Source organism: Schistocerca piceifrons, chromosome X, assembly GCF_021461385.2.
Source record: "Schistocerca piceifrons isolate TAMUIC-IGC-003096 chromosome X, iqSchPice1.1, whole genome shotgun sequence".
NCBI classification, from domain to species: domain Eukaryota; kingdom Metazoa; phylum Arthropoda; class Insecta; order Orthoptera; family Acrididae; genus Schistocerca; species Schistocerca piceifrons.
Window position 1 is genome coordinate 365987737 of NC_060149.1, and position 72089 is coordinate 366059825.

The 72089-nt window shown below is 41.0% G+C and overlaps 1 protein-coding gene across 1 annotated transcript; it reads right to left on the reverse strand.

Moving 5' to 3' along the window:
* Positions 1-5123: 5123 nt before the first annotated feature.
* Positions 5124-52963, reverse strand: LOC124723132 (quinone oxidoreductase-like protein 2 homolog). Its single transcript, XM_047248320.1, has 6 exons — positions 52699-52963; positions 33781-34014; positions 31249-31440; positions 29022-29203; positions 7052-7198; positions 5124-5417 (listed from the first exon to the last, which is right to left on the reverse strand). Exons 1-6 carry the CDS (start codon positions 52882-52884, stop codon positions 5258-5260), a joined length of 1101 nt encoding a protein of 366 aa, XP_047104276.1. The 5' UTR covers positions 52885-52963; the 3' UTR covers positions 5124-5257.
* Between the last annotated feature and the right edge of the window lie 19126 nt (positions 52964-72089).

The window sequence follows — 72089 nt, forward strand, 5'->3', positions numbered from 1 at the left end:
CATGCTTGATCTGTGTTCAGGTTTTGATGGGATGTTCACTGGGCCCTCTTACCACTAAATCTGAGGGTGGTGTGATACAGAGTTTCCCTCTTTAGCAAGAGTGTATTTGTTATTAAAAAATGCATCATGGGAATTGTTAAACATTCAAGCATCTCATATTTATGTGTGTGTTTTTCTGGGATACTGGGTGGCGGTCATGCTTTGGAGTGTTTACAGAAAATGCCATGACATCATGTAATGTAGCAATGATGTACAATTGGTACATAACAAGGGTTTGTTTAAATAACACACTGTGCTGTTTAATATTTAAATTCTCAGCAAGAGCATATTTTTGTTGTTCATAGTGCAATGCGGAAATTATTTACCTTGGGCTATTGGCATATTTTGAAAAAATAATAATGTTCTGCAATAATTGTTAAGCATTTAGTATTGTGTATTTAGAAATATCTCAGAATTTGAATGTGGATATTTGGAGAATATCGGTCAGAAATTATAAATTGCAATGGGAGGTGTTCATACAATGGAGTGATTATAGAAAACGGCTTAACATCATTAATTTATAGTAATTCAGACATAACTGTAACTTCAAAGTGTCTTACATTATAAATTTTGTTAGTATTTCCCGCAATTTGTAGACTACACTAAGATGTCATTAAATTACAGCAGTTCAGCCACACACTAGTCACACACTGTAATGCCAAATTTCTTACCTCATTAGTTATGGCAACATTTACTGCTATTTTTTAAGGAGAATAACTCTGCTGATGATGATTCTCCCACCACTATGGTGAACAGACCTCAAATGATGAGACTGGAATAGTTTTAGAAGGAGATGGGGATGGTGCAGATTTTCCATCTTTTGTAAGCCTTCCTATTGGGCTAGAGAGACAAGGAGTAAAGGGAGGAGGAAGGGGAAAGGTGGCTTCATCTTACATCATTACCTGAACTAGAACTGCTGCCTCCATTTTTACATCAAAGAACTGCCTGAGAGGCATGACCAGCGGAAGGGGACGACCTTCAAAGTACCTCACACAAGCACCCAACAGGCAAATGCTCATTATCAAGTTACACCATTATCTGATCTCACCTTATCCTATTTTGAGTGATGCATCACTCTATGTTCATCTGTGCCACTACCCACCCTGACCCTCTATTCAGATATGTGCAGTCTTAGAGATTTGATGTACAGTGAATGTTAAACTGTAAGCTTCTTAAAATCAAAAGACGAAGTCAGTCTAACACTCAGTAAATGAGTGTTGGGGCAGATGCGAGAATACAGCAGAGTTGTCCTGGGTGAGGTCCTAGTGGAGGTAGCCTTCCTCTGGCCTGATATGAAGTGTCAACTGTCTATGTGTATGGCTGTGTGTGTGCGCCTGTGGATATAGTGTGATATTCCTGTTACTTAGATGAAGGGAACAGGATGAAACATGCCACCAGCAACTGGAAAATAGCCTGTTCCTCTCACATGGCATGAAAGGTGCCATTGAGTTTGAGGTCGTCATCCAATAGACCAGATTGTCATCAACAGTAATAAACACCCTTATTCCATCAGATACTGTGAAGAGATTTGGTAATCAATGCACATTACTAGCACGAAGTTTGGTGCTCAGGAACTAGACGCCATCGCCTCTCCTCCACTTGCCTGCAAAATAGTACCAAGTAAGGCAGCTAGGTCAGTTCATGGACAGGCAATGAATTACCTCCCCCATCCCCCTCACCTCAAGGCCAAGATCGCCCCCTCTGCCTCAGCCATACTAGAGTTCTGGGACAGATGAAGTCCCCCAATCCAAGATGGCTGACTCAAAGACAGAGAACGGATTTCTCCAATCCTCTCTCCACCCTCAATGCCACAACCAGGTTCTGCAGTTTCTGAGACAGACAAAGGATTTTCCCTACTCTTCCGCCACCCATCCAAGATGGGCACTTCTGTGAAGGATTGCTCTCATGAGTGCAACTGGTCAGCCACGTTTAATGTTTAAACAGTTACCAACATCACCACTACCATAAAGAATTTAGAGCATTACTGTATGGTATCTGTCCCCACCACTGCCACAACCACGTAGGAGGTTGTACATGTGTATACAGGGCGAAGCAGCTAGGACAAGCTATCCCAAATACACACAGAATGAATAAATGTATTGAGGTGCAGTTTTCACCAAGTTATAGTGGACTATATGATGAATTTCAACCGATTTTGTGTCAACATATTTATAATTTTCCCGTGATTTACATTTTATGAAAAAACATAGTGGAGAAAACACTGACATAAAATAAAGCTGGCATGATGTTGGCCATCAAGTAGCGTTTACAAACATTACGTGGTTAAGTTGCTTGACACCAGGGTGCTTAATTCAGTGGGTTTGACCTAGTAAACATGTAAAAGTTGGAACTATTCATGCTGTATCTCCTACGGCTGCCAAGCTCTACTCTGCGCTCTACTGCACATGTGCAGTTTCGTGATTGGGATTCTCGTGACAACTTTGTCAAACCATATGTAGTGTGTTTTGTCATTTGGTCACTTGTAGTGCTAGCTGACACCTTCGCTCACTTTGCACTGCTCAAATGTTTTTTGTTTAAATACACCACCAATTACTTATTTCTTCATGTTGAGCAAAACGTGTTTCGAGTATTTAGTCTCGTTGTCACTTGCAGTATTTACATATGTATTTTTTGTGATGTTACACACACAATGCAAGTGATAGTTTGCGTGTGTGTGGTTTTCTACATAACTGAGGAGGCACAGTACCTGATAACCTCAAAAAGACAACTACAGTGCAACAGATGCATAATACCACATATGCCACACCACACAAAATACATATGCAAATATTTGCACTCAGATGCATAATACCACATATGCCACACCACACAAAATACATATGCAAATATTTGCACTCTAGAGCAAGAAAAAAATTCTCGGAATGTATCGTACTGAGCATGAAAAAATACATAACTGGTGCAGTGTTTCATTATTTAAACAATGAATTATAGATGCAGGTTCCCAAAAACATTGACTATGAAATATGAAATTCAAAATTTTTCTACTTCCCAGACAATTATTGGTTCCAGTTACACCAGTGGAGTTTTATTAATTAATAAACCTTCATCAGATAATAAACAATTCACTGATGAGTATTTTGATGCCTATTATGTACATATATCATACATAAAGTGCAAAAATGTAAGGGGGTAACATATAATTAACTTTTACCACTTAAAATGTTATTTCTCACATTTTACATCATTTGTTTGGAGTCCCTTGAAAAGTGTAAAATTGGGGTTTCATATATTTTGTCTTACTCTCATCACAATCAGTACCAGTATTCATTTCATCACTCTCAGTCATATCATTTTCTTCATTCTCTTCCCACAGTACATCATCCTCACTGCCATCTAGCACATTTGATATGCAGCATTTTTTGAGCCCCTTGATGATGGATCCTGGCAAAGCAAGAATCCACTTGCACAAAAGAGTTATGGGTGGCTTCTTAATCTTACCAGACAGTGTTAGGACATGGTCTTCTTCCATAAGTCAATCTGAATACATTTTTCTGAGGTTTCCCTTGAACGGTTTGTTCATGGCCACATCTAGTACCTGTAGTTCTGAAGTCATTCTTCCAGGCATTATGACAAGATCTGTCTTTTGTGCAGCAAGTTTATCTTTTACTACAGAAGTTAGATGTCCTTTAAAAGTATCCCAAACTACCATGGCTCTCTTAGCAAGCAGTGCCTCATGTCTGCGATTACAAACAGCAGACAATCAGTCAACCATCACCTGAGTTTTCATCCAGCCCTTTTCTTGGCATCAAATCACTAAGCCCACAAGAAAGTTTTCTTTTGGCATGGTTTTTCTATTCAGAATGAGATAAGAGGGTAACTTTCCCATAGCAGCTGTAACACCTAACATCACAGTTATTCTACATTTTCATTCCCGGTTCCTCTTAACTAGATACTTTTGTCACTTTCATGTCTACGGTCCTATTGCTCGGCATGTCATGAGACTGGAATTTTATCAACATTGCCAACCTGATGAAAACAGTATGAGTGACACTTTTGCAACTGGATGATATTATGCTGGAAGTTGACCAGCTTCTCCTTGAAATTTGCTGCCATTCTCTGTGCTAGTGTAGTACTTCATCGGAGAGCAAGATCATTTCTCTGCATAAATCAACAACACCAACTAATACTCACACGGAATTCTCATTGTGCAACATTTAAGACTTCTGTGACTTCCAAGGCCTTCAGTTGGGGAATTCCTCATGATACAGGCATTCCGTCTTTCCTCTTATCTTGCACACTGGAAAAAAACCTTAGCTTCAAGCTCTGGATACTTGTCACATTTTGGTCCCTGTACGATTTTCTAATTGAAACTGATTTTTTACATTTTTCTTCTGAAGCAATCTACTGTTGCACATTAGATTCATCCAATCCATACTTTCTTCCAGCCTCTTTGTTGGTGGTTTTGGCATAATGCACAACTGTAAGTTTAAAGCTTGCATCGTAACTATGTCAAATTCCTTGGCTTGATGACGCTTTTCACTCTAAATAGTTGTTCATACCATCATAAATCAGATTTTCTTATCAGTATCCAACTGAAACGGATTTAACGAAACAATACTGGTAGACCTACACTGTGTCAACACCAATAAAACACTGGCAAAAGTTTGCATTGTTGCATAATAAAATGCCTTGTCAGCAAGTTTGGCTATAAACACTAGCTGTATTGTTGCAAGTGAGCTTGATGTTCGTACAGCAATGGTTTATAAAACAAAACGTAGCAGATATAAGCTGCACCATAACTTTTCATGGATGAAATTTGGATAACACATGTGGTTTATTTTCAGGGTCAATACAGTAGTTTTCTCCACTTGTACTTCACTTTTGTATGACAGCAACTTTTGTTCCATAAAAAACCAATACTTTTACCCTGTTGAATGCATCTGCTTCCTTCACATTCCTCCTCCCTACCTACCAACAGCACATATTGTTAAAGCACTCTTTATACAATTGTACCAGTGTTTTGTAATATTAAACATTCATGCTCAGTGCTCACACTTTCTGTAATTTGAGATGTCCTCTGTCTTTCAGAGGTCTTCTGGAAATTCACAAATAAGTGCCATAAGAACAGTACAGGGTTTTTAATTTAAAAATTCAACTGAAAAATTTCTACAAAATGATAGTATGCTTTTTACTATTTACAAGAAAAATAGCACAGATCACATACACAGATCTCTCATTACAGTTGTGAGACAGCACCTCAATCTTCATCTTTTAACTGCACCACCACTTTGCCTGTTGTTTCATGCCCCTCCATATATTCAAATGCTGAATTGACATCTGCCAAGGGAAATATTTTGGAAATTGCAGGTGCTGTTAAGCCCTGCTCACACATGTCTATGGCGTCTTGGACCGTTGTTCTGAAAGACAATTAGAAAATGCAGAATGTTTCAAATTAAAATAGAACTAAATATAATTATATAACATATTTAAGTAGATAACTACATTTTGTAAGACATGGAAAAGGTTGGGTGACAAAGTGGCATCAAATACCGTGAACTGAGTTACTGTTCGTGCACAGACATAAGGTAGCACAAGAGGACTAGTTAATCAGGAGGAAGTGTGTGTGTGTGTGTGTGTGTGTGTGTGTGTGTGTGTGTGTGTGTGTGTGTGTGTGCGTGTGAGAGAGAGAGAGAGAGAGAGAGAGAGAGAGAGAGAGGGCAAAAAATTAAGAGAGAACAAAAAATAACTATGTGATGTACAGAAAAATAATTTGATAGAACACAGACAACTTGTGAAACCTACTGATTACCAAGCAAAGTTCAGGGAGGAAACTTGCAGAGCTGTACAGAAGGAGATGGTAGTTCACAAAAGGAAAAGTGGAGTAATCTAAAGGCGGGTCCACACTGAGCGCGCCGCGCCGTGCTGCGCAGTGCTGCTGCACCCCGCACACAGTTGTAGCAGAGAGGAGAGTGCCATCCGCGCCGCTCCGAGGCGCGCACTGTGTTCCAGTTGGATCGCGCGCATGGTCTGAAGATCGAGCGAGTGAAGCCCTGTCTAAACTGAGCGCGCGCAAACGTGCCACTTCCTTTGATGTACTGACAACAACAGCACGACGCGGTGCAGCGCAGTTCGCCGTCCACACTGAGCGCGCAGAGCCGCGCACAGCCGTTTTGCGCAGCGCGGCGTGGTGCGCTCAGTGTGGACCCACCTTAAAAGTTCGCAGACAAAACAAACAACAGATATGTCTCCTCCAGCTACTCTCAACAGAAAAAGGCAAACTGTTATCTTCAAACACATCCAACAACTACACATACAGATGGTCTGGAATGTGTAATTTTTATTTCATTTATTTATTTATTTATTCCAATTTCCTCCCCACACCCAACACCCTCATTTTGTATTTGCACGTGCGCGCGCGCGCCCCCCCCCCCCCCACACACACACACACACACACACACACACACACACACACACACACACACACACACACACACACGTGCTTTATGCTCCACTGTGATCCCTTCCAACTTACATACTCCATTCTCTGGATACCTCTGTGTTAATAGAAACATTCTACTCTTTTATTTTTTTATTTAGGTTGTTTTAAACAACACAAATATTCATACCATTCTGATACACAAGCCACCTGTGTGTTCTCTCTCCAACCATCCATGACACAGTAGTGTCAAAAACTTTGAATAAACTAAATCTTGCCAGCAATAACAAATTTAATACATATCTAAATATTCCAGAAAAAATTGTAGATTTAGAACCTCTCCATTTTCATTATGTCCACTTTACAGTTTGTTTCTCTTATTTATCATCAAGGACTTGCTAACTATAAGTTATGTATTTTACGTAGCCTTGTGTACAAGACGTAACTGAAGAAGCATATCCAAGATGGTCACACAATGAAATTTAAAATAAAATAAAGTTGTTCTGTCATCCTCTCTTTTGTATTGCACAGACCTTGATAAATTGTCATATAATTAAGAAAACTAGTTGGTTTCTAATGAATTTTGAAGCATAGCATGTTACATAATATACATACCTATAAATTTCTAAATCTGCTTTCCGGTATGATCCCAGAGAGATTCCAACAAGACTCATAGAACATGGTAAAAGAATACCAGTGGCAACCTGTTGCACAGTTCTGGATGCAAAACCTGCCAGGATGACTGTACCTTCATGAGATACACTGAAAATATGCAGAAAGAGCTGTGTTACAACAAGCTAAACACAGATAAAAATCATCAGTAAATTTTTCCAAAAGTCACTTGTTAATCTTTCTACTAATTATGAAAGTTTCCAACAGAAGTAATAGCACTTTGTGTAATATTTCAGTGCCTGTGTTAGTCTGATTATGATGCAAAGTTCCTTTGGACATGCTTGCGTGTCCAGAGGAACAGGCACTGTGACGAATACAACTGCTATGAAATACGTGAACAATTGCAAATTTGTTTCATAACACTTTGTGTCACAGGTGTATCTAAGATAAGAACTACAACACTTTACTTGTGGCTAAGGGCAGCATTCCACTTCAGTAAGTTTTTGGACAGGATCAGTGATGAATAAGTATGATTTTAGTTGTGCTCAAATGCACTTGACTACAGGAGCTCCCACAATGACAAAGTATTCTGTTGAAGCATTTAGTTGTCTATAAAAGTATCCCATTACATTGGATTTAAAATGATGTAAAGACTAAAATAAATACATTTTAGAGAGTTCTGCCTCCAGCAAAACAAAAATTCTGTATTTTGCTCTTTTACCATACATATTTCACTCTCATTACACTATTGTCAGTAAGTTTCTTTTTATTTTAATTAGCACCACGTATGATTATCCATATTGCCATCTGTCTTCTTTAGTTTAAATGGATGTTTTTATACAATTTGTCATCTGCAGTATTTTTGCATTATTAATTACATCACACTATAAAAAGGTATAGCTGTTAATAACCCAAATACCACAGTGCTTTACTCAGCGTGGGCCTGTTAGAGGTGGTATATTGTTGCCTTCAACCTGCCTTTGAACCAACTTATCCAGCCAGTTTTACGTGGATTATGAACCACAGTGCAACTCTGCATTTTTCACAATAACAAACATTGCCAGGCATGAAAGGGGTGAAAAGTGATACATAAAAATACATTAGACTAATCTCAATGTAAAATTCAACAAAAACACTCAAAATGGATAGTCTTACACAAAAAAAATCAGATAAATTAAATTCCTTCCAAACTTCAAAAGACAGTTAATGGCCCACCTTATATCACAATACCCATCTCTCCCAGATACTGCTGGCAAAGTTCTTTATTTAAATTCTGTTCTTTCTTAACAGCTACTGTCCTTGTCATTCCAATCCTCTCCTCCTTCTTTAGCCCTTCAGCCTTTCTAATACTACACATGTATTCAAATGTGCTATATATTAATCTATATTATTTTTAATACCATTTCCTATTACTGCATTATCATCATCATCATCATCATCACAACAGTTTGGCATGAAGCATCAGGCTTGGACAGAATACCTTTATAGTTTAAACTGAAAATACTGCAAAACTAGGCCCTTTCCTAGCTCACATTTAATGAGCAGTTCTTGTAAAGATCACTTCTGTCTATAAAGAAATGCACAGAACCACAAATTAATATCCCTAATACCTGTCTTTTGCACAATCCCATGGCATACAAGTTTGAACATTATGATGTTCCTGTAGAAAATAAGTTTTTCTGAAGAATCACCATGTGCTCAGGATAAAACCCCTCACATGAAACACAGCTTAAGTTATTAACCCACAATATCTTGCAAATGGTGTATGCTGGTGAACAGACAGATTCTGTCTTTCTAAATTTCTTAAATACACTCTCTGGACCCTATGCATGCAGTTATTCGGCTTGACATTGATTGACAGAGTTGCTGGATGTCCTTCTGAGGGATATCATGCCAGCTTCTGTCCAACTGACAACTTAGATTATCAAAATCCAGGTCTGGTTGGAGGGCCCTGCCATAATGCACCAAATGTTCTCAATTGTAGAGATATGCAGCAACCTTGCTGGTCATGGCAGGATTTAGCAAGCTCGAAAACAAGCATTAGAAACTCTCACCGTCTGCAGGGGGCATTATCTTTCTGAAATGCAACCCCAGGTTGGCTTGCCACGAAGGGGAAGAAAACAGGGCATAGAATATTATCGAAGCACCGCTGTGCTGTAAGGATGCTGTGGATGACAACCAAAGGAGTCCTGCTATGAAGATAAATGGTACCCCAAACCATCACTCCTTGCTGTTGGCCCATATAGCAGGTGACAGTCAGGTTGATGTCCCACCACTGTTCGGGGCATCTCCAGACACATCTTTGCTTGTCATCGGGGCTCTCTTTGGTTGTTAATTTGTGGCACCCGCAACACAGTACAGCAGAACACCGACTATATTCTATGCCTTGGTTTGTTGCCCTTCATTGCAAGCCATTCTGGGACTACTTTTCACCAAGAGAATGCCCGCCAGCACACAGTGAGAGTTTCTTCTGCTTGTCTTCGCGCTTGTCAAACCCTATGATGGCCAGCAGGGTCACTGGATCGCTTGTCTTCATGCTTACCAAACCCTGCCTTGGGCAGTGAGGTCACCCGATCTAACCCCAACTGAGAATGTTTGGAGCATTATGGGCAAGGCTTTCCAACCTGGTCAGGATTTTGATGATCTAAGGCACCAACTGAACAGAAGATGGCACAATACCTGTCAGGAGGACATCCAACAACTCTATTAGTCAATCCAACTGCTTGCATTTTGGCCAGAGGTGGACCAGTACATATTGACTTTTTTGTGTGTATGTTCGACACTGTACCACTCTGCTGACTGACAAATAAGATGTGATGGTACAGATTATATTCTCAACTACCTCAATCTATCAAAGAATTATTTACTTATACAACTGAGCATGCTATACTGGGCAGTGAATGTTCAACATGAAGTAAAATAACATCAGATATGCCAGCAGAAAGTACAACAGGCCTGTTTATTGTTCTTAACCCTTACATTCATGGCGTCTTCATATAAGGACATACAAAATAAATGCTTAGTATATTGAAATTCATTAAATTTTACCATTTTTTATTGTTTCCTCATATCATCACAAGCAGAGAGTCTATTTGAGAATAGTGTCGACATCTCCTGTCAATCTGTGGTACCACAAAACAAAACTGAATGTGCACAGTCACATAGGCACTTCCCAGTAATCTTTGTATCTCCCATCAGCCAGTTAATATCTTCTGAGTTTAGGTAAAAAAAAAAAAAATTATTTATGGGTAGAAAGGTGCCTTCTTGAAGACGAAAACTAAAGCTGTCTTTCAGAACAAAAGGTATGTGACATATTGTGCTTGAAAGGTTGTAATAGCATAGAACTTCACAGTGATTTCACAATGTCCCGAGTCCAAGATGGATGAAGGCCACTTACAGAAGAAGAAGTTATAGAGCTCCTTAATTCACCTGAAATTGACAATGTATTTGATGATCCTGCTGATAAACTTGAACAAGAGGATAATGATGGAGGTAATGTTAGACATGTTGTATCATTCGGTATATTGTAAGCTGAGTAGCCTAGACGCAAAGCCCACTAACTGCATGATAAGTGACACTGAGATAATCACGAAACATTCATCCCATCCAAACGACTTTTCATTGACTGCGAGAAAGTTATTGTTGCGTATGAATTTGTTACAGCACAGCCAACCTATAGCTGAATAAGAAAAATATCCATTCTAATCATAACAGAATGGAAGGTAGCTTCGAATGTCCAGATTGGTAAGTCTGATGTCTGTTCACATGCTTTGCATCCGGACATGGCAGGATGACAGCCACGCCTACTGGGCATTTAGCGGGCTTTGCACCCGAAGACAGCAGTTATCTGCTTTTGAAACCAAACACGATTTTCGACAGCCATTTTTCGATGGTTTGTAGCCGGTTTTGCTACCTGGAACATATTCCACCACTTAGGTGCTGAAAAAATCCATACAGCCATGTGCCCACCTCAAAATTGACATAAAATTAATTTAGTGGCTATTTCACCTGGGTTACTCAGATGTACGTTTTTTAGAGTTTTTCTTTTCGTAATAGCATTTTTTATTACAGGGTCTGGAGAAAAATGTTGAAATCGACTGGCCAGAAGTTATTCAAGTTTACAATCAACATATGAGAGGGGTTGACAAGATAGATTTTCTGATCACAATTTATCGCACATTCATCAGATCATGAAAGTGGGCACTTCACATGTTTGCTCATGCAATTGATATTGCATATGTGAATGCATGGATTAAGTACAAGAAAAATGTATCAGAATTAGGTGTTCCTAAAAATAAGACTCTCGATTTGCTTCACTTTAGGGCATGTGTGGCCAAAGTACTGACAAAAATAGATAAGCCAGCTGCCAAGAAAAGGGAGCGTCCCACTTGTGAGAGTCCAATGCTATCTTCAAGAACTTCAAAACGAGCCAATGCGGAAGTTTGTCCAGAACTGATGTTCCTTTGGACAATGTTGTGCATCTTCCAGTGGTCAGTGACAAAAATCATTTGACAGGTGCAAGAAACCGTGTTGCAAAGGCAACACCACATTTTATTGTGTAAAATGTAACATTCACTTTTGTCTCAATAGAAAAAAAATTGTTTCTTTGATTATCATTCTTTACAAGTGTAAAACCATAGTTTATGTATATAATCAATAAGTAAGCTTTGTGTAATTTACATATTTTCATGAAATAAAATCAAATAAAATACTTTGACTTTTCGACTTATACTGCACCCACCTGAACACTATGTCCTCATTTGGGGACGTGTTGTATCCCCCCTAGGGGGGCACCTCGGAAAATTTTATACATTTGAAAAATCATAATTCAATTTGAAGAACTGGATAGCAAAGCCATGATTTTTTTTTTCCAGGAAAAAAATAATTTGTGACGGAGAGGGTTAATATACACAATTTATCAGATGAAATAGACAGCACTATTGTAGTGAATGGCATTAATCAGTACAGCAAAAAAGGCTATATATACAGGATGATTATTATTAAACTTTTGCAACTTGAGAGGGCCCCCATGAAAAACGAACGATCATAGGACAATGAAACTTAGTGGAAACATTTGAAAGGAGATGCAGAAGAGAAATAACAAATAAACCACTGAAATAAACACATTTTAATTTCCACAAGAGAGAGTAACATTTGTTAATTATGTACTGTTTATGGTCCAGGTTACAAACATTGCTCAGTGTGATGACCATCTGTACCCTTGACAGCCTGGACATTTGTTCAAATACTACAAGGGCAAATCAGAAAATCTTTGATCTTACTTTTTTTTTAGCCACATTATGGCTGTAAATCCAAAGTCAACATACCCATTCCCAGCATTGGACATTTCTTACTTTATGCCGGCCTTATTTGGCAGTAGCTCCACCGCACGGTGCTACTCTAAGTTGTTAAAGATGGCAGTTGTGCTTAACATTTCCACAGCATTAGAACTGCGAAGTGTGGTTCATTTTCTATGGAGCAAGGGACGAACACACACTGAGCTCTACATGGAAGTGCAGCCCACATATGGGGAAAATTGTCTCGCTTTGAGAACTGTGAGGTGGTAGTATTGTGAGTTTGACAAATGCCATGAAGTCTTGCATTACAATGAATGGTCCACTGAAAAAGTTACTGGTAGGACAGCAACTCACAAGTAATAAAGAAGCCACGACAGCAGTCTGACGGTGGTTCCATAGTCAGCCAGATGAATTATGCTGCAGGGGCATCTAAAACTTAGTGCTGCAATGGAACAAATGTGTGAACCAGAGTGGGGACCATGTGGAAAAATAGCATAAGGTACGGAGAGTAAGATGTATATTTGTCACTATCTGTACGTTCCTTACTTTGGCTAATAAAAAATAGGGGCAAAGACTTTCTGAGCTGCTCTCATATTTCACAGTTGTTTGCAGCACATTTTGAGCAGTGTAACATGGAATGTTTAGTTGTCATGAGCGATCTCTCGCACTGCTTGAATATGAGACAGTGCATCCAGCATTCTCAGCCATGACAACAGTAACTTCTTCAACAATTTGTGGCGCAACTGGCTGTCGGTCTCTCCCAGGTGCACTTCTCAAATCGTCAGTTAATTCAAACTTCTGAATATGTCCTTCAACCCCACTGTGGAAAAAAGACCTCTCTGTATTCCTTTAATGCATCAATACTTGTGAAGAGCAGCAGCGCTATTGCTGTTGTTTTGATAAAACAGCTTTATGAGTAAAGCCCTGCTCACCTTGTCCAGACCCATATAGAGGGTCTGCAACCATAAGGCACACAGATGCTTGTGTTTCAACCCAATGTCATTCATATCTGTACTGGAGCCTAACTGCAAGTCATGACATAACCTACTAACAAAATAAATCCCGCAGCGCAGTCTCAACACCATTCCGATAAAATTGGGTACCCATATGGTAAATAGTTTTCGTCTATACTGGCTCAATTACTGAAATTTTAATAATAACCACCCTGTATAATGATCCAAGGTACTAATAATGAATGATGATTTCCACAAGAAAAAGACTACTGTTGGACAAATTATGCTGAAGAATGTTTAATATTTTCGTACTTTTATTCTCCTATGAATGTAATGATTCTCATAAAATGATTGATTTATAACACCATTTTTTAATTTTATTTATTTGTTAAGAAATGTTGATATGAATATATGTCTACAGAAGTAAACTTATGATTAATTTATTTAATAACTGAACATATGCTGATAAATGCAACTGAGATTTTTTCATACGAGAAATATATATATATATATATATATATTTTTTTTTTATCCACAGCTGGCAAATGTTTATGAAATTTATGTGCCACAAGAATGTAGCTAATAGCTGACTACTAAATTTAAACATGGAATTTACAGCTGTGTACACTTTGAAGAGAATAGAAGCTTTCGAAATGTGGTGCTACAGAAGAATGCTGAAGATTAGATGGGTAGATCACATAACTAATGAGGAAGTATTGAATAGGATTGGGGAGAAGAGAAGTTTGTGGCACAACTTGACCAGAAGAAGGGATCGGTTGGTAGGACATGTTCTGAGGCATCAAGGGATCACCAATTTAGTATTGGAGGGCAGCGTGGAGGGTAAAAATCGTAGGGGGAGACCAAGAGATGAATACACTAAGCAGATTCAGAAGGATGTAGGTTGTAGTAGGTACTGGGAGATGAAAAAGCTTGCACAGGATAGAGTAGCATGGAGAGCTGCATCAAACCAGTCTCAGGACTGAAGACCACAACAACAACAACACTTTGAAGTCATTCTACACGGACACAGTATGTTATGTTTAACAAATTTTACGATAAGAACACATGCTGACTTTGCTGCGGCGCTGATTGACGCACATTTCAAATGAAAATTGATTGAGTTGTCTGGAAAGAGATTGCCGTTTGAAACAGGAAGATGGGTTGCTACTTACAATTATAATAAATTAAGTAAAGTAATTGTCACATTGTTGTCAGAGCAACTCATAAAAGTTGGCATACGAAGGACAGCTCAGTTTGGGTTGCAGGCAGAGCACTAACAGAGGCAACAAATTGTACAATCAAGAACTGTCATCCTGTGGCAGCATGTGGAGACTCAGGTAAGTAGGAAAAATCACCATGCAATATTTGAATAGGTTATGATTAAGACAGCTTATAACAGAATACTGAACCCCCATCCTGACAATAACCTTTTAACTACAGTTCAGTTTGGTTTCTGTAAAACCTTATGTTCAGCACAAGCAATATATTTCTCACAACCTCTAAGTCCTGGCAAAACTACGCATAAAAATTATCCTATTGGCATTTTTAAATATTTTGCTACGTCCTTTGATTGCCTGCATCATAATATTCTGCTACGGAAACTAATATGGTATTGTGATGAAGGCATTCCTCCTGTACTGACACTTTGAGGACTGGGCTGCTGGAGTGTTGTTCAACTGGCTGAGACTGCATATTTTCACAACTCTTCTGCATTTTATGTAACAAGGTCTATTGCACTGAATTTAGATCAGTTTATTAGATCAGTTTATTGCATTTGAAAGGTGGATCTTTTTTTATGAAACGCTGCAAAGAAACAAAGTTCCATTCATGACAGGTTTTTTATACTGAAATGAAATAAGTTGCTTTCACAACATAAAAATTTTTTGTCTTTAATTTCCTACATGGAGATTGTTCCACTGTAAAGTCAAGCGCCGGCATGCCAGTCAGAAATGTTAGAGCAGAGAGGGCTGTGAGACGGTGACAGCCTATTGCACGCTGACTGACCCCTCTCCAGGACGACAATGGGACTGCAGCAGTCTCTTGACGAAGAGGACATAAGCACCGCACCGACTGGTCGTGGTCCAGTTCTACATAAGCGTGAAGACCAGCAATCTGGATAGAAGCATCTATTGTATTACTTCACTTCTATTGGAATCAATATACTGAAGACATTGATTATATAGCATTTCGTACTTTGCTTGTGACACATATATGTATTTCTCAAAGTTAAGTATTGTTATTGATTCATTTCATAACAAACCCTTTAACACGATTTGCTTGAATTGTTGTCTAGCGATCCAAGAGGCAGGTCTCCTAGACACCCCATCTTTGTATTGAATATTGTGAAGAACCTAAAGCCTAGCTGCTTTTGTGTTTTGCTGGCGCCATAATTCTACACTGGCTTTCCTTTGCAGGGATGTGTTTACTTGCTTTAATGGTCTCTCTTGTAGTGTTTTTGCTAATCAGTGTTTTCAGGTGGGTGTTGCGGAAATTTTCTTTGCTTTTGTACTTATTTTTATTGCTTGCCTTGTCTGTTTATTGCATTTGTCTCTCTCATAATGAACAACCCACCTATCCCACCCCCGTTCAGGCGCCTCAGCTGCAACGCGGCTAACACAAACGTTTCAGTTTCAGAGTCAACAAATCACAACTCCACTAAGTAAGGTATAGCAGCTACTCACCACTTAAGCTACCAGTACAGTGCAGCAGGCATCTACAGGAGCCCCGAGTGCCATAGCACCTTTTCACCAGTTTAATGAACAACAAGAGGAATGGCTCAGGTGGTTGCAACAGTTTGAAGCCCATGTAATTTCTCACCATGTACCAGGTACTGTGAAACTCCATTATTTTTTGCCAACAGTAGGAAGTGCAGTGTTTCGCCTCATTCAGAAATTATTCCCAAATGCCGCACCGAGTGAACTTTCCTATGATCAGGTTGTAGATTTGCTAATTAACTATTATGACCAAAAAGTGAATGTGGTAGCAGCTAGATACCAATTCTTTACTTGCAAGAAAAGGTCAGAACAAACTTACTGTGAGTGGGTAACAGATTTTCAGGGTATGATGAGGAAACGCAAATTCAAATGTGCTTATGGTGCTTTATATTCAGATGTTATGTTGTCAGATGTTATGTTGCGTGATGCGATTGTGTACAATGTACCTGATGTCAGATTTAGAATACAAATTTTGAAACAGTCAGATTCACCATTTCAGCATATAGTGCAAATACTAGATCAGTACAAGTCAGGAGCCGTGTCATCCAATAAATATGAGCAGCCACCAATTTGTTAGGTTGAGTCTTCCCTTGTTCACAACTGGCCCAGTAGGCAGCAGAAACCTGCATGAGCCATGCTGCATAAATAGTTTTCCATGCTGCATGAACAGTTCTCTAACCAGGCGGCTACACAGGCAAACAGAACGAAGTCATGCCCTCTGTGCTATTAACGACACTACCGCCAAGACTGCCCGTCCCAACAAGCACAGTGTTACGCTTGTGGCAACAAAGGACATGTACAATCCATATGTTTGCAACGGAATAAACGTAAGAATGCTGCCCACTCACAAAAATCTAGCCCATGTAACCAATGCCATGTACTCAAAGTGTGCTGCCGGCATTAGCAAAATTAGGAAGCAAACAGTTTCTTCAGTGCTACGCCATTCCAACAAACTTTTTGTTCATTTGCATATTTGTGGAAACCGTGTGCAATTTCAGTTGGACACGGGTACCACAGTTACATTGCTGAATCGTAACACATATGAACTGTTGGGCTCCCCATGCCTGTCTAAGACTAGCACACACCTGATGGCTTATAATGGACAAGACATTCCAGTTCTTGGAAAATGCACTTTGCCTGCCTGTAATTTTCACTGAGCTACAATTATGCAATTGTGAGAACATATTTGGCCTTGATTCATTTGATTTGTTTGGTTTTCACATTCATGACAATATGTTGTCTGTGACTGCATTCAATGCAAAAGACAGTGTAGTTCACTTGCTGAAACAATTCCTTGAACTTTTTCTGAAGGTTTAGGCAAGGCTAACAATTTTGTTGCACATATCACTATGAAAGACAATGCTCAGCCGAAATTTTGCTGGGCCAAAACTGCTCCCATTGCATTATGGGACAAAGTCACTGCTGAACTTAAAGAATTGCAAGATAGCTATTGTGCCCATACAAGCTAGTCAATGGACAAGCCCACTGGTTTTGCTCCCCAAACCTCCAGGTCGCATTCGCACCTGTGTTGACTTCAGGCCTATAGTTGACCCACAAACTGTGATTGATTCTTATCCATTGCCACACCCGGAGGATCTTATGGACAAATTAAGTACTGGTTGTTACTTTTCAAAAATTGATTTGCTCGACTCTTATCTTCAAATACCACAAGATGAAGACTCTCAAAAAGTGTGTGTTGTGAACACTCATTTGGGCTTGTTTAAATATTTGTGTTTGCCTTTTGGCAGTGCTTCCACACCTGACATTTTCCAACGGTGTTTGGAACAGCTGACTGCTCATATACCAAACTGTTCAAACTATTTGGACGATATTGTCATAGCAGGTCGTACACCTGAAGAACACATTGCAAATTTGCATGTTTTGGTTCGTGTGTTATCTTATGCAAGACTAACGTGTAGACTGGACAAGCGTGATTTTTTTTAAACCTGAGTTGCAGTATCTTGGTCATGTCATAAGCAGTCAAGGTGTAAATCCTCTTCATTCACATTTGTTAGCCATACGTGAACTGCAAGTTCCTTGCAATGTCACCAAATTGCAGTCAGTCTTAGGGAAAATGAACTATTATATTTGACTCATACCAAATAATGCACAAATTGCAGCCCCATTGCGTCACTTGCATCGCCACAATGTCCCCTTTGTTTGAACAGATGAGTGCCAAGAAGCTTTTCAAAAACTTTAAGATGCATTGCTCAGTGATCGATGCTTGGTTCACTTTGATCCTGCCAAACAAGTTGTGTTGCAATTTGACGCTTCCTCCTATGGAATCGGTGCAGAGCTTTCGCACAGAATTGGTGATAAAGACAGGCCTATTGGTTTCCCATCAAAAGTGTTGTCCAAAGTTCAGTGTAACTATTCACAAATAGAGAAAAAGTGTTGGCTATTGTGTATGGTGTCACCAAATTCCACCACTATTTGCATGGCAGAAAATTCTACTTAGTAATGGATCACAAGCCACTGCAGTCATTGTTTAATCCAACGAGGCCGGTTCTTGTACGAACTGCCCAAAAACTGCAAAGATGGGCTTTGTTGTTATCTCAATACCAGTACGAGATTGTGTATTGTCTGACAGCTCAACATGGTAATGCGGATGTACTTTCACAGCTTCCAATTGGCCCTGATACGGACTTTGACGCTGAGGGTCGTTGTCTGACACTATGACTTCAGGCAAACCTATGAGGCAAAATATAGAGGATATCACGTAGCACAGTTCAGGTGTTGCCCTCTATATTTTGCCTCAAAGGTTTGCCTGAAGTCATAGTGTCAGACAACGACCCTCAGTTCATGTCAAATGAATTTGAAACATTCTGTGAATGCAATGGCATACAGCATCTAACTAGAGCACCGTTCCATCCACAGTCAAATGGCAAAGCAGAAAGTTTTGTCTGAACCTTCCAGCAGCACATGGCCAAACTTTGCACTGCACACACCAGGGATAAAGCACTGCAACTGTTTCTCATCTCCTATCATTTGCATCCACAAGCTGGACCATCACAGGTGGAACTGCTTCAAGGCCGCAGCCATTGGACACTGCTCCACCTGATCCACCTTCTTCAGCATCTGGCGCCAAAGGAAGGCCACAAATATTGCTACGAACTGCATGATATTGTGTTTTTTAGGATTTTTAGTGGCAGCAGACTGTTGGTGCGAGGCGAGATCCATCATTGAATTGGCGCATGCATGTAGCTCATTTCAGGCTCAGACGGATTGCAGTGCTGACATCACAATCAAATTTGCCACGTCTTGTGCACACTGATCCTTCTGTATCTTTTTCCCCAGATTCACAGATCTCAAGGACAGCGAGACCACAGTGGCCACCAGTGGGTGTCATCACGACACCGCGGGTCAACCCCATGGAGACAGAGCCTTCGCCTCCTCTCGTCCTACCAATGGAGCTGGACCTGAGCACGCCGCAGCAGCCGATGTCTTCTACATCTTGCTATGGGCCTCAGAAGGTGGACACGTACCATTCTGGTCATTTTCCGGGGGACGTTTCAGCCAAAGTGCAGGCTGGATAGCGGTGTACGAGTGCAAGCCTAACATCCCCTGCAGCCACACCTTCTGGTTCAGAGCAGCGTCCATGATCCTGCTTCTCCCCCCCCCCCCCCCCCCCTCATTATTGAGCTCCTTATACAATGACGGTCTGTTGCTTTGGGGGGCGGGGAATGTTCTGGTGTGAAGTCAAGCGCTGGCACGCCAGTTGGAAATGTTTGAGCAGAGAGGGCTGTGAGACAGCGTCAGCCAACTGTGCGCTGACTGATCCATCTCCAGGACGACAACACAACAGCAGCAGCCTCTAGGCGAAGAGGACATAATTGCCGCACCGACTGATTGCGGTGCAGTTCTTCGAGTTCTACAGAAGCATCAAGACCAGTAACCTGGATAGAAGCATCCACTGTATTACTTTACTTGTATTGGAATCGTTATACTGAAGGACATTGATTATATAGCATGTCGCCCTTTGCTTGAGACACATATATGTATTTCTCAAAGTTAAGTATTGTCATTGAGTCATTTCATAATAAAACTCTTTAATATGATTTGCTTGAATTGTTGTCTAGCGATCCAAAAATCAGGTTTCCTAGACACCCATCTTTGACAACTAGGCAGGATACAACAGGGATAAGATTAGAATTCACTTGTACTAAAAATAAAACTGCTTCAAAATGTGGTTTTTTTCATTTAAAATTATCTAGTTACATTGGAAAACAAATTCCTACTTCACATTCTTTGCAATAGTACCTGGTATCTCATTGACACTTTGCCAGATCTTGTCTTGCTTTTTTTCTGCACAAACTTTTCATCTCCTCTGGGGCCATTTTTAACTTTTCTGAAGATGGAATCTGTTTAAGAAAATGTCTTGAGTCTGTTTACAGGTGAACTTTATGGGTGGAATCTGATTAAATGAGGCCATCTTTGTTCATCAAAGCCTCTGCCAATTCAGTAATGAACTCAACACGATGTTTATTAGTAGGTCTCTATTTTTTATATATATTATATGATGATCAACATGGGGAAACATTGCCTTTCCTCTCGGATGGGTAGTAGCCCATTAGCTGATCACTGTGGTCCACACCAGCCTTGATTCCATGGTAATCCAAGACACAATCAGGTTTCATCTTCTCTATGATTCCTAGCTTCGTACTGACACTGACATTAGATGCTGTCGTTTTGTGTTTTGTTGCCAAAGTAAGTATATCCCTTGTGTCTTCCCATTTCACAAACAGTAAATGGTCTCATCTGTGAAAAGGAAGTTCATTTTTTTTCAGTCTCTCTGCTATTATATCTTTAGCTAGCCCTTTTCTATTTTTCTTTGCTGTACCAACTGCCTTGGTTTTGTTTCTCTATAAGTGATCGATTAGTTCAGGGCTAGTGTAAAAATCATCCATATATAGAATACAGCCTCTATCATAGAAACTTTCACACCGTCTGTTTACTACATGCAAAATGCTGTTATTATCATTTGCCTCACCACCAGAATACATTTCACATTTCAAAATGTATTCACTTTCACTTTGACATAACATAAAAAAGTTATGCTATATTTATTAGGCTCATTTTTCAAGTAGATCTTGAAACAACATCTGCCACAAAAAGGGTAAATTCCTTTTTCTATACCCACATTTGCTTTTGGTTTGTAAGCTCTCTCACTTTTTGTCACGAATATATCAAAGGTGGGTCTTGCCTTGTGAACAGGATCATGCCCTTCTTGATTTTTTGAAATAAAAGTCACATTATCTATGAAATATAACATTCACTGAATTGGAAAGAAAGGGGGGGAAAAGAAAAAAAAAAAAAACCACTCTCTTGGTAAATACTTTCCTGCACAGGAGGTCTGCAGTATGGAATCTGTAGACGAACATTTGCTTTTGGTTTGTAAGCTCTCTCACTTTTTGTCACGAATATATCAAAGGTGGGTCTTGCCTTGTGAACAGGATCATGCCCTTCTTGATTTTTTGAAATAAAAGTCACATTATCTATGAAATATAACATTCACTGAATTGGAAAGAAAGGGGGGGAAAAGAAAAAAAAAAACCACTCTCTTGGTAAATACTTTCCTGCACAGGAGGTCTGCAGTATGGAATCTGTAGACGAACAGCTGGTCAATTTTGGTTTTCTAACAAGGCACATATGCATAACCACACCAAAAATGTATATATTTCACTGGGTTTCACAGTACTCCACTTAAACCAAACTGAGTGTGGCTTCGGGTTCCCATTTGCATTTAGCTTGTCAACAGTTGTTCTAGTTGTCCTCTCTTTTTACCAGAAGTTCTTAATCAAAAACAGTAGGTGAAACAATCAAACACAGAAGAGTTCCAGTCAACTTGAATTTGATTTCTGCTTGATTCTGGAAAAAATTGGAAGCTGTGCAGCAGTAGTGTTGTCATCTGTCCACTGCCCAGTTGAAAGAGGTATACTGATAGGTCAAGAAAGAGGTATCTCTGATGCAGCATCGGCATCAGCATCAGGTGCTTCATCATTACGGCTCACTGACTCTTTATCATCAGAAATGCCTTCTTCTTGTATAGCGTAAATAATAAAAATTAGCTTTCTGGTGTACAGTAGACAATATGTACACTTACAGAAAAGATGCGACAAAACAAATAGCTTACCATAACTGCTTTTGAAACTAGAGATTTATTCATCAAGCTCAGAGTCACCACTGTTCAATAAAAACTCTATCTCATCATCATGTAGGGCCATCTTCAAGGCAAACACGAAGTGTAAAACTGACAACACAGACAAAAATCAAGGGCCTTTGCTCCACACGTAACTCATAGGCACTGCACATGACGCCAAGATGAATCAGCACGCTGCAAAGCAGGTAACATTTCTTTCACAGCAATATGAGTGACAAGTGCTGCCAACTGTATTCTTTTATAGTAGTACAAGCATCACAACATCACAGAAAGAATTACCAATGTAAAAAAAAAAAAAAATGTTGGGAAACACTTACAAAGCTGAGAAATGGTCGACGTAGCTCCTATTTCGATCGTCTCTTTGGAGTAAATTCGTGCGACGTAGTACAAGCTATGTTGCTTTTCTTGAATGTGTTACCAATATAAAATGGAGGGATCACATTAACAAATGATACCTCAGGAATAAGACTAAATTTAGAATGGGCAAATGTTAAATGTGGTGTCCTAAAGATTTGGTGTTTACCACATTCCCGTTCTTGACCTATGTACATATTTGTCTGTGCATTGGAGGACTCTTCAAAATACTATAAAGTTTGTTGATGACACAAGTATACTGATAACTGGGCCTGACACAGTGAATAAAGAAAGGGGGGAAAAAAAAGCATGCACGCACACACTGTAACTGTTTCACAACAAAGACATTAAGGGTTAATCTTACAAAAACTCGTGCTCAGACAAATAAAAATGATTTACAGGTACAAGTAGAGGCCATGCACACATTGGATAATCATCCTTGCATGAGTTTCCTGTGCATCCAGACGGATAATAAACTAAGATATCACCAGCACAGGAATAACTTAACCAAAAATCTCAGTCGTGCCTGCTTTGCTTTTGGAAATATCTCTCACTGTGTTTATTTGCAGATGAAGTTGCTAGCATACATTGAGTACTTTCACTCGATACTGTCTTGTGGCATAATCTTTTGGACATCTACAGTTAAAATAGTATTTATTCTGCAAAAATGCCAGTAAGAAAGTTATGAAAGATTGATAACTGAGCATCCTGCAAAAACCTGTTCAGGAACCTAGGGACTTATACTGACATGGCAATACATTTACTCCCCAATAGTATTCGTGGTTAATAATAAATGGGACTTCAGGATGAACTGTGCAATTCACAACCACAATACTAGAAGTAAAAATGATTTCCATGTACGGTATGCATCCCTGTGTAAGGTTCAGAATGGAGTTTTATATTTTGGTTATAACGCATCGCCAGTAGACAGCCAGGAAACTCAAAATCCCCACACATTCAAACATAAAGCAAAAGCCACTTCTACTGTAATGTGCTACAATATTTGGACTCACGGATATAAAATCTGCTTAACTCTAATGGTCATATTAACCCTCGAGTGGGCGCGCTTGTGTATAAAGTTCACCAACAAATAATAAAATGATTCTGCACCGTTCCATTTTTGTTTCACAACTGCAGACTTGTACCTATACCTTCATTAATGCTTCAGGTAACACAATGATAATTTGTGTTGTCATATGTCCAAGTGAGCAGCAGTAATACAAAATACAAAGTGAGCTAGGCAGAAAAAATATGATCTGTGCAAAAAAAATTACTCTGATTATGAGCTAGCAGCCTAATACCACAATGAGGCAGTTGTCTACGAGATAATTAGTGATAGAATAAGCAGCTGGATGAGATCTGATGCCACTGCACTGCTTAATGCTTCAAGTGGGTCATTACTGTCTCTGTAACACCTGTCCTTGGCAACAGGGTGTTGTACTGAACATTTATTGCATTATTGTTTAATAAAACAGTGGTGTAGCTCATATTATGTAAGTTTATTTTCTTGTTGTTTAAATAAACTAAGATTAAATTGTGATTTTGATCATACATGACTCACATTGGCAACATAAATGAACAGGGTGTATACGTGGACAAGGAAAAAAAATTCCCGGATTTCCCGGTTAAAAATACACTTTCTCCCAGGTGACAGTATATATTGCCTTATTGATTCTTTGAATGGTTATGGTTTTATACACAGGCGTACAATTTCCCGGTACTGTAGAAAACGAAACTCAGGGAAAAAGAGACGTTTTGGAAATATCTTTAATGTGCAGCAACATGTACGCTGCGTATTTTCATATTACGACAACACACATTTGAATTCCACCAAACACCGCATGTTACTTTCCGAATCATTGAAATCGAGATTTCAATGGGCTTTTGTAAGCCGTTCGTAGCTCATGTCATGTGATCTCACCAGCCGATAACAGCGGATATTCAGAGCATAAGACACGTGATGTAGTCAGCCAACAGCAACATCACTGTTAAATAGCACGAACACACAAACAGGGAAAGTTTATGATTTAAATTAATATACATAGTGTTGCTACAAGAAAAGCAAAGCTTTCACATATAATATTGGTCTCAAGCTGCAAGAGAAGCTAAGCTTTCGCATATACTGTTGATCTTTTTCGCGCGTGTTACACTTAAGATATATCACACAAATGTGCCGGTAAAATTTTTAATAAGGCATAAATGTCTAATCTTCAGGGTTCGAAATTCTTCTAACTGGCTCATCACCAAAGAGTTGATTTTTAAATGAGAGTCAAACGCTCTGTGATTTAATGAATTCATGGTACATTCTTGCACATAGCTCAACTTACGTAAAGGGATATTTACTTTGAAAGTATCACTTTTCAAACCACCATTCGCAATATTTTCCCGCGAGCTGTTAGAAATAGGTTCGTTTCAGCAGTTGCAGGAGAGTGCAGATAACAGGCAACACCGCGCTTGAGTAGCTATCATGACGTAGGAAGTCCGTATGTACGTACGTGTGAAACATTGAAAGATCATACATTATGTCATAAAAGAAACAAGACATCAGAGAATACTGCAAGAGCATAGCAATTTCATGAACCGTATTAAAATGTGCACATTTAAAGTGCATACTTAAAGCGCACATTCGTATGTCCAGATTCCCAATGAAATAGACCTCGACCTGATATTAAGCTTTTCAGTGTGGTTTTCGGGATGTAAATTTTCTTGGAGCACCGGTACTGTATTATATCATGTTTGGGTCTTTATTATGGCATAACGCCATACGTGTTAGAAAATGAAAACGTGCACTTGAAATGCAGTGAACAGTTGAAACTAATAAAATAAAATCTGAAACTAATGACATATTTCAGCCTTCCGTAATAATGTGAATATGTTTTAATTCACTCGACAGCTCCCGGCCACAGATATCCATTTTGTTTTCATTTGACGTGAGAGTAAATGAATGGGAAACAGCAAAATCACTAAATGTAAACACGGGTCACGTGGAGACTACGCACTATAGCTCAAACTGCTCTGCGCATCAGCCCCGGATCTACGACATTTGCGAACCGGGTCAATATTAAACAAAAAAATATAATTTTCAAAATATGTTCATCTTGTAGCACACATCTTTCTGAAAAGTCTGAAACATAAAACATACGTATTCGAGAAAATGTAAGACATATTATTGGGTCTTAAGTATGCCAAAGTACAGTGCCACACCTCTTCATAAAGCATTTTTCTACCGCACGTCCAAACTATATTCAGGAGGGTGGAAGTTGAAATGTCCTTTGGTGCCTCTCCTGCTCCCAATTGGCCGGTTTGACAGCCTGCCCCTCTTTAAAAAAATCTCACAATTAATAGCGGATGGGATTATTTGTAATCAAGAAAACAAGAACTCTTCAGAAAACCTGAACTCTTTATTGCCTAATAGCTAATAATTTGCTGTTTTGCCTGACATAAAATTAAATATACGATATATAAAACCATACTGACAAGAGATAAGCAAGAAATTACACATTTCTTCAAACCTCAGCTCCTAGCATTTTTTTCCTCTCTAATCTTGCTACAGCTTTACATGGCGTGCTTTCCTTTCTGCGAAAGAATCTATTACCTCATCAATGTTCATCAAACGTTTTGCTACATGAAAAATCGAAATGTCGTTATCTAATACTGAAAAAGCTGTTAACACAAATTATACCCAAGACTGGTGTGGTTTCTCGATCTGATTACGTCTATTTTGTCACTGTCTGCTAGATAAAACAAAATAGGCCTTTCTAATATGGCAGCAATTTTGTAACACACCAAATAAACGAGACTGTTTTGGCACAAATGGCCATTTTTATAACACGACAGAATATAATCCAATAAGTACAAATATCAAATGCCTATTAGGCCTACTACAAGCAAAAAGCTTTATGTTAGGAAATAGTTTCACATTTCATTCATATGCACCAGCTTCTCAAGCATGAGATCGAAAAGCAGTATTACGAAATTTTTATATAAATTTGGAATCGTCTTATTCTTCCATAATTTGTGTGATGTCCCGTTTCTTCTCCTTCCTCTTTCTAATAAACAATCTTGTCATCACCAATTCTGTTGCTATTAAATCACTGTCAAAATTTGTTCACCGATTAACTTCACTAACCCCGCCAGAATCACAGATTTAGTTATCCCACGATTATTTTCCAGTTAGGCATTATTACGTGTTCGAACAACACGTTTTCCGCGTTACTTCCAGAATAGAACTTACGCAACTGCTAGCTGGTGACTGTACTACTGGTCCTTACTAGTGTAGCGATCTGGCCAAAAATTTCATTTTCTTGGATACACTGAGAAGATAATACATAATCTTTCTCAGCTGTTATTCCTGTCAGTCATTTATTTCCACTCTGGTAGTCTGAATCTATGGATTTCGCTAGTAATTATAACAACGCTGATCATTTGCAAACCCAATCAACCAAATAATCAGACAGCTATTGGCATTCATCTGTTCGGCTTTACTCCCTCACAGCTCGTATAGCCCCGTCCCCTTTTGTCTGCAGAAAGTTTATTTCTAGAAGCGACGAGGATTCTCCTGACAGAGACATCACATACACTATGCATGCATTCAAAAGTCAACTTATGATTCATTCAGAAATCAACTTAAACTGTGTTCAAAAATGTTCAAAAACCAACAGGGAAGCGTTTCAAAATGATATGAATAATCGATATGCAAACGTGCGCTGGACGCTAGGTGCTTTGTGAAACAAGTTGTTTTCCTCAAGAATATGAATTTGGTGCCCCCTTTTCCCGATAGCATCTAGCTGCTTGCTGCGACTGCTTGCACAGTCAACAGCCACATTCCTGTTTCCAGAAGCGGGAGAATCTACTACCACAGTCTAGCTAGATTGTGCTACTACTCAACCGTGACTCAACTGCGCATGTGCATGAGCACGCTCATAACTGCTAAAACAAATCGAATGTAAACAGTTGTGACTTCACGCTCTTGGAGGCAATTTGTTGTTATGAAGCACTGTATAGTCTTTCTAAAGGATTGCCTTATGTGGATAAGGCCAAAAAACAGCCTTTTGATGTAGTTTCCAGCTGATGGTAAAAGGTTTACGAACAACCTACTCAAACTTTGTCATTTTACAGTCAGTACTGCGAGAATATGGCTGATTTATTTTGTAGTTTTTCTTTAATGGAAAAGATTTGTAAGTGATAAAGACACTATCAATATACACGACATAATCAACTGTAAGAAACTTGAATGTTTTGTATTTTATCACTGAACTCATTAAATATGGGACTTTAATACAGATGTATCAGAGAAGGAAGGGGGGAATCAGGCCATGGCCTTCCTGAAAGAACCAACCACCACTTGCCTCAAGTGATTTAAGAAATACGAGTGATCAAAAGTGTATAGTTGCCACAGCATGTGTTAAACTAACTGTGACTTGTCATGTGTGTAAAACATGAATAGTGTCTGCAGATGTAACAAGGAAGTGTAGGAGAATGAGTGACCAATTCTGAGGGACTAAAATACTTCAACTTTGCTCATCTGAGTATAGTAGTTCCTTCATAGATCACTACAAGGCCACTTTTACTGCTAACTTGCTGCACAAAACAGAAAACCAATTCACAAATGAAAATTGTGTATAATTACTTAATAGAGCACTGTTTTGAAAAAGGGTTGTTTCATAACAACTAAGTGCTGGTAAATGGCTGGCCTGCTCAGAGCCATCAGCTGTGCCTAGCATAATATTCACGAGATATTCTTAAATGCTGATTTAATGTTAAACAACAAACATCCATTTCAATACCTTTTCTCAATGTTAACACAAGTATGTTTGCAAGATTCAAAGCTCTTACAAATACAGAGGAGGATGAAACCTCTTATTAAAATCAGTACATCAGATTGCAAAATCAAAACTGAAATTTAAAGTGAGATGAAGCTCAAACGAACATGGGCATTTACTTGAACTGAAAATGTTTGCTTCCTTTTGCTTGCTATATATCCAAAAACTGGCAGTTATTATAGAAAGAAATCAGTTTCACTGCTCAGAGATTTGTTTGTGTACATAGCCTTCAAATTGTCATCATCAGTCCCCATCTCACCTGTCTCAGTCCAAGCTCTCCAAAATTCTTAAGTAATCTATGACGTTACAAATGTGCCACATTGAGTTTGTGTGTTGTATTTTGTCGGAAGAATGAGTATTTACAAGAACACAGAAACATGTAAGAATATTCTGACCCAAATGGAAACCTAAATTGCTAGAGATACTACACTATTCTATTGTTGTGCAGCTCACTAATATTTATGTAATAGACCTAGATGCAATACATAAAATATTTTGAAAATTTTTACATCACAGTGAAGACTATTTTTCAAATTACAACCAGTAATTCACTGGTATTCATTCACAATAAGTTACACTACTTTCCTTGCCACTAAATTTTACTATACTCAAAATAATTCAGTACAAATATAATCTCCAAATCATCTCTATTCAAAGTTTTACAAGCACTCACCATTTAGTAACATGTTCAAAAACTTTTCCACCAACTGCGTCAAATACCAAATCAACACCTCTACCGTCAGTAACTTCATCTACTTTCTTAATCACTTCTTTTGGGTCATAGGTGAGGGCAGCCCATGCTCCTCTTTCACGAAGTAAACTTGCTTGTTCCTCACTTGCACACACAGCAATTACCTGTAATATTTAACAAGTGTTACACTCTCTTTCTTTGCCACATTTTCACACATGCTATAATGCAATTTCAGATTCTCAATATGTTCAAAGTGTAACTGAAAAGTCCAAACAACATACCATTGCTCGTATTGTCTAGTGTTTACTGAGATGATTTTGAAATTCATTTTAAGGAAGCACATGTAAGAATACAAAAATAAAAAGAATGAAACATGTGAAAAAACTACATTCATTTTCCATTTAGCAGCCACTGCCGTATGTATTAGGCACATCATAAAAAGTTTTATGTCTTGTTTTTAGAAGATGAGTGAAGTACATGAAATATGAAAATCTTCTTTGGGGGAAAAATAGCATGAGAGGGACAAAATAAAAAAATCTCTGAAACCTGCATTCTTTATCAAACCATAAGTACACAGCGGTACTCTTTTTACTCTGACTGGGGTCATTATTGGTTTCAGCCGGGGTGGGTGGTGAGAACAGTGTGAATCCAGTCATCTCCATCCTCATAACTGTGACCAAATACATAATAATGTCAAATTGATTTCCTAAAAAAAAAAAAAAAAGTTTCAGAAGCAAATCTGCAACACACTCATGGCCATTTGCACTGAACCTTTATTTACTAGCCCAGTTATGGACCCTCTAGAGCAGGTTGTTCCAATGCTGCCTCATTGGTCACGCGGTCCTGCTAGTGCACACAAGCAGGCACAAGTGGTGCAAGCAACCTGCCAGATGGCACAATTGCATGTATTCTGTGAATGCATGACCTGCTTGGCCACCTCTGGTTTCCTGAGCTCAGCCAGTGCACTATAATCAGCTGTGCCGCAGCCAAGCTGCATGACTGGCCCCATGTCAGCTGTTTGCCCAAGCCTGCCCGTCCTATGGGAGGATGTGTGGGACAGGTCTTGCATCTAGGTCTATTACAGGGATATGAGCCATGAGGCAAGGGGTTTGGAGCAGGGGTTTTGTAGAGATGGACAAGGAAGTTGTGTAGATTCGATGGGCCATTGTGGGAGGGGTGGGAAGAGAATAGTGGGTAGGACGTTCTTCATTTCAGGGCATGATGAGAGGTAGTCTGGCTGCAGGCAGATGTGGAGATTGGTCAGAGCATCTGTGGACACCTCCTGTCAGTGGGGGCAATTGTCATCCATTTTGTGAGCCAGGAGTAGTAGTAACAGGTACATATGGTGCAGACACTGTGACAGCACCTGAGTACACCAGATCAACTGATGATGGTGTCTCAATTTCAGTTCAAACTATTGTGTCACAGTGACATTTCATCACTGGTATGCTTATAATCCATGTAACAGTATAAAAATAAGTCAAAGATCTTACTTCACACATCTACGACACATTATTCACAATTTGTATTATGATTGCTTTGAATATACATGGAGAAATGTTTGTGCTTTTTGAAAAATGAGTGAAACTGACTGCTGTAACTAATTGTGAGAGACTTTAGATGAAATATTTCACAAACACTGCTGAATTAGTTGTAGCTGTGAAAGTCTGGACACTGAATTTCATCATGTGGAGGCATCTTTCCAGTTGTGCTAACACATCAAAATTTCTCTCGCTGTTAATTTTGTCATTTTCATTGTTCTGGCTCCCCGTAAGTCTCTCACTATATGCACGTACTTATACACAAATTTCCAACTGTGGGCTTTTGATGGTGGTTGTGTCTGATGGCACTTTTGTGTTACTGTAGCTGGTTTATGCCTTGGACATGCATTTCAGTCATAATCCTGCCTTTTTATATTGATTAAAACTTCAAACATTTACTTCTTCCACTGAGACTTAATAACATTTACTTTTTCCATTATGACTATAAGCACTATATCTAGTCTCCTTCTACTCAAACAGCTTACTAACATCACATCTGGGTATTCTAATTGCAGTATCACCATGATATATTGCATTTATCATGTATTAATCTTAACAAACACATTTATTGAGACAATTAACCACATATTATCCCTATTTATTTTTCGCAATGTTTTAGCTTCTCCTTTCATTAAAAAAGTTACATATACAATTTGAATGTAAATTACCTTGGCTCGATAAACATTAGCTGCAACATCCACAGCAGCCAATCCCAGCCCACCAGAAGCAGCAGTGACTAGAACAGATTGTTTCTCTTTCAGCCGGCCTCGTCGTGTAAGCCCAAGCAAAGCTGTAGCATATGCATCAGCAAGAACACATCCCTTGCGTAGCTTTATGGATTGTGGAAGTAACCATACATCCTGCAACATTAAATTACACTTCAGGAGAAACTCAATAAGATATTAATATAAGTTCGGTAACGTTATTCTGAATACTTTGAGAAATGAACATAAAATTCAATAAAAATGTAGTACTGCAAGCACAGACACACCCACTCTTAATGGTAGCTCCACGTCCAGTTTTAAAAAGCATTTCTGTAATGTTAGAATGTTGTGTGTTATGTATTAATATACAGACTAGATGACTCTGATGATTATGTGTAGATTGTAACGTTGTGTTTTAATTGCTGAGTGACACAAGAGAGAGGGTGAAATCTGGTGTTGGACAGTAGCTTATTCCTCTCACATCACTTAAGGGTTGCTTGTACACACTTAATCTTACCATCCAAAAGAACTGTCACCATGAACAATGTCTTATACTCTGACATTATAGGACATCTGGGACAGAACAGAATTTAACCTGTGACATCAGGACCACAACTATTTATCAATCAGCTTATAAATTTCAGTCAATGACCATCTTCAGACCTTAGTAAATGCAATATACTACACATATTGTGACATTAGATACATGTTATGATTAAACTTTCACAGCTTGAGCCAGTGCAGATGGAAAACTACTTACTGTATGGGCACCCAGCTTACAGGAATGGTGTTCAGATTGTGTATTGCAGGATTTGTGTTATTAGTAATATTAGTATCATGACTTGTCATTAGGCTCCGGTACTGGTACAGTGACATAGGGTTGAAATAGAAGCATCCTTATGCATTACAGTCGCAGTCAGTCAAAATTGGTCTGGAGGTGAGCAGGGCTTTCCTCATAAAGCTGTTTTTAACCCAACATCAGTGATAAGTGCTGCTGCTCTACGCAAGTGCCAACACATTAAAGGAATACAGAAAGGTCCACTTTCCATATTTGGGTTGAAGAATATGAGTCAGAAGTTTGAATTAGATTGCAGTTTGGGAATTGCTCCTGGGAGAGGCCGATTGCCAACTGTACCGAAAATTGTTGGAGTAGTCACTGTTGCCAAGGGTGAGAATATGGGACACAATGTGCGACTTTCAAACAGTGCACAAGCTGTGTCACAACAGCTGAACATTTCATAGTCCACCATTGTTTTGGGCAGCAGTAGGGCAATCTCTAGTGTGGTTCCAGAGTGCTACAGAAGTAGATGGTCATTACATCGAGCAACACATGTAACATGGTACACAAGTAACAAAAAGTTACTCTCTCATATGTAAATTAAACTGTGTCTCTTTCAAAGATTTATTTGTTATTTCTCTTCTGCATGCCCTTACAAATATTTCCACAAATTTTAATTGTCCTACAATCACTCATTTTTCATGAGAGCCTTCCCAAACAGCGAAAGTTTAATTATAACCACCATTTATATCTATGTCGTACTGTCACAAGATTTGGCCGCACAAGCTTTGTCACAAAGTTACAAATTTGTGACATACACGTTAACATTTTGAAGAAACAAGTAATACTTTTTTTTCCCAGTTATGCGTGCGAGTGGCTGCATATGGTTATGTGAGTGGTTGCCTATCCTAGATTTGGTCTCTCAGCAGCTTTGATTAGTAAGTAATTTTTGGTGTTTTTTTTATTGTTACTATAGTATGTGTGGTAAGTGTTATGTACAGCAGTACTATGTTTTGGAGTTTAGTGTGGGTTGACAGTATCTTGGTGATTGTTTGCACTATATAGGTCAAGTGACATCTGCAGTGTTGGATTTTGGAGTAATGTGTGGGTTTATGGTACTGCTGATTACGTTTGAGCCACATAGGTCAAATGAAATCTCAGGTACTTGTTTTGGAGTTGTGTTTGGGTTTGTGGCATTGTGGACTTCGTTTCGGATGTATATATCAGGTGACATTTCCAGTAATAAGTCCCCCACCCCACGTTGGTCTTGTCTATTGCTAAGGATTTCATTTGCTTCATTTTTATGTTCATATTGATTTTCGTATGTCTTTATTATTTGAAGTGTTATTTATTTTGTTTGACTCCGCCTAAGACCCTCTAATTCACACAGTTGGCCTGATAGTTTATTTGAACTGATGTAATTATGCATATTATTTATGTCTGTTTGCAGGTGTAGTGAGTAACATCATGGTTGCATATTGTTTACATTTGAAATAGGGGTGTCCACTATGTTGATGACGTCACAGGTCAAAGCTGACGTATGGTACCCAATCTTCGTTTCTGCCAAAATATCAATAAAGTCGTCAAGTATGAACTACTGTGATACAGAATGTCAGTGTACAAGAAAATGAACCCTTGAAGAGTAATAATGAGTGGTTATGATCTGAGTTGAATGTGAGATATCATGCTACTGATAAAATGCTATAAAAAAAACTTACTGTTGCTGATAATGTGATTTGTTGTGCTAATCCTCCATAGTCATCCTTGCTAAGGCCTACCACTTTCTGACCATTGGTAAAACCTTCTTTTGTTGCTTCAGATCCAACTTCAATTATCTCCCCTGAAATTTCATGACCAGGAACAAATGGCAATTTTGGTGTGAAATCATATTCTCCTTTACACATCAATAAGTCTGATTGATTCAAACTGCAATAGCTAACTTTAACTCTAACCTGCAATCAAATACATAGTATTAACAATTTATAACAAGTAGTATAAATACAAAAAATAGTGACACAGATCACACTGACAATATGGAATATGTCCACTTATTTACAAAAATGACACAGTTTTTCAGTGAGTATAGAGCTGCATAACAATCATTTATAAGAGGTTGTTGTATTTACAATCAATGAAGCTTTTGGAATACAACTGTAACCAATTAATTTCTTCTCCAACTGTAACCAATTAACTTCTTCTGCAGACATTGACAGTGAAATGTCCTGTAATTTTGTGAGTCAAAAGACTGACAGAACAGCACTAATGCCTACCTTACACAAACCATGAACTATGTCAATACATATGCCGACATACTCTTATCAGCTGTACAGTTAGTGAGGTAGTTACTTAGACCAGAGTGCCAAGATATACCGTGCTTGCATGCTCTCTATGACGAAACTCTAGATCTTGAGCTTGGGGAGGGGGGGCGGGGGGGGGGGGGGGGAGGGGGGAGAGGCAAAGAGCACTGAACACAGTCTTAAGAGGACTAAGGGAACACAAATAGGAGGACAACTGTGCACAATGCAGACTATAGCACTGATAGTTCAAACATCACCACTATCCAATAATGCATGGCAGTTCAGATCGACATTAGCCTACAAGTGGGTGCCATGCATGCAGACCTCACATTATAAAATGACAGATATGAGCAATGAACCATTAGTTTCTTTTTTTTTTAAAAAAAAATTCAAATCTCTCACACAGAAATGACACTTATTGAAAAGATTCATTGCTTCTATTATTTATTTCATGATAATTGGTCCTGAAATGGCTAACAAAACAAAAATACATCTCATTGACAATCCATTCAAATCTTTTCAAGCAATTTTTTTGATATATGTCAGATGCATCACTACAAAGAACCAAAAATATTGCAGAATACATAAAGCATATTACATAGAATAAACACGTCATGTGTAAGGACATGGGGGATTGAAAAATGGATGATGAATGCAGGCAAGTTCAAAAGCATCTGCAGCTCCCCCGAAGTAAACCTTCCTTAGTGCAAGCCATGGGACAGAGCCTGCACCCGAGCATGTGCTTCAGGGTGTGTACTTCTCTACCGTTACACAATAGGAAATTATAGGTGGAAACCGAAATTTTTGGAGATTAATTTGCAGATTTCTTGTGGATCTTTCAACAATACAAAGTAAGCACTTGTGGGCATGGCACGTAGTCCACTTATCTTGGTGACCTGGAGGGAGTTTTTCAGGTGGCTGAGGCCAGTAATGATGGTTTGAAGTTATTACTTTACCTGTTTCCATTCTAGCTTTGTATGTAGTCACCTGCAACATGTTACTGACTTTCATAAAAGTTTTCTGGATCTCAATCTCAAGTGATGGATAATCATGTATCAGATGCCTATGCTTCCTCTGTAGGAGTCAACATGGATTCTAAAAACAACAGTCTTGCGAAACCCAACTGACTCAGTTCATCCATAAGACCCATAAGGCATTAGATATCACTGATGTATATATGAGGTGGAATCCAAAATTTTTGGGACTGGTGCTGCCATCTGGAAAGTAGGAGTAGTAGATCTTTGCACTGATAGGTGGCAAGAGCTGCATATATGATGAGTCAGTGTGAGGAGTGGAATTCAGCTGGAAGGACGTGTTGCATGTCCACAGTGATTTGCGTAACACTCTGTGTTTGGTGTGTGGCGATTTTACGATGGATCCATGAACAGAACAGCGCGTGTGTATCAAATTCTGTGTGAATCTCAGTAAAACTGCTACGGAGACTCTTGCAATGATTCAATAAGTGTTTGGGGGACAGAGCACGAGCCGTACGTGTGTGTGTGAGTGGCATGCTCAGTTCAGGGCCGAACGTACAGACGTCGAAGATGATGCTCACACTGGAAGCCCCGTTAGCCGCACAACGCCAGACACTGTTGCAAAACTTCAACAATTGGTTTGTGCGGATTACGTTGAACCATTCAAGACCTTGTGGATGAGGTGGGTATTGGTTATGGGTCATGTCAACAAATGTTAACTGATGAATTGGGCAGTATTGTGTTGCCGAAAAATGTGTGCCAAGGATCTTGAATGCCAATCAGAAGGCACAACATGTTGAAGTGTGCACGGACCTTCGTCAGACCGCATCTGATGCTCCATCTTTCTTGTCACAGGTTATCACCGGCGACGAGAGCTGGATTTACGGTTATGATCCAGAGACAAAGCAACAATTGCCCCAGTGGAAGAGCCAGGCACTCGAAGGCCCAAAAAAGTGAGACAGGTGAAGAGCAAAATGAAGAGCATGATCATCGTTTATATATAGTTCGTCCCACTCAACCAAACAATGAATTCCGTGTACTACTGTGATGTTTCGCGACGGCTCCTTGAAAACGTGTGGCAACAATGGCCTGAATTTTGACGTCAAGGGAATTGGCTGCTGCATCACGACAACACGCCCTGTCACATGTCCTTGCTCACCAGGACCTATGTAGCAAAAAAAATAAATAAATAAATAAAAATACACAAGGCTGTTGTTCCCCACCCAACCTATTCGCCAGACTTGGCACCTTGTGACTTTGCACTATTCCCAAAACTGAAACTCAAGTTGAAAGGCCATCAGATCAATACCTCAGAGAGGATTCCAGAAGCACTGCTGGCAGTGATACTCTCAAAGAACAGGACTTCCAGAAAACGTTTGACCAGGGGCAGACGTGCTGGGACGGGTGTGTATGTGTGGATGGGAACTACTTCGAGGGTGATGGTGACCATTAGTCCAAAGGTAAGGTTTTCAACAGATGGCAGCACCAGCCCCAAAAATTTAGGATAGCACCTCGTATGTAGACTGAAGCAACGAATGAAAATCTGTAACAAGGCTGGGATTCAAATCAGGGTCTCCTGTTCACTAGGCAGATGAACTAACCACTAAATCACCTTGGCACAGTGGCTTTGCACAACTGCACGGAACTACCCTAGCAAGCCTCCTTCTTCAATCCAAATTCCTACTCAGGCCTGAGGCTGCTCAAAAAGCATTGCAGATGGTCTCCAACTGTATTGGAATAGCACTTTTAATTAAATTAAACTATGTGGTTCTAGATACATCAACATGATATCGACCTTTTCAGCAATTGGTAAATGGTCCATTTTAACAGGGGTAATGTATCACGAAGCAAATACCGTCCGACTGGCGGAATGTTACGTGATACGACATACTTATACGTTTGTGACTATTACAGCGTCATCTATCACAAAGCGAAAAAAGTGGTCCAACTAAAACATTCATATTTCTTTACGTACTTCAGGAATATGTAATAAAAAATGGGGGTTTCTATTTTTAAAAATGCAGTTGATATCCGTTTGACCCATGGCAGTGCGATCTAGCGGGCCAATCATAGCACCATCTGATTTCCCCCTTCAAGCTAGACAAGTTTCGTTCTTTATAGTTTTTTCGTTTGATGCTTATTTTGTGATCAAAATGCCCAACGGACAGCCACATGTGAAACGTCAACCACGACCTGCAACAAATGCAACAAATGATGATGCCCAAGCAGGTGTTTTAGCTGCTGTCGGGGCTAATCCGCACATCAGTAGCAGACAAATTGCATGAGAACCGGAAATCTCGAAAACATTGGTGTTGAGAATGCTACATCAACATCAATTGCATCCGTACCATATTTATATGCACCAGGAATTGCATTGCGACGAATTTGAACATCGTGTAAAGTTCTGCCACTGGGCACAAGAGAAATTACGGGACAATGACAGATTTTTTGCACGTGTTCTATTTAGCGACAAAGAGTCATTCACCAACAGCAGTGACGTGAACCAGCATAATATCCACTATTGGGTAATGGAAAATCCACGATGGGTGCGACAAGTGGAACATCAGTGACCTTGGCGGGGGTGCGGCATTATGGGAGGAAGGATAATTGACCACCCCTTTTTATCTATGGCAATCTAAATGATGCAATGTATGCTGATTTCCTACGTAATGTTCTACCAATGTTACTACAAGATGTTTCACTGCATGACAGAATGGCGATGTACTACCAACCAACATGATGGATGTCCGGCACATAGCTCGCGTGCGGTTGAAGCAGTATTGAATAGCATATTTCATGACAGGTGGATTAGTTGTCGAAGCATCATACCATGGCGCACACGTTCACCGGATCTGACATCCCCGGATTTCTTTCTGTGGGGAAAGTTGAAGGATATTGCTATCATGATCCACCGACAACGTCTGACAACATGCGTCAGTGCATTGTCAATGCATGTGCGAACATTACGGAAGGCGAACTACTCGCTGTTGAGAGGAATGTCGTTACACATACTGCAAAATGCATTGAGGTTGACGGACATCGTTTTGAGCATTTATTGCATTAATGTGGTATTTACAGGTAATCACGCTGTAACAGCACGCGTTCTCAGGAATGATAAGTTCACAAGGTACATGTATCACATTGGAACAACCAAAATAAAATGTTCAAACGTACCTACGTTCTGTATTTTAATTTAAAAAACCTACCTGTTACCAACTGTTCATCTAAAATTGTGAGCCATATGTTTGTGACTATTACAGCGCCATCTATCACAAAGCGAAAAAAGTGATCCAACTAAAACATTCATATTTCTTTACGTACTACACGAATATGTAATAAAAAATGGGGGTTTCTATTTTAAAAAACACAGTTGATATCCGTTTGACCTATGGCAGCGCCATCTAGCGGGCCAACCATAGCGGTGTCTGGTTTCCCCCTTCAAGCTAGACAAGTTTTGTTCGTTGTAGTTTTTTCGTTTGACGCTTATTTCGTAAGATATTTGGCCCGGTCACGATCAATGGACCACTCTGTATATATGGTTCCAGATACCTTCTCATGTCGCTAACATTTATGATGTATATATATGGACTGAAGAGATGAATGAAAACTGTCATTCATCATTTTGGTCTGCACGTACACATCCTACATGTTTCAGACTTGAAAAGGTTTTTGCATCCATATAGTTTCATTATACAGGGTGAGCACAAAGTCTTACCCTGATTATAACAATTTACTACAGAATAACCGTTTGACACAATAATTTACATTTGATGCCGTTACATAGGTTACTGTTACTAGTTTTTTTTTAAGACTACTTATGTTAGTAAACCTCAACGTGTGCTCCCTTGGTAGCTCGGAGAATGTCGAGGTGGTATTCCAGTTCCCGCTAGATGATTCGTAACATGTGTCCTGTCAAAACCCACAGCAGCTAGTATCCAAGCCTTCAGTTCGTCGACGTCAGCAACTGGTGTGACGAAGACTCTGTCCTTGATATGGCACAAGAAAAAAAGTAATCAAGGGGCATAATGTCTGGAGAGGGGAGTAATGTCCGGATCGGATTGGAAGGAACGGTCCAACACCCTGGCCACCCCACTCTCCAGGCATTACGCCCCTTGACTTTTTTTTTCTGGGGCTATATCAAGGACAGAGTCTTTGTCACACAAGTTGCTGATGTCGACGAACTGAAGGCTAGAATATAAGCTGCTGTGGATACTGTGACAGAACACGTGTTATGAAACACATGGCGGGAACTGGAATACCGCCTCGACATTCTCCGAGCTACCAAGGGAGCACACATTGAGCTTTACTAACGAAAAGTGGTCTTAAAAAAAACTAGTAAGAGTAACCTATGTAACGGCATCAAATGTAACTTATTATGTCAAATGGTTATTACAGCTGCTACAATGGCAGGTTATCAAAATTTAAGTGAGTTTGAACATGGTCTTACAGTCGGCACACAAGCGATGGGACACAACATCTCCGAGGTAGCGATGAAGTGGGAATTTTCTCGTACAACCATTTCACGAGTGTACTATGAATATCAGGGATCGAGTAAAACATCAAATCTTCGACATCCTTCAAGAATGGGACCAGCGATGACCGAAAAGAATCATTCCACATGACAGAAGTGCAACCCTTCCGCAAATTGCTGCAGATTTCAATGCTGGGCCATCAACAAGTGTCAACATGTGAACCATTCAACGAAACATTATCGATATGGGCTTTCGGAGCTGAAGGCCTACTTGTGTACTCTTGATGACTGCACAACACAAAGCTTTACACCTCGGCTGGGCCTGTTAACATGGACATTGGACTGTTGATGACTGGAAACATGTTGCCTGGTCAGACAAGTCTCATTTCAAATTGTATTGAGCAGATGGATGTGTACGCCTGGTCGGACAAGTCTAATTTCAAATTGTATTGAGCAGATGGATGTGTACGCCTGGTCGGACAAGTCTAATTTCAAATTGTATTGAGCAGATGGATGTGTACGCTTATGGAGACAACCTCATGAATCCATGGACCCTGCATGTCAGCAGGGGACTGTTCAAGCTGGTGCAGGTTCTATAATGGTGTGGTTTGTGTACTGTTGGAGTGATATGGGACCCATGATACATCTAGATATGACTTACAGGTGACACATATGTAAGCATCCTGTCTGATCACCTGCATCCATTCATACCCATTGTGCATCCGGTGGACTTACGCAATTCCAGCAGGACAATGTGACACCCCATACATCCAGAATTGCTACAGAGTGGGTCCCGGAAAACTCTTCTGAGTTTAAACACTTCCACTGGCCACCAAACTCTCCAGACATGAACATTAGTGAGCATATCATGGGAGGTCTTGCAATGTGTTGCTCAGAACAGAGCTCCACTTCCTCGTACTCTTACAGATTTACGGACAGCCCCGAAGGATTCATGGTGTCAATTGCATCCGGCATTACTTCAGACATTAGTCGAGTCCATTCCATGTTGTGTTGCGGCACTTGTGCGTGTTCGCAGGGGCTCTACACGATACTATGCAGGTGTACCAGTTTCTTTGGGTCTTCAGCGTATTTCCACAATGTCTTGTAATGCCATTCTTAATGGAGACAAGCCTTCAAATGTAGAAACAGTTTTGGGCACATTCAAAGGAAGTATTATAGGGCAATTACTGTTCACAATATACATAAATGACCTAATGGATAATCCTGGAATCCCATGAGGCTGTTGTACATAGAGAAGTTACAATGCAAGAAAATAGTAGCAAAATGGAGGAATAACAGCAGAGAACTGCACAAGCAAAAAACTTACTGCATGATAATACGATTGCCAAGCATCCATTAAATATCTGGGTATAAGCATATGGACAGATGTAAAATGGAACGATCACATAAAAATAATCATTAGAAAGGCAGATGTTAGCCAGTCACTGGAATAATCTCCACAAAGTGTAATTCACCCACAAAATCTTCATTCAATTCCTTTTCGAGTATTGTTTCTCAGTCTGGCAGCCCACCCAGTAGGAGTGACTGAGGAAACAGACAAGATAAAAAAAACTGCAGCACATTTCACAACAGGTTTGTTTGGTGAGCATGAAAGCATCATGGTGATGTTCATTCAAATCCAGTGATAATGATTAAAGGAGAAGTGTTGCTCATGGAAGGATGGTTGGCTATGACTCATGATGTCAGCAAGATGGCAGATGCCCTACTTAAAGCTTACACAATACACTGACCACAACGTTACACATTACACACATGAACAGACAGAAACTACATGAAACGTATTTAACTGCAGAAATAACATGAAACAAATGGGGCAAGTGGAAGAATTGAGGGTTATGGGTGGGAGCAAACAAACTATACTGATCAGCCAGAACATTATGACCACCGACGTAATGTCGATATAAACCTGTCCAGGTGATAGCTGTGTCACCTGGCGAGGAATGAATGCTAGCTGGACAAATGCACGGTGTATGTAATATTAGTAAGAGTGTTGTCCATGTGTAGAATGCTCTATCTGAGTTTGACTGAGGGCAGGTTGTGATGATCCAGAGGCTTGGCATGAGCATTTTGGAAAATGCATGACATGTCGGGTGTTGAAGGAGTACTGTGGTAAATGTCTTCAGCACACGGTGAAACGACGTCCAGACATTGTGCGGTTAGGTGGCCACACCTCATTACAGATGTCTGAGATCATAGGCTAGGCAGACTGGTAAAACAGGAAAGGCAGTGAACTGCGATGGAATTAACATCAGACTTTAATGCTGGGCAGAGCAAAAGTGTGTCTGAAAACACAGTGCACCGAACACTCCTAATGATGGGCCTCCACAGCCAATGACCAATATAAGTCCCAATGATAACACTATGACACGCAAATACAACTGAAATGGGCACACGACCACTGGCACTGGACATTGGCATAGCAGCTGTAGCAACAGTTGTAGCATGGTCTGATGAATCCCAATACAGCTCAACCAAAATTCACTATACTACCAACCCCCAAATACCTATAACTCCAGACCACAATTCACGATACTCACGAATATAAGCTAATATGAGGGTTGGAACTTAAATAGTGGCAACTATTTATTCACAACCAACACAAAAGAGTTACATGTTTGCACCTGTTACTGTCCTTCAAAGTAGTCAGCAGCGTTGTGTAGAACCCATTGCCAGTGATATGGAAGGCGTAGTATACTGTTAGCAGAGCCTGTTCTGTTGATAGTGAGAATGGAGCAGACTAAAGTTATGGTCATTCTTGTGTACAACTCAGATGGTGTTATCCTAAAGCATTACGTTCCTCCATGGCAGACCGTCAATGCAAAGTATTACTGTTCGTTTTTGGAACATCACCTTTGACCAGCTTTGCGAAAGAAGCGGCGACACTTTCTGTACAACCCACCCATCATTTTGCATGACAATGCGCAGGCGGATACAGCGCAAGCTGTGGCTGCTCTGTCCGGTCGATGGGACTGGGAACTACTGTACCATCCACCATACTCCCCAGACTTAAGCCCTTGTGACTTTGATTTGATTCCGAAGATGAAGGAACCACATTGTGGCATTCGCTTCAGAACTGTTCCAAAGATTTGACAGGCAGTAGACTGCTCCAGTCGCACCAACAATAGAACAGGCCCTGCTAATGGTATACTACGCCTTCCACATCGCTGGCAATGGGTTCTACACAACGCTGGTGACTACTTTGAAGAACAGCAACAGGTGCAAACATGTAACTCTTTTGTATTGGTTGTGAATAAATAGTTGCCACTATTTAAGTTCCAACCCTCATAATTACGAAGTTCAACTGCCAACCCAAACCTCAAAACTATAAACTAGTCCAACATAAATCACGACACTCACAACTCAAAAAAACAATTACACACGTAAACAGACCCACTACAGCCTTACAACAAAGACCAAAAACAACATGAGAATGAACTTAAAAGCCTCAGTCAGCTGCCAAATTAATCTAGGCTGCTCGTATCCCCCGCTCTCTCTCTCTCTCTCTCTCTCTCTCTCTCTCTCTCTCTCTCTCTCTCTCTCACACACACACACACACACACACACACACACACACACACAAATAACTATTTCTAAAACTCGCACCACACTAACAACACCTCCCCTGAACACTGCCCACCCACCAACTGATAGCCAACCCCCATCTTCCCAGAATACTAATCTAAGACAAATGGTTCAAATGACTCTGAGCACTATGGGACTTAACTTCTGAGGTCAGCAGTCCCCTAGAATTTAGAACTACTTAAACATAACTAACCTAAGGACATCACACACAACCATGCCCGAGGCAGGATTCGAACCTGCGACCGTAGCAGTCACGCGGTTCCAGACTGAAGCGCCTAGAGCTGCTCGGCCACCATGGCCAGCAATCTAAGACACATCTACCACTCACACCAGTCTTATGCAAACATAACCAGACAGACAGACAATAACACCAATGATACATTAGAAAAACAATATACTGTATGGACAGCCTAGATTGCTCAACCCAAGAACCCCTCATAATCGAGCTCCAAATGTTATCACAACAGCACCAAAACATGTTCTGGTCCCTAGTTCAAGAAGCAGGAACTTGTTAACTTCACAAATTCACCACATGGATGACATCTCATACACCCCACGAAGAGGCCTGATAACTGTAGAAATTTTATAGTTGCAGCCACATCCTCATCCACTGCAGCCAGTAACAAACAACTGTTAAATTTAATTGTCAGATCCGTACCTAGCAACGAACGAAAAACACGCAAAATTAAATTCCTCAAATGATGAAATTTCACATGATCTAACAGGTCCAAAACTGAAGACAAATTGGTAGCCAATAACTAACGAGATTCAAAAACAACTCACTGACAAGCCAACAACAACAACCACCACCTTCAAAAACACCAAATACTACACAGCAAAAAGTTCAATGCCACAAAAACATCACCCACAAAGAAATTAGAAACATAAATATCCAACACTACAGTGTGCCACCGCTGCCTCCAACAAGCCCTCTGCAAACAAGATCCATTTCAAAGATGCTGCACTTGAATGCCATCACAAAATACAACACAGATACATTAGGGATCAAAGCTGAGGGGTGGTATCGCAAAAATTGGTTGACACATATGTTAACAGAAGAGTCAGCCAACATATGTTTTCTCATATATATACCTCACAAAAAGACCATGAGGGTAAGATTGGAGAGATTTAAGCTCATATGAAAGCTTACCAACAGCCCTTTTTGTACACAATTTGCAATTGGAACAAGAGGCGTCAAGAGTGACAGTGGTCCAGGAAATACCCTACACCATGTGATATATGGATTACAGACAAATATATACATGGTCCGGTCATATTAATGTGACTAGTGCCTGTTTGAAGTCAATGTGCAACAACCACTCACAGACAGTTGCTGGCAGCACTAGCAGCAGAGCTTACATAATGCTTGTTGGGGGATGCAGAAAACAGTGCACCTGTTGTAATGTGGAAACAGAGAGATTTATCTGATGTCCAAGAGGACATTATCATTATCTTTTGGGTGTTGAATGGAAGCATTTTCAAAACATCTAAGTTCTTATACTGTTCCTGTGATTCCGTGGCTAAAGAAAACCATGCATGGCAAAATGGCACTACTCAAAACTGGCACCAAGACAACTGTGATGCACACTGCCCCTATATGACATGGGTGAATGACAGCTGTGGAGATGTCTACAGGTGAATAGATGTGCAACTGATTACCCTGATGAACCTAATGGCTACCAAAAGTGTCTCCTCAATGACTGATGCCTGGTTCATGCACCTATGCTGACTGCTGTACATCGGTGACAAACCCTGTAATTTGCAAGCCAATAATGCAACTGGACATCCACTGAGTAGCAACAAGTGGCCTTTTCAGATGAAACATATTTTATGCTCCATCGGACAGATGGCCATTGGCATGTACTGCATGGAATGTCTGAAAGTAAACACCCTGCAACAGTCGACAGAAGGGTCCAATCTGGAGGAGGCAGCATTATGGTCTGGGGAATGTTTTGGGGCATTCCCAGGGTGATCCCATCATTCTGCAAGGCACAATGGATCAACAGAATTATGCCCCTTTCCTTGAGGACCATTCCACCCCTACATGCAGTTTGTGTTTCCTCAGCATCATGGCATTTACCAGAAGGACAATGTATCATATTGCAGCTCTCAGTCTACATATATGGTTAGAAAAGCACCAGGATGAGTTTACCATACTCCCCCAGCAAACAAACTTCCTAGATATAAGCCCAATCAAGAAACTGTGAGACCACCTCAATCGGGCTGTATGCACCACGGATCATCAAATGAGCTACTGCAGCTGGCCATGGTGCTAGAGTCGGCATGGCTCCACATCCCTGTTAGTACCTTACAGAACCTCATTGGCTCTCTTCCTGCACATCTCACAGTGGTCAGTGCTGCAAAAGGTGGTTACTTACGCTTTTGAAAGGGTGGTCACATTAATGTGACTAAACAGCATAGTAAAAACACTTTATAAGCGCATGCAATCAATGAGAGTTCAGCATCTTAGCTTATACATTAAAATGACATGAATCCTACCTACATCTTTTACGGTGATATCTGGTTAAGTTTTATGCCTCAAACAGCAGTGGAAACTACTGCAGAAGTGTTCGAGTTGATTCACAGTTTCTAGGACTATTTGGAGTGAATGTATTATTTTCTAGAGAATACTACAAAACCTGGTCTATTGTTGAATTCATGGCTACAAAGTTAATTACTGTCACGGAACAAATGCCATGATTATATGGCATAGTAAAATTTGTAACAAACAAATACCCTTTTTTCCTATTCTTTGTAGTTAGTGCAGATTTGAGACCGATGATGTTAGGGTAGGACTAAAATATGCAATTATTTAACTGTGACACAGATTTTTAAATGAAAAATGGTCATGTTATTATTGTCTCCAATGAAGTGTATTTGTGTCCGATATTTCATTATCAACCCAGATACCAACTACTGCGTAGTCCCAAAGCTGACGACATACAGAGGTTTGGGTCTGGCCGTGAGTCATGCACGGATAGCCAAATGGTAAGGCGACCGCTCGCGATAAGTGGGAAATCCGGGTTTGAGTCCCGATCCAGCACAGATTTTCATTGTTGTCATTCCATTCTATAGCTGATGGTAGTCTACATCTACATCTACATACATACTCCGCAATCCACCATACGGTGCGAGGTGGCAGAGGGTACCTCGTACCACAACTATCATCTTCTCTCCCTGTTCCACTCCCAAACAGAACGAGGGAAAAATGACTGCTTATATGCCTCTGTACGAGCCCTAATCTCTCTTATCTTATCTTTGTGGTCTTTCTGCGAAATGTAAGTTGGTGGCAGTAAAATTATACTGCAGTCAGGCTCAAATGCTGGTTCTCTAAATTTCCTCAGTAGCGATCCACGAAAAGAACGCCTCCTTTCCTCTAGAGACTCCCACCCGAGTTCCTGAAGCATTTCCGTAACACTCGCGTGATGATCAAATCTACCAGTAACAAATCTAGCAGCCCACCTCTGAATTGCTTCTATGTCCTCCCTCAATCCAACCTGATAGGGATCCCAAACGCTCAAGCAGTAATAAAGAATAGGTCGTATTAGTGTTTTATAAGCGGTCTCCTTTACAGATGAACCACATCTTCCCAAAATTTTACCAATGAACCGAAGACGACTATCCGCCTTCCCCACAACTGCCATTACATGCTTGTCCCACTTCATATCGCTCTGCAATGTTACGCCCAAATATTTAATTGACCTGACTGTGTCAAGTGCTACATTACTTATTCGCAACTGTGAATTCATTTGAACAGCTAGAAAAGTTGTATCTTCTTTGAATAATTTCTGTAGTTAATGACAAATGGAAGTCATAACAGAAACGGTGCAGACATATTGTATACTTTCAGAAGAGGCAATCACTATATGTTTCTGTGCCATTCAAATTAATTTTATTTTATTTATTTAGCAAGTTCTGTGGGTCCATGCAAGCCAGTCTACTTCATAGCTTAGAGAATGTTCATTGGAAAAATTATAAAAAAGTATTACTAAAACAGAAAAAACATTATGACAGAGTATAAGAATAAATAAAACATTACAGAAAGAATTTTTCAACTACTGTGAGGAAGCCCTTACAAAAGAGGAGTGTGCCACAAGGAAATCTTCCAACTTAAGTCTTCTGACTGATCCCTCCCCCCCCCCCCCCCCCAGTTGTGCTGGAAGTGTACTGAAAATAAAACCTGTGGTAAAACTTTACAAAGGGCTGTCAGCTGTCAGTAAAGTTTAGCTATATCTGTTGACTAGTGCATACTGTACAATACTCAAGAAAGTTTAATCCAGGTGAAAATCGTTTTTCCATTTGGTGTTCATGAAATGAATACTGCAGTTTGTTCTGTGTGAGTCAACACTGGCAATAACATATCTCATGATGGAGTGTATGTACAGGGATAGCAGAATTAGGATTCCATGATGCCAGAACAACGGCCTACTTGAAGAGTGCTAATTGACACTGCATGTCTACTTGACCATTCTTTTGTGGGATAAGAAACTTCTTAATGAGAGTACAGAGTTCCCCCAAAATATGGTACCATAGGACATAACACAGTGAAAGTAAGTAAAGTAAACAAACCTTTAAGTTTCAGTGCCACCTAAAATTCACTGCAAAGACAATAAACACATGTTGATATTTGTATGACAAGTCATGGGAGCATTCATGGGATTACAGAAGCATCCAATTCAACCGGTCTGCTTAGACCTATGACATCATCAATATGGCAGAAATGACCATTCTCAGCATCTCCAATAAGGTACCTAAAACGCCAATACCTAAACATGACAACAAACAAGAAAATACATAGAAATACAACAATAACATCTCCCTCCAAAAATATAGTCAAACTAACAGGACAAATGAGACAAACTAGGGGTTTTCGGGTGGGGAAAAGCTAAATATAAACATATAAATACGCACACCATGATCCCAAACAACACAAAACGACAAATAAAACATCACAACTCGGGAACAGTAGACCCAAAAAAATGACTATTTACCACAAATTCCGGCCCTAAGCACTAGGTTAGCCACCTCTCTCTCTCTCTCTCTCTCTCTCTCTCTCTCCACACACACACACACACACACACACACACACACACACACACACACACACACACACCACACACACACACACACACACACACAAAAAAAAATCCAGAGGATACCATCAACCACAAGACGACATCTACAAAAACAACCAACTCATAAATTAAATTTTGCGCAGTAATGATGTCACGGGTCAAAGCAGACAGGTGGGATGGGATGCCTCCGGTGACCTGCATTCATTCCATGCAATCCCCCTCCTGTCCTACTTTTTACGTTTAAACGAGCTACATCTCTTCATTTGCTTAGCTCATGAAATCATGGTGGACAGTGTGCTAGAACGAGCAAGAATCAGTTGTACAGTTGATACACTCTGTCACACAGAAAAAGTCCAGTGATCCTGTGCACTTACTACGTGACAATAATTTTCCTGATGTCGCACTTTACACAGGAAGCTCATGGTGTCATTTGCAAGAGAGTGATTAGAAAACTTCAAAAAGCAGTAACAGTACAATATCCTGAGACAGTAAAACTGCTGGCCATCAGAACTGCAATACAAGGAAGGATAGCAGATAACTAAATTTTACTTGTGTGTATACAACGTACTGTAGTAGGAAGGTAACATAATTAATTTTCTGGGAGTTTGAGGGTATATAAAGTGTGACATTTCGTACAAAGAGCTGCAACGTCTGGAACTAACAACAGCTCTAACTCAGCTGGTCATGATGTTGAACTGACCTTTGATGACAGATATTCGAAGACAAATACATGTACATCATTCCACGCTGCTTGCACTATATGTCAGACTTCATTAATCATAATGGCTGCCAAGTGGTGGCCTGGGAGTGTCTCAGTAGCCAATGAACATATGTTTTCAATGAGTGAGGGATCTGAGATACAGGCTGACCAGGTGTATGAATGTAGGTGGGCAACATATGATCTTCTGTTATAATGTCGAAAGGTAATGTCATACAGGCGTCAAAGATAGAGTACAACCATAAGTACTAATGTGTATCATAACACTTGCCCCCAAGTTACTGGATATCTGAACCAGAGGCCATTTTGTTTTGCACCCAATGACACCCCATACCTAACACCAGGTATTAGATCGACATACTGATGATGAATACAGTCTGGCAAGATCAGTTTTCTTTGGTGCTCCCACACATTGATATGTCCATCATGACAATGTATCATGGGACTCATCTGAAAAGCTATCGTGCCACTCCCGTCTCCAGTGTTGCTGCATCAAGATTAGCTGCAACAATGGTACACTACTGGCTATTAAAATTGCTACACAAAGAAGAAATGCAGATGATAAACGGGTATTCATTGGACAAATATATTATACTAGAACTGACATGTAATTACATTTTCACGCAATTTGGGTGCATAGATCCTGAGAAATAGGTACCCAGAACAACCACCTCCAGCCATCATAACGGCCTTGATACGCCTGGGAATTGAGTCAAACAGAGCTTGGATGGCGTGTACAGGTACAGCTGCCCACGCAGCTTCAACACGATACCACAGCTCATCAAGAGTAGTGACTGGCATGTTGTGACGAGCCAGTTGGTCGGCCACCATTGACCAGATGTTTTCAATTGGTGAGAGATCTGGAGAATGTGCTGCCCAGGGCAGCAGTCGAACATTTTCTGTATCCAGAATGGCCCGTACAGGACCTGCAACATGTGGTCCTGCATTATCCTGCTGAAATGTAGGGTTTCGCAGGGATCGAATGAAGGGTAGAGCCACGGGTCGTAACACATCTGAAATGTAGCGTCCACTGTTCAAAGTGCCGTCAATGTGAACAAGAGGTGATAGAGATGTGTAACCAATGGCACCATATACGATCATGCCGGGTGATATGCCAGTATGGCGATGATGAATACACGCTTCCAATGTGCGTTCACTGCGATGTCGCCAAACACAGATGCGAGCATCATGATGCTGTAAACAGAACCTGGATTCATCCGAAAAAATGACATTTTGCCATTCGTGCAATCAGGTTCATCATTGAGTACACCATCGTAGGCGGTCCTGTCTGTGATGCAACGTCAAGGTTAACTGGAGCCATGGTCTCTGAGCTGATAGTCCATACTGCTGCAAAAGTTGTCGAACTGTTCATGCAGATGGTTGCTGTCTTGCAAACGTTCCCATCTGTTGACTCAGGGATAGAGATGTGGCTCCACGATCCGTTACAGCCATGTGGACAAGATGCCTGTCATCTCGACTGCTAGTGATACAAGGCCATTGGGATCCAGCACAGCGTTCCGTATTACCCTCCTGAACCCACCGATTCCATATTCTGCTAACAGTCATTGAATCTCAACCAACGCGAGCAGCAATGTCACGATATGATAAACCGCAATCGCGATAGGCTACAATCCGACCTTTATCAAAGTCATATACGTGATGGTACGCATTTCTCCTCCTTACACGAGGCATCACAAGTTCAAAGTTTCACCAGGCAACGCCGGTCAACTGCTGTTTGTGTATGAGAAATCGGTTGGAAACTTTCCTCATGTCAGCACGTTGTAGGTGTCGCCACCGGCGCCAACCTTGTGTGAATGCTCTGAAAAGGTAGTCTACATACTGAAGAAAACTTAAAGGGGAAAAACTACAGAGTTAACAGCTAAAACATTTAGGTTAGATTACTTTTGCCTAACAATAATAATATTCTAGGTTGTGGTAACAGAAATGAGCGTGTCCACCTATTTTCATTAATTTATGAAGGCAATATTTAGTGCTGACTGCAAAGACAGGTAAAAAATATTCATTAAATAACAAAGAAAAATACTATGACAAAAACACAGCAGTGAATCACAATACCGATTAAGGTCTAAAACAGAATTATATCTGGAAGTTGATATAGTAACTGACGTAATGAGAAAAAGAAGATTAAAATTATATGGGCACACATCCAGGATGAATAATGACAGAATAAGAAAAAGGGTCTTTGACTTAGTAAACAATTACAAATTCAAAATCACATGGCTGAGAGAAGCAGGAAGAGATATAGAAAGTGCAGGAGTTAACTTGGACAAAATAAGAAACAGAACGTTTTTTAAAGAACCAATAGAAAAGAGTGTCTTTCAGGACAGCAAAAAGGAAGAACTGGGAGAAAGGGAAATACGGAGGCGTCCGATCCCACCCGTCTGCTTTGACCCATGACGTCACAAATATGACGGAAACAAAAACAAACACACACACTTTCCACAAGAAGCCTAATGACACTAACGGGACAAGCGCGGGAAATGGCGTGTTTTGGGTGGGAGGCAAACTAAATATAAACAAATTTAGACGCCTTGCGTAGCTACAACGTGTAAGTGAAGACAGCCATGCATGAATACCCACCCACCTCCCCAGGGGTCGTAACCCCTGCAACCCATAGAAGATAAAGATGCTTCAGTAGCTGATTAGTGTTTTTTGTCTTTTATTTAAAAAAAAATCTCACGGGATAGAACGAACAGATCAGAAAGATAAATATAATAAACTAAAACAGAAATTCGAGGAAACAGATAATTAAAATAATTAATAAGTGTTTTTAAATTTAAAAAAATCTCACGAGACAACACCCTTACGTCACGGGTCAAAGCCGACGCGTGGGATCGGACGCTTCTGTCGACCCGGAGAAAGTGCACAAAAGATGAGAAGGAAACTACATATGACAACAAAGAAACAGAAACAATGTTGATTTGTCCAACGTTACAAAAGGGTTACTCAACCCGAAATAAACTAAAACTAGAATTGTTTGTGATGTCTATAGATCATGGAGGACCCTATATTGGTAATTGGAACACCAACCAACAGTTTCAACAATTCGTTTGAGCTTGCGAGTAAGAGAGATGTCGCATTCAAAACTGCAGTATTAAGAAGAAGAATAATGGTCTCCGCTATTCTGTAACAAATCTAACTTTGACATAAGGTTGGTTCGTTAGTGACTGAAATAAAGAGGTATAAAACTTCCGAACAATGTGTCCAAGAATACGAAGCGTGTGTCTGACAGCAGTAGTATTCTCAAATACAGATTATTATTAAAGTTATTTCTTCTTGACAACACGTATGCCGCAAAATAAATGTTGAATACAAACAAGTATGTTGTTACAAACCTGTAAACAGTCATAAGTAGCGACATAAATAGGTCTTTAAAGACGGGCGTTTAACTTTTGTTCAATTGACACAGTCCACATCAGAATGTTTATCGTGAATACGTGTGAAACACACAAACAGTAACTAAACTATACGAAGTACCTCGTTCTTGCGCAATTTTTTCAGCGGTATCTCCTTAATATCCAAATTTTCCTTGAATTCACGAAGAACTGCTGCCTTTACAGATTTAAATCTAGCACTAGTTGCTACATCAGAGTTTGTAACTTTCCCGAACAAACGAAACTGATTGAAAATAATGCTAATGCCTTTTCTGTTTACAGCTGACATTTCGAAAAAGTTTTCTTCTGGCACAACTGTCGATAAATTAAAAAGATGGCATTGTAAACAACACACCCACACTCAATTTCAAAACATATTAAACCAAAACAAAGATATTCCATATGAACTGACCCAGGGAACTCTTCAGGTACCAAGATGCATCTCGCCAAAGACTGGCTGTGCATTACAGATTGGCTATCCGACAAATTAAGTAATAGTCATCAAATAGCCTATAAAGCTGGTATCTTATATGTTTTCACATGACATCACTTCATTTTATTGACATTATATCCCTCGCTTATATATTAATAAAATCCATGAATGATTCTTATATGGCGCTACACATCCTTCTTCAGGAATTATCTTCTAAATAGATGCCGGTAATATACGAAATAGACGCTTGAGGGTAGCGTAACTGTTACTAGTTGCTAAGAATCGGAGTGTAAGTGCTAGCCTCTTTCCTGCTGATATGGCTTGTCGATAATTTGTGTCTTGCTTTGAAATCATCAGGTCATCTGCAGCAAGAATGGGTGAAAATAGTCAGCTGACATGTGAGTGAAGCTTTCGCTATGGCTACAGCTGCAAATCACTCATCAGTGCCGAAGCATCCCCCATTTCACCCTCTCGCAAAAGTTCACAAACTTTTCGATGTCTACGCCACTTTGCTTCAGAGTACTTGCTACACAAAATAGAACAAACTGAACGCCTCTGTTTCTCATCGCGACCATAATGCGCTGCGTGGAATGAATTAAACGACATTTTCGCACTCAGGGCACCACGTGATTGTGGGTTATTAGTTTCATAATCTAAAAAAGCCTTTGATATACACATACGTTGATTGAAATATTTTATCATTTTTGCAACCTCATTGGCCTTCACGAGGAAAACAAAACAGATGTCCTGGACAGTTTTAACGTAAAAGAATTTGCTTGCGTGCACAGTGACCGTTGAATGATCAGATTGAAGAAAGGACAGCAGTCAGTCGTAAAATCTGTAATTTATGGCAGATATGGATTTCGACTATAACATAGTCATCATCCGTACATTGCCAAAGAGTCATATAGGTCCCAACATACCAGAGCATGACATATGACGAAATGACACTAGCCATTAAGTGTGTCTGCCATGTAAATGCTGGTGTCATTTTGTCATATGTTATGCTCTGACACGTTGGGACCTACATGTCACTTTGTTAATACCGTGATGGTTATGTTATAGCCGAAATCTATATAGGCAATAAATTGCGGATTTTTCGACAGAGTGCTGTCCTTTCTTCAATTTGGTAGAATAATTGGTCTTCTAAACAGGAATTACACTGCAAATGCACAGGCGAGTTTTCAGCTGCAATGCAAATGGTCTCGTAAACAGTTTGAAAACAGATGCAAGATTGGCAGCCTCTTCAAAACGTTTAGTAAACTATCCTTGAAATTCTTTCAAGGCCACAATGAATTCTTCAGAACTCACGTATTCTTAAACGACAGTGAGCTTAGGGAAATGGACTGTTTTTTTTATCAGGCGATTTCCTTTTAAATGCGTCCCCATAAAATCGAAAAAAATTGTTTCTCACCTTGCTGTGCCTTACTATGGGCTTATTGACGGTGTCAGTATTGAGGCAGGGATTAGTGATCACGATGCCATAGCGACGACGGTCATTTAATCAATCGATGTCGCCCATTCGCCCTCCGAATGGGTAGGCGGCCACTACTTCAGCAGGGTCTGAGCAGCTCACGGGTGCAGGAGTTCCGACGTTAGGCACGTTATGGAGACTCTTAGAGAAATAGCGTTCAGTACTGGAAAGAAAGTCAATGTTCACTTGGTATATCTTCCAGAGGACCTCATCGGAGATGTTGAGGAGACCTTGCCTGCGGGTGTCGAGTATGCAGAATGTAGTCTTCTGCAAGTTGTGGCTCACAACAGTACCAGTGGTGCCTGTCGCTTGAGTTCTGAGGCTAACCTCATTTCACCCCAGCGGCTATCGGATATGGTGAAAGGCTGCTAGCCTCGCTCATGGGGTGCAAGCAAACCTCGCAACTGGCAGAATTGTTCTCAGGATTGATTGGGGTCATCTGGTTTGGAGCCAAGTGGAGGGCCTCAATCAAGGGCTTTGTCGATCCTGTGATGGTCTTGGGTGTAGACTTCCGATCGTGTTATCATGTGGGAAGTAGTAGTACTCCCCTTCATAGGCCAGTGGTGTACTACACAAAGAAAGTAGCTATTTGAGTATCAGTGTGTTTGCATTGTGCACTTTCTTTTTTTTTTTTTTAGTCTATCTAGGCAGTAGTTTGAAGTGTTCTGAGGATCACTTCCCAGTTGACACACAGATAGCGGAATCATACTGTGTTCAGAGCAAGGACATTTCGGATATCAAAATTTCATCGGTAATTTGTTGAAGTATTCATAACACAATTCCAGAAATTACTACCCTCCATGAAATTAGTCACACTCAAATTATTCTCAAGACCAAGAGCTGGCTGAAACCCAAAGTAGAAAGCTCTGAAACACTTAGCGAGACATGGGACATGAGTCGAAAAGACAAATTTGACGCAGTAGGAGGAGTTTTCATTGCAGTCGATATTGTCTCCATTGAGGTCAAATATGTGTGCGATTGTGAATGTACTTGGACGCATGTAGGTGAAATCAAATTGACTGTTGGCTGTTTTTACACGCCACCCGATTCCGCCACGACAGTTTTAGAGTCATTAAAACAAGGTTTACGCTCTTTTAGCCTGGAAATACCCAGATCATGCAATATTAGTTCGAGGCGACTTGATAAACTATACACAGGAAACGGCTACTCGGGTACCGGAGGCTCAGAGGCTGTGTGTTGGGGACTGGGCGTTTTTTTTCTTTTAGATTAAAGGGTACCGAGAAACAATAAAAAGATGTCAATCTGAAAGGGTGTAGGGCAAAAACAGGAAGCTAAGCCCAACAATACTCAGTAGTATTGATGCAAACTGTCGTCGCTGTGTTGAGAAAAAAACAGAGCTCCAAGTGCTAATAGAAAGCACTGAAGCTCAAATCGGTATAGGTACAGAAAGCTGGCTAAAGCTGGAAAAAAGTTGAGATGAAATTTTTTCAAAGGACCTAACTGTGTTCAGAAGGGATAAAGAAAATACAACTGGTGGTGGAGTTTTTATTACTGTCAGAAGCAGTTTACCTCATAGTGAAACTGAAGTAGATAGTTCCAGCGAGTTAGAATGGGTAAGAGCTGTACTTGACATGCAGAACACATTAAAGACTAGTTCCTTTTATCGATCGCCTTACTCAGATGATTTAGTTGCTGAACAGTTCAAAGAAAACATGAGTCTTATTTCAAATACGTACCTCGCACTTATGGTTATAGTTTGTGGTGATTTCAATATACTCTCGACATTTTGGCAAAAAGACATTTTTAAGGCTGGAGATAGGCATAAAACTGCGTCCGAAATAGTATTGAATGCTTTCTCAGAATACTATTTTGAACAATTAGTTCAGGAGCCCGCTCGAAGTAAAATGCTTGAGGAAACATACTTGACCTCTTAGCAACAAATTATCCAGAGCAAATGGGGAACACCCTGACAGATATAGGGATTAGTGACCACAAAGCAGTTGTGGCGTGACGGTATACCGTAACATACAAGCCCATAAAAAAAACGCAAAATGCAACAGATAAAAATTCACTTGACGCTTTTCTAAGATACAGTTTCCACCCCTTCCGATCTGACAATGTAGCTGTAACCAGCTGTGATTTAAATTCAAAGAAATAGTACCAACGACAGTTGAGAGATATGTATAACATAAACTGATAAGTGATGATAATGATCCCATATGGTATACAAAACGTGTCTGAACACTGTTGCACAAGCAACGAGAAAAACGTGCCAAATTTAAAATAACGCAAAATCCTCAAGATTGCCGAAGTTTTACAAAAGCTCGAAATTTAGCGTGAACTTCAATGAGAAAGGCTTTTAATAGTTTCCACAACGGAACTCTAAGTCGAAATCTGGCAGAAAGCTCAAAGAGATTCTGATCAGATGTAAAGCCCACCACCAGCAAGACGCAATCAACACTTTCACTGTGCGACAACAATGGTGACGCCGCTGATGACAGTGCTACTAAAGCAGAGCTACTAAACACGGTTCTCCGAAATTCCTTCGCCAAAGACGACGAAGTAAATATTCCACAATTCGAATCAAGAACAACTGCCAATATGAGTGACACAGAAGTAGATGTCCTCGGTGTAGCGAATCAGTTTAAATAACTTAATAAAGGCAATGCTTCTGGTCCAGATTGTATACCAGTCAGGTTCGTTTCGGAGTATGCCGCTAAAAAAGCTCCATACTTAGCAATCATATGCAACCACCTTAAAGACTTGGAAGTTGCACAGGTCACACCAACACCCAAAAAAGTAAATATTAGTAATCCATTGAATTACAGACCCCTATCACTAACATCATTTTGCAGTAGGATTTTTGAACATATACTGATTTCAATTATTATGAATTACTTCAAGAAAACGATTTCTTGACAAACAGCCAACATGGATTCAGGAAATAGTGTACTCGAGAAACACGACTAGTTCTTTATTTCCACGAAGTAATGAGGTCTGTCGACAGAGGATGTCAAATTGATTCCGTATTTTTATATTTCCGAAGGCTTTTGACACTGTTCTTTACAATGGACGTGTAATAAACTTGCGTGCTTATGGATTATCGTCTCAATTGTGTGATTGCATTCGTGATTTCCTGTCAAAAATGTCACAGTTCATAGTAACTGATGAAAAATCATCGCGTGAAACAGAAGTAATATCTGGCGTTTCCAAAGGAAGTGTAATAGTCTCTCTGCTGTCCGTAATCTACATAAACAACATAGGAGACAATCTGAGCAGGCTTGTTGGCTTGTTTGCGGATGATGCACTCATTCACCCTCTTGTACAGTCATCAGAAGATCAAAACCAATTGCAAAGTGATTTAGACAAGATATCTGTATATTACGAATAGTAGCACAAGCACTCCGTCTTCAGATCACAAGTGGCCCTTCGTGGCCGTCCGACCGCCATGTCATCCTCAGTTGAGGATGCAGATAGGAGGGGCCTGGGTAGAAAGCCTGTTAACACAAATGGGCTGAGCAGGAAGATTGATGTAATATGAGCACTCGGTCACAGGCTTGCAGAATGACAGACGGTACAGGAACTGATGCAGACTGTGAGCTATTCAAAGCATGGCTGCAATTCATTGTTCACTATGACTTTTTATGTAAGACAACCAGGCTTGGGCCACATATCATAGTGTCTGCTGCACTGTGAGATTGAAGCACATGACCATAGTTACCAGGACACAGAAAATGCAGGACAATGGGTTGTAGAGCAACTGAATGTTATCAGTGGAGAACAAAGAAACTGGATGTGGACCAGTATGTGAGAAACTGTGTATCATGTGCAGACTTGAGTCATCAGCTAGTGCCATTTCAGGCGGTACTAGAGGCAACCAAACCATTTGAAATGATTGGGTTAGACATCCTAGGTCTGTTTTGACAGAAACCAGCTTGTAACTGCTATATTCTGGCATATATAAAAATTTTCGTAACATATTACAATGATCACCATTCCAAATGAGAAAACAAATACAGTACCACAGGTGATTACAAACAGTTGGTTGTTGAAGTTTGACATCCCTGAAATGACAATCACCAATTGGGGCACCAACTTCATGTCAGAGTTAACAAAACAACTATATCACCTGCTTCATATCAAAAAGCTATGAACTACTCCATTGCACACACAGGCTAATGGGAAGACTGAATAAATCCATAAAATGATTGGGAAGACGCTGAGCTATTATGTCAATAGTCACCATAATGACTGGGAAGTTTGCTGTTCGTATGCAATGGCTGCATAGAATTCAAAGCTAAATGATAGCACTGGTCGTTTTCCATATGGGGTAGTGTATGGAAAGCAGATGCCATCACTGTTTGAAGTTATTAAACCTAAGGTAGGAAAAAATAGGGAGCCCATATGGGACTTCGCGAGAACATTAAACGATGTGTGGAAGTGAATGCAGGTGAACACTACGAAACTTGAGTGCCAGGGAAAATGGGAAATTATAGTGGTGAACTGTCAGGGTATAGGGCTGGCCAGTGGGTGATGGCTCTGAGCACTATGAGACTTAACATCTATGGTCATCAGTCCCCTATAACTTAGAACTACTTAAACCTAACTAACCTAAGGACATCACAAACATCCATGCCCGAGGCAGGATTCGAACCTGCGACCGTAGCGGTCACGCGGTTCCAGACTGAAGCGCCTAGAACCGCACGGCCACACCGACCGGCGCCAGTGGGTGATGTTATCAAACCTGTATACACCACGGGATAAAGTGAAGAAATTTATTATGCAATATCAGGGGCCACATCAAGTTGTGTAATGATGTCACTAGTAAATGTTAAATTTCAGTTGCCAATATGGACAACCATTGTCCACATGGGGTGCATTCGTACTCCAGATACCTTAACACAGGTACCAGTGCCACTGCCTGGGAAGAAGATGGGGGGCAAAGGTGGGAGTAAGGTTACAAAAACGCACATGCAGGTCACATGGAAGATGCCATACACACTGAGATCACACAATCAGATAGGTAGGTTACCATATGGTTTTTGAGCGTAATTATTTTTGTGATTAATTATGTACTGTTGTATTCTACTGCTGTATAGGCAGGTGGAAATAGAGAACCATCAGTTAGCACTCACAGTCGAATAACACAGCTCTTTACTTAGTACTGTATAGCCCCCGACTGCTATGACTGACAGAAACACACACGGAATTATTTACACAAATATAATTCTTGACTGCCCAAGTAAACAAGGAAGCTGCCAAAGACACTAAGCTGTGTGATATGGAAAGTCTGTAGACCTTGCACTTTAATTGTTCTTAGTATAGTTGCTACAAGCACTATCTGTTAGACACAACTAAACACTGTGAGTATAGAAGTCTGACATAAGCTCGCCAGAGCGATGATGTGACGATTCTGTTCCCTGGAAGTCAAAGTAGAACTCTAAATGTACTCCACAAGAACTCAAGACATAACTGCTACGGTTGTCCATTGTAGCTGTTTTTCATAAGCACTGCACTGCAGTGGTGCCTCGAAACTCCCGGGAGGCAGGGCCCAAGCCTCGTCTGGACTGGTGCCGCTGGTGGTGATGTGTGGACATGCACCATTTTTGCAGTGATCGACTACTGGTGTGACATTACCAATAATCGGCGGTGTGACAATACCAATAATCGGCGACACTATGTAGGAAATGAGGAGTCATTGGTAAATGTTGTGGAAGGTTACGATGTTTCATTTTCCTTGTTTTCCAGGGAATATTGTTTGTCAATATGGGCAGATTTGTGTCATTTATTTCGATGCTGTAGACAACCTCTTAGCCAGGGCAACCACAGCTTTTTTATTTTCAGAGCATTACCACTTTTGTGGCAGTAAAAGCCACATTTGCACGTGAACATCTGTATAACGATAAATTCAGAATGAATAACAACCAGAGACAATTTTAAAAGTTTTAAAATCTTAAAATAATTTTAGAAAATTATCAAGTCAATGGATGTCTCAGGGTTGTTCTTACTTATGAATTTATTGTTATGCAGTTGTTCACCTGAAGTTGTGGCTTTTAGTGCCACGACACCGGTAGTGACCTAAAAAGCAAATCGTAAATACAGCTGAAGTGGTTTATTAATACCCAAGATATTTCGATACATTTTGTAGCATAGGCAAGGTGGGGAGATTATTGTGTAAGGAATGAGGGAAGGGGAGGGTGTATTGGAATCTGCATCTACATCATTAGTCTGCAATTCACACTTAAGTGCCTGGCAGCCGTTCCACTCTGAAAAAGCGCGTGGGAAAAACGAGCACTTAAATCTTTCTGTGGGAGTTCTCCCCATGCAGACGGTTGCCAACAGAATATTTTCCCAATCTGAGAACAAAGTTTATGATTGAATTTTAACAAGAAGATCCTGCCACGACGAAAAACGATTTTGTTGTAATGAGTGCCAGCCCAGTCCACGTGCTCTCTCCCGTATTTCGTGATAACACAAAACGAGCTGCCTTTCTTTGAAACTTTTCGATATACTCCATCATTTCGTCTGATATGGATCCCACAGCGCAAAGCAGTACTCCAGAAGAGGGCGGACAAGCGTGGTGTAAGCAACGTCTTTAGTAGACCTGTTGCACATTCTTGGTGTTATGACAATAAATCGCAGTCTACGGTATGTTTTACCTACGACAATATCTATGTAATCGTTCCAATTTCAGTTATTCGTAATTGTAACCATTAAGTATTTAATTGAATTACAGCCTATAGATTTGTGTGATTTGTCGTGTAACCGAAATTTAGTGGATTCCTTTTAGTACCCATGTGGATGACTTCACAATTTTAATTATTTAAAGTCAACTGCTACTTTTCGCACCATACAGAAATCTTGTCTAAATCATTTTGCAATTGGTTTTGATCATCTGATGACTGTACAAGAGGGTGAATGAGTGCATCATCCGCAAACAAGCCAAGAAGGCTGCTCAGATTGTCTTCTATGTTGTTTATGTAGATTAGGAACAGCAGAGAGCCTATTACACTTCCTTTGAAAACGCCAGATATTACTTCTGTTTTACGCGATGATTTTCCATCAATTACTATAAACTGTGACATTTCTGACAGAGAATCACAATTGAGGCGATACTCCACAAGCACGCAGTGTAATTACAAGTCCCTTTGGGCCTTCGGAAATATAAAAATATGGAATCAATTTGACATCCCCTGTCGACAAACCTCATTACTTCGTGAAAAAAAAAGAACTAGTCGCGTTTCTCAAAGGCGCTATTTCCTGAATCCATGTTGGCTGTTTGTCAACAAATAGTTTTCTTCGAAGTAGTTCATAATATTTGAAATCAGTATATGTCCAAAAATCCTACTACAAATTGATGTTAGTGATACGGGACTGTAATTCAATGGGTTACTAGTATTTTCTTTTTGGGTATTGGTGTGACTTGTGCAACATCCCAGTCTTTAACGTGGTTGCATATGATTGCTAAGTATGGAGCTTTTTTTATCAGCATACTCTGAAACGAACCTGACTGGTATACAATCTGGACCAGAGACCTTGCCTTTATTAAGTTATTTAAGCTACTTGGCTACACCGAGGATATCTACTTCTATGTTACTCATATTGGCAGTTGTTCTTGATTCGAACTGTGGAATATTTACTTCGTCGTCTTTGTTGAAGGAATTTCGGAGAACCGTGTTTAGTAGCTCTGCTTTAGTGGCACTGTCATCAGCGGCGTCACCATTGTTGTCGCACAGTGAATGTGTTGATTGCGTCTTGCAGCTGGTGTGCTTTACATCTGACCAGAATCTCTTTGGGTTTTCTGATAGATTTCGACTTAGAGTTCCGTTATGGAAACTATTAAAAGCGTCTCGCACTGAAGATCACGCTAAATTTTGAGCTTTTGTAAAACTTTGCCAATCTTGCGGATTTTGCGTTCTTTTAAATTTGGCAAGTTTTTTTCGTTGGTTCTGGAACAGTGTTCAGACGCGTTTTGTGTACCATGTGGGATCAGTATAATCTCTTATCAGTTTATGTTGTACATATCTCTCAATTGCCGTTGGTACTATTTCTTTGAATTTAAACCACAGCTGGTTACCGTTACATTGTCAGATTGGAAGGAGCTGAAACTGTATCTTAGAAAGGCGAATTTTATCTGCTTTTTTTCTTTTAAAAAAAAAGACATAGATGCATTTTGTGTTTATTTTTGATGGGCTTGTATGTTACGGTATGCAGTCACGCCACAACTGCTTTGTGGTCACTAATCCCTATATCTGTCAGGGTGGTCCCTATTTGGTCTGGATAATTTGTTGCTAAGAGGTCAAATATGTTTCCGCAAGCATTTACACTTCGAGTGGGCTCCTGAACTAACTGCTCAAAATAATATTCTGAGAAAGCATTCAGTTCTGTTTCGGACGCAGTTTTATGCCTTCGCCGGCCTCAATCATGTTTTTTTGCCAAAATGTCGAAGTTATATTGAAGTCACCAAAAACTATAACCGTAAGTGTGAAGTACATATTTGAAATAAGACTAATGTTTTTTTTGAACTGTTCTGCAACTAAATCATCTGAGTAAGGCGGTCGGTAAAAGGTACTAGTCTTTAATTTGTTCTGCGTGTCAAGTACAGCTCTTACCCATACTAACTCGCAGGAACTATCCACTTCTGTTTCACTATGAGGTAAACTGCTTCTGACAGTAATAAGAACTTCATCACCAACTGTATTTTCTTTATCCCTTCTGAATACAGGTTAGGTCCTTTGAAAAAATTTCAGCTCAACTTATTTTCAGCTCAAGCCAGCTTCCTGTACGTATACCGATTTGAGCTTCAGTGCTTTCTATTAATGCTTGGAGCTCTGGTTCTTTCCCAACACAGCTACGTCAGTTTACAAACACAATACCTACAATTTTTTGTTTTGTGTCGTAATCTTAGAACACCTATGATCAAGGGAAGTTAGAAGAGATTATACGTTAAGCCCAATCGATGGAAAGAAAGAAAGCTAAAAACAAGGACTTCCCCTTGAAGAAAGGTCCACAAAATACGCCACAGAGACAACGGAGGTCACAAACTGAAGATTAAATGTCCTTCGCCATATTGCTACGATGGATAAAAAGTATTTATGCGGTCGACAGCCCGCGCGTCGTTCAGTCAAGTTGCAGATAATTCAGACGACAAACGTACACTGGAAAGGAAGCGGTTAAAAAAAGGGCGTTTGGTCAGGAATTGGCGAACCGTCAGAGATTGATGACAACGAGCACAAAGTGGTGGGGGATCACCACATAACAAATGACGGTGGTAAAATGATAGTGCCCAATGCGCAACGTAGCTAGAATGATTTCCTTGCGACGAGAGGGCCGACAGGACCTCGGCCAAGCCGTTGGGAGGGGTTTGATTCCCTGGAGCTTGTCCTCGTGAAGAGAAGACCAGTGGTGATGCCAAAGGGACACCGTCTGAAGACAGACGGCAACACGGAGATCATCCGAAGGAATGGAAGAGGTAGCAGGCCGAGATAGGAGAACTGCAGCAGTGGCAGCAGCCTTATTTCCAGTCAGACCAACGTGGCCAGGAACCCACAAGCACATCACTGTAGCTGCCTCAACAGCGAGCAAGTGGGAGCTTTCTTGGACCTATTGCACTAAGGGGTAGACTGTGTACAGCGCACTGAGGCTCTGGAGGGCATTGAGAGAATCGGAGCATATGAAACAATTAAAAAGCCTGTGTTGCCGGATGTACTGGGTGGCCTGATAGAGGGCAATGAGCTTTGTTGTAAAAATCGAGCAGTGTTCTGCAATCCGATACCGAAAACGGTCGGTGCCAATGACAAAGGCTCACCTGTCACCGCTGTCGCTCTGACAGTCATCAGTGTACATGAAGGTGCTTTCCCTAAGATCCGTGCGAAGGTCGAGAAACTTACAGCAGTAGATCAAATCCGAAGCAGTGTTCTTAGGAAGTGAATGAAGTCCGAGATGAACAAGGGCAGTCACACGAAGCGAAGGCACTGAAGGGTCCACACTCATGGGGTACGTGGCAGGTAGTATGAAGTCAAGATGTCAGAGCAGTAGCCAAAAGCGAATTCTAGGAGGCTGCAGAGAAAAATGGCGCTCCCCATACTGGCGGTCAAGGGAGTCATTGAAAAAGACGGCATAGGATGGGTGACCGGCCATGGCAGTCAAACGGCATGCGTATCCACTGAGGAGGACACCATGACGGTATGACAGTGGTGGTTCGGCAATAATTGCATAGAACTCTCAAACAGGCTAGTGTAAAAGGCGGCAGTGGCCAAACGTATTCCACGATGGTGGATTGTGTTAAGGTGGAGTACGATAGATGGATGTGCAAGGGAATAAACGAAACCTCCTTAGTCTAGTTTCGAACCGACAAGGGATCGGTACAAACGGAGGGGAATGGTGCGATCTGCTCCCCAGGAAGTAGCGCTTATGACATGTAATACACTCCTGGAAATGGAAAAAAGAACACATTGACACCGGTGTGTCAGACCCACCATACTTGCTCCGGACACTGCGAGAGGGCTTTACAAGCAATGATCACACGCACGGCACAGCGGACACACCAGGAACCGCGGTGTTGGCCGTCGAATGGCGCTAGCTGCGCAGCATTTGTGCACCGCCGCCGTCAGTGTCAGCCAGTTTGCCGTGGCATACGGAGCTCCATCGCAGTCTTTAAGGCTAGGCGCGCACTGGCGATTTTCCGTCGCGCGATTTATTTGTCGCAAGAATGAAACACAGTGGCTCGAATAGGAGCGCGCGCACGTGCGACAAAAAAGTAGCGGCGATTTAAAAGACGCAACCGGCCCTATTTCACGGGCGACGCGATTGTCGCAGGTGTGGAATGATTCTCAGGCACTGGCATGGGCCCGCGCGCACTAGCGGCGCGATTTCTGTCAGTCGCTCTCGCTCTGTGTTGCATACACACAAGTTCAGTGCGCCAGCAATATGTCTGATAACGGGAGTTGCGCTACGGATGACATTGTAAGTTGTGTTGTCGATTCAGAAAGACTAATTGCAGAAGTAGAAAAGCGACCAGCTCTCTACAACAGGAAATCAAAAGAATACAGTGATCGCAATTTGAAAGAGAAACTATGGGGAGAAGTATGCTGCAGCCTAATTCGGAACTGACTGAACTGCCTGGACCAGAAAAGACTAACAAAGGTATTTCATGGTTCACTTATTTTATTCATTCATGTAGACATCATAATTACAACAATTTAAATTTTTTCATATTGCCAAGATACTGATCCTTGTGAAGTCACAAAGTAGTTTGCAAAATAACCCCTTATCTGCATACCACACGCATCAGCTCTTATTCCTACAGGCTCACAGCCTTGCAGAAGGCATTCGTACGACTCGTCCTCAGTTCGTACATCGTCATTTCGTCTTACGAAATTATGCAGAATACATGCTTTTATGATTATGTTTTTGCAGTTTTCTCATCAAACAAGTTCGCCAGTTTCGACTTGCAGTAGTGATTTTCTTGATGTATCTGATCAGTAATGTAAAATGGCAACAGCAATTGTTGAATGAAATGATTCTCTTGATGTCTCTAATCAATAATGTAAAAGGGCAATAAAAACTGTTGAATGAAATAATGTGTGCTCACCTCAAAGTCACTGATAAGCGCTCCTCATGTGGTATACACTTCCTCCATGTCGTATCTTGTTTTGTTACATTCGGTCCTACTGTCTGAAGCAGTGTATCAAAACTATTCTTACTCATTCGATAGTATTGAATGAATTTATTTTGGTGATTTTGTAACTCTTCGTATAATTTGTAAAACTGCCCTTTAACTAGTCTTTGACTTACAATCGGATGCACCCAGTAACGACATTTGCGCTGTTTTCTCGCTCTTCTTCGTAGTAAAAGCGCCACCAAACAAGCTGTTTCGATTAAATCCATGCTGGTACTGAGAGTAGTTGCGATTTTCCTGCCGCTGTGTGCGCACCACAATGTACTTCCGCGACAGCGATTGTTAAGCCGCGCCGACTGGAAAATCGCCTGTGCGCGCCTAGCCTAACACTGGTAGCATGCCGCGACAGCGTGGACGTGAACCGTATGTGCAGTTGACGGACTTTGAGCGAGGGCGTATAGTGGGCATGCGGGAGGCCGGGTGGACGTACCGCCGAATTGCTCAACACGTGGGGCGTGAGGTCTCCACAGTACATCGATGTTGTCGCCAGTGGTCGGCGGAAGGTGCACGTGCCCGTCGACCTGGGATCGGACCGCAACGACGCACGGATGCACGCCAAGACCGTAGCATCCTACGCAGTGCTGTAGGGGACCGCACCGCCACTTCCCAGCAAATTAGGGACACTGTTGCTTCTGGGGTATCGGCGAGGACCATTCGCAACCGTCTCCATGAAGCTGGGCTACGGTCCCGCACACCGTTAGGCCGTCTTCCGCTCACGCCCCAACATCGTGCAGCCCGCCTCCAGTGGTGTCGCGACAGGCGTGAATGGAGGGACGAATGGAGACGTGTCGTCTTCAGCGATGAGAGTCGCTTCTGCCTTGGTGCCAATGATGGTCGTATGCGTGTTTGGCGCCGTGCAGGTGAGCGCCACAGTCAGGACTGCATACGACCGAGGCACACAGGGCCAACACCCGGCATCATGGTGTGGGGAGCGATCTCCTACACTGGCCGTACACCACTGGTGATCGTCGAGGGGACACTGAATAGTGCACGGTACATCCAAACCGTCATCGAACCCATCGTTCTACCATTCCTAGACCGGCAAGGGAACTTGCTGTTCCAACAGGACAATGCACGTCCGCATGTATCCCGTGCCACCCAACGTGCTCTAGAAGGTGTAAGTCAACTACCCTGGCCAGCAAGATCTCCGGATCTGTCCCCCATTGAGCATGTTTGGGACTGGATGAAGCGTCGTCTCACGCGGTCTGCACGTCCAGCACGAACGCTGGTCCAACTGAGGCGCCAGGTGGAAATGGCATGGCAAGCCGTTCCACAGGACTACATCCAGCATCTCTACGATCGTCTCCATGGGAGAACAGCAGCCTGCATTGCTGCGAAAGGTGGATATACACTGTACTAGTGCCGACATTGTGCATGCTCTGTTGCCTGTGTCTATGTGCCTGTGGTTCTGTCAGTGTGATCATGTGATGTATCTGACCCCAGGAATGTGTCAATAAAGTTTCCCCTTCCTGGGACAATGAATTCACGGTGTTCTTATTTCAATTTCCAGGAGTGTATATTGAGGGACAGGGTACAACATCCCATTGTGCTTCCAGAAATTCATACAAACGTTTCTGTCAGTAGAAAAGTGAAAGACATTGTTAATGCTCCACAAATAAAGACGATCGAGACATCGCTCAAGACGATGCTCAAGAAGACAAGTCCATGGGGAACTACAATAGATCGCAAAGTCATCGATGAAAAGGGAGCCAGAGATGTGTCGCATGAAAGTCCATAGTAGGGTTAATGGTTGTAGCAAAGAGCACAACGTTCAGGACGGAGCCTTGGGGCACCCCGTTCTCCTGGATAAAGGTGCCCAACAAAGCCGAACCCATTGTAGCTTGAAAACTCAGCCTTTCAAGAATTCTTGAAGGAAATGGGGCATGCGATCTCAGAAGCCCCACAAGTATAGAATGCGGAGGATACCAGTCCTCCAGCAGGTGTCATAAGCTTTCTCCCTATCAAAAAGCACGGACATAGTCTGGTATTTCAACAGAAAATCCTTCATGACATGCGTTGAGAAAGTGACGAGATGGTCAACTGCAGAACGGCATGCACAAAATCCACATTGTGTAGCGATTAGCAGATTGTGAGACTCGAGCAACCATACCAAATGGCCATGAGTCATACATTCCATCACCTTGTAAACACGACTGGTGAGAGGAACGGGGCGGTAGCTAGAAGGAAGGTGTTTGTCCTTACCAGGCTTCGGTATGGGTATGACAGTGGCTTCACACTAGCGTCTGGGAAACGTGCCCTCCGCCAAGATGCGATAGTACATACGAAGGAGAAAGTGCTTGCCCACAAGAGAAAGGTTCTGCAACGTCTGAATGTGAACATCGTCCGGCTCTGGGGCGGAACATCGGGATAAAGTGCAAGCATGCTCCAGCTCCCTCACAGTAAAGGCAGCACTGTAGCACTCACGATTCTGAGAAGAGAAGGGTATCGCCTGAGGCTCCGCAACTCGAAATCTCCGCAAAATAGCGGCCAAAGGTGTTGGAAATAGCGATAGGGTCCACTGTGACATCATCTGCTGAGGTCAGGCAGGAAATTGGGGAATTGACCTTGATCCCAGAGAACCATCAGAGGTTGGCCCACACGATGGAACAGGGAGTGAAACCGTTAAAAGAACTAGCAAAGGAAATCCAGCTAGGTTTTTTGCTGTCCCAAAGAATGCAACGACACTGTGCACGCAACTGTTTATAACGAACATAATTCGCCATTGTAGGATGACGGTTAAAAATGCGGGGCGCACGCCTCCGCTTGCGAATTGCTTCGCAGCACGCCTCAGTTCACCAAGGAACCGGGACACGGCGCGGTAAAAAGGAATTGCGAGGAACGGAACGTTCTGCGGCAGTAAGGATAGCGTTGGTAAGATACTCTACCTGGTCATCACAACTGCGGAAATGTTGTTCGTCGAAGATCGCCAGGGAGGAACAAAGCCTGCAGTCGGCGTTAGGTATCTGCCAGTTGGGTTTACACGCAGGTGGGGAAGGAGTCAGCAGATGGATAGTACACAGGAAATGGTCGCTCCAGTACATGTCAGAGAGAACGGAGCATTCAAGACGATGGGCAAGTTGGGCACTGCAGAATGAGAGGTCCATATAGGAAAAGGTGTGCATGCAGTCTGAAAGGAACGTGGGTGCTACCGTGTTAAGATAGATGAGGCTGAGTTGATTGAGGAGTTCAGCCAAGAGGAAACCTCTTGGGCAGGTTCTGGGAGAGCTCCAAAGGAGGTGGTGGCCGTTAAAGTCGACGGGCAGCAAAAAGAGGCGATGGAGCTGACCTATAAGCTGGTGATAGTAAATGACGAACGGATGTAGATTTTACAAAGAGAAAATGTGAAACGAGTAAGGAAAATGCGGACTGCAATAGCCTGCAGATGGTTGTTTAGTGAGATGGATTGGCTATGGACGTCATTCTGAATGAGCAGCATGACTCCCCTACGAGATGTAATGCCGTCAGGGAGGGAACGTCAAAGCAGACCAGAAGGAAACACAAGAGATCAAAGTGGTCGCGAGGACAAAATTTTGTTACTTGGAATCAGAAAACAACCAGATGCTGCTGTTCCAAGAGCAGCCATAATTCTTCCTTGTTGGACCTAATACCACGAAACTTCCATTGGAGAAGAGTCACAATGGGGAATGGGGACGAGAGGACAACTCAAGGGCAGTCACACTGGCAGCTGTCAAGTGGCAGCCTTCGAAGACTCACTGCTACAGGGGACAGAGGCTGGAGGATCCTGTTCCATAAAATCTCCCTGGGTCAGCCTGTGGATTCCAGGACAGCAAAACGATAGGCGGTGCGCACCAGTGAAATTGAGGTCGCCTGGGGGAGGGTGTCACACGGCGACACCATTGAAGAGGTTCTCAGAGTCGTGGAAGGAGAAGATCTTTTGCCTTTGTTCAATTTCTTAGAGCCTTTACGGTTCGCAGACGAAGACTCAGACGTTTGTTGGCTGGAGGGACGTAATAAGTTTTGGCGAGAGCGTTCCTTTTGTCCTTTCCAGCCTGTGGGTTGTGTAGCAGGTGATTTCGCCACCATGGTCGACGATTTGGTGGCTTGTTGCGAAGCTGCAGGAGAAGGCGATGGGGACGCTACCATGATACTGGGCGATGTCAGACTGCAGTACTGAACTGGAGGTTGCAAGTCTGTGTGGTCTGTCCTTTGTGGAGTGAGGCGTAGCAAAAATGGCACTATAAGTGGTGGATGGTAAAATTCGGGGCTTTCGACTAGCCAACAATTTGCGTGCGACAGGGTAGGGTACTTTCTTATTCACCCGGATCTCCTGGACGGCCCACTCATCGAGATACACTGGACAGTCACGGGATGAGGCGGCATGATCGCCATTACAATTGATACAGTGGGGAGAAAGAAGAGATACCGTCTTCATATAGTTAAAGGCTACCCGGCCACTTACCTTCTTCTGTGCGAATGCGCACACATTGCCCGAACTCTTACGGGACTCGCCAGCTTAGTCTGGCGCGAGTAATGAGTGAATGGGCAAATATCTATTAGGAACACTACGAATGTAGGTTGTGGACAGTTGGGAATGTGGGTCTCATGGGAAGCGTGCAAGGGATAAGTCCCTGCAGTCGCACTATCCTCTGTGCCCTCAGTGGCTCAGATGGAGCCGGCACGGTAGCTCAGTCTGTTCGGTCAGTGAGCTGGCTGGCTTCTGTAATAAAAAAACTGAGTGAAAGGATCAACAAACGAACTTGAACGGATGTCATTTGAGGTCCGCAACGACCAAACACAACATTAAAAAAAAAAAAAAAATGAACAGAGCGTCTGCCAACTAAGCAGGAGATCCCGGGTTCGAGTCCCGGTCGGGGCACACATTGTCAGCTGTTCCTAGTGATGTATATCAGCAACACCTGTCGGCAGCTAAGGGTTTCGATTTAATTATCATTTCATTCTGGAGAAGCTGCACGGTCATCAATGGTATCTGTTCTTTCGGGAACAGATGCCATCTTGATATAAATATACATGGGATTAAGATACTTATTATTCCTGTTGAGTAAAAGCTTTATATTTGAAATTTATTTTTTAGTTCACATCGTTACTAAAGAGTTTTTTTAGTTTTTTAAACTTTATTTTATTTTGTATAAGGAATGAGGAGACTATATGATAACAAGTATAAATTATTTCATATTTTCCAGGATGCATACATGGACAAGAAAAAATTCTCGGATTTTCTGATTAAAAATACTCTTTTTTACGGGTGAAACTACACTTTTCCAGGGTGAAAATACATTTTTTCCATGTTAAGTGACAATATACTTTCCATTGGAGCTGTAAAACTTACCAATCCTTTGAATGATAAAAGTTTTATACATCGGCGCAGAATTTACTGGAATTATAGGAAACGAAAGCCAGCAGAAAATAACTCGTTTTGAAAGATCCTTGTGCGCAGCAATGTGTACACTGCATATTTCTATAGAAAAGCTAATTACGGGTGAAACTGCTCAAGAAGCATCGCACTTTTGTTGAAGGATAGTTATATTTTTTGCCATCCATATTACGTGATTTGTGATCTATAAATGAACTAAAAGAAATATGAGAAACTAACCTTGACGTTTAGTCTCCTTTAGCGCGTTTTTACCATTACAATATATCAAACACAAATGTACCAGTAAAATTTTATATATATATATATATATATATGGCTGGTCTCCTGAGGCTTAAATTTTTCCAAGCTGCTGGTCCTCAAAGTGTTAGTTCTGTATAAGAGTCAAACTCTCCGTGATTTAAGAAAATCACAGCACATTCTCACAGAATTCATCTTGCATAAAAGGAAATTTTCTTTGAAAATAACGCTTCTAAAACCATCATTCGCAATTGCCCGGATCTTGCAGGTTGAATGGTTTCCTCTGAAACAGGACAGGCGACAGCATCTGGTTCAGCGACAGTGTCAGCCACAGACAGCACCTGGAACCTGTTTGT

Excerpts from the sequence above, each read along its gene's own strand:
- LOC124723132 (XM_047248320.1), bottom strand. The coding sequence starts at position 52,884 with ATGTCAGCTGTAAACAGAAAAGGCATTAGCATTATTTTCAATCAGTTT. Across the intron at positions 31,441-33,780 it reads AAATCACATTATCAGCAACA|GATGTATGGTTACTTCCACA; the intron begins GTAAGTTTTTTT and ends TTAATGTTGCAG. Across the intron at positions 29,204-31,248 it reads CTAATGTTTATCGAGCCAAG|GTAATTGCTGTGTGTGCAAG; the intron begins GTAATTTACATT and ends TAAATATTACAG.